This window comes from Fulmarus glacialis, unplaced genomic scaffold (genome assembly GCF_000690835.1).
Source record: "Fulmarus glacialis isolate BGI_N327 unplaced genomic scaffold, ASM69083v1 scaffold43519, whole genome shotgun sequence".
In the NCBI taxonomy this organism is placed as follows: Eukaryota; Metazoa; Chordata; class Aves; order Procellariiformes; family Procellariidae; genus Fulmarus; species Fulmarus glacialis.
In genome coordinates, this window is record NW_009233408.1 from 1 (window position 1) to 68,457 (window position 68,457).

The 68,457-nt window shown below is 37.7% G+C and overlaps 1 protein-coding gene across 1 annotated transcript; it reads right to left on the reverse strand.

The window, feature by feature from the left end:
* Positions 1–1,793: 1,793 nt before the first annotated feature.
* Positions 1,794–37,690, reverse strand: TRPM1 (transient receptor potential cation channel, subfamily M, member 1; the record flags this gene model as incomplete). The annotated part of the gene is made up of 22 exons (XM_009585310.1): positions 1,794–1,986; positions 2,613–2,864; positions 4,169–4,297; positions 6,336–6,467; positions 6,804–6,926; positions 8,420–8,648; positions 9,188–9,480; positions 11,966–11,995; positions 13,254–13,394; positions 14,967–15,017; positions 15,966–16,100; positions 17,143–17,316; positions 19,508–19,608; positions 20,463–20,535; positions 25,040–25,163; positions 27,342–27,516; positions 30,009–30,180; positions 30,882–31,006; positions 32,788–33,001; positions 34,222–34,417; positions 35,315–35,394; positions 37,651–37,690. Coding segments are annotated over 22 exons (3,182 nt in total), but the record flags the coding sequence as incomplete, so codon positions are not given.
* Between the last annotated feature and the right edge of the window lie 30,767 nt (positions 37,691–68,457).

Genomic DNA, 68,457 nt, shown 5'->3' on the forward strand with positions numbered 1-68,457 from the left:
AGCTTATAGCCATCCATTGCAGCACTCCCCAATAGCAATCACGCCCCAAGGACTTCTGAGGTTGCTTTTGTGGTGTGTTTACAGAGAACCATGGAAAGACCAGAGTGAACATTTCTTATTGAAAGCAAAAAGATCTTCAGAAGTCAGTCCATAGACTTCTAGACATAAGAAATTTACAGAATAATTGTAATGCAGTCTAGTTATACCAGTAGAACTCCTTGCGTAGCCACTTGTATTTCAATATTAAAACAAAAACAAAAACATTTTCAAGTTAGCTTATGTTTAAGCTACTGACCCAGCAAAGCTTCCGACCTGGGAAAGTCAGTGGAGCAAGTAGCTGGACTGAACCTGTGTAACTGGAAAGTCCAAACTTTTTTTCCCCCAAATCTTTTGCACTGCTGAAGAAAGATTTCTGATTCAAAGGATGCTGAGTATATAACTGAGAAATGACTGGAAGCATGAGAGGACTCTGGGACACCACTTACACTAAAGCGATGAGTATTGTTGGTAAGGTGTGAGTTTTGATTTATAGAGAAATCAAACTGTCTACATTGGCAAACATTCTTTGTTCAAAGTAAAGTAGGAGTTGAATGCACATTATGAGCCACAAAGGTAAAGGATATGTTACAGTCTATTTCTCCCCATGGGAGAATTAACACACTTGAGAGATCCTGAGCTTATCCTGGCTCACATGTGCACTGAAACTGCAATATCAGACAATAAATGACTGGCTTGACCTTTTATTTGTCAAGAGTAATTTACTGTATCAGAAGTTACATTAATAAGACAAGCATTCATAAGGAAAACAAAGATGATATGATCTTTGCAACAGTGTACACTGTTCAGAAACAGACTAATGACATTTAATTCCTTTCTAAGCAATTAAAATACACTTTAATGACATTTGGTATAAAGGTTTCTCATGATGATGGATCTTTTACCGTTTTTGAACTTAGACCTCACAGTTTCTTCAGCCTTCCACTTTACTACTTGTCAATATATGCAGATGGTTGAAATAACACATACACAATGCTGAAATAGCAGCTTGTATTATTTCAGATAAAGTGCAAACTATGTGATACACACTAGAGGAGGCCAGCTGCATGTTTGACTGTCTGCACAAATTTCAAATATTAACACAAAACTAGCAGTAACATGACAGTTTCCATCTCCTCTAAAATACTGACAGTTATTTTTTTAAACTGTGCAGCTTTTGTATAAGAAAGGCTATTTCCACACCCAAAGCTAATCAAGCAGAGTTTTCCTTTTTTTGTTTTGTTTTTCCACAGGTGTAGAAAAGAAGAACATTAGTGATTCATGAAATGGAAACATTTCTGGAAAGTAGATAGAGGTATCAATGGGAGTAAAAATGTATTAGCTCATTGCCTGTCCTGTGAGTTGGAGATGAAAGGATATGTGTATTTTCATCTCCTGTGCAAGGTATTTATTTTTTTCTTCTTCTGTTGGAACTGACTATTAGTAAAGCATTGGTTCAAAAGAATGTTTCAGAATGATCTCTGTTGATCCCTGCAAGTAAACAGAACACTTAATACTGTTATACTCTTGGACAGGAGAATATTCCAGACTATATCACTCTCAGTGTTAACTGAATTTGAATATAAACTGAGAGACAGGACATGCAAATGGGGATCAGAAAATTGTTCAGTCTCTGAAGTCTATCACAAAAAACCAACAACAATATAATCATAAAGACAAAACACTACTTCCAAATTAAAAACAATCATTAATTTGGATCTGATCATCTGCCTCAGAAACAGGAAACAGACTCTTACTATGAATTCTACTCTTACGGTCTATCTGGTCTGCGAACACCTCTCCATAGATCATCCAGTAGGGCATATAGAAGATGTTGCGAGCTAGCCTCCAAGAAGGCTCCTCATCTGGGTGCAGGATAGCTTGGCGGGCTACTCCAAAACTCATCAGAACCACAAGCATGATGATCACAAAGTAGAGCATGTCAATCATCTGTACGGAGAGACCATACAGAGGCTCTTATCATCACCAGGTAGTACAGTAGCACCAGCACGTCTGTTTGCCAGCATGTGTTAAGTAAACAAGAAAGTATCAAGAGAACACACACATTCCCCTGGATACTTTTCTTGATATTATTCTTTGTCTTTAACTATTGCTCATGAATTAAGCATACATAAAAATGCAGTAAAACCAGTCATTGAAAAGAATACTAGATTTATATTTAAAAAGACTTAAAATGTTAAAATCTTTGCTATCCCTATTCTCTTTTGCATCAAGTGCGCTATGCTGTGCTTTCAGAACAGACCTCTTCTGTGGTTTCACAGAGATGATACAACCATTGCTGTATCATCTCCTATCCACAACTGATGGTTTTGTGGATGATCCTAGTGTATCGGCTTATTGCTATGGCTTTGGGAGGCAGAAGGCAGGCAAAGTGAAATCAAGCAATTGTTAACAAGAGTATTGCATCTCGTGTGTGTATGGAATTCACATGGCACCTTTTCCCAGCCTTTATTCAGGGTCCTACTCAGATGGAAAACCTCTTTTTAAAATCAGAACTGAATTTAATTTCCCATGAAGTTCTGAAATACATAATTTACACCAACTTAGGCACTAACCATCTTTCCAATCATCATGACGTAAGGTCCCAGATATTTGTTCACACCAAAGATATCTAGTACTCTAATGTACCAGAAAATTATATCTACGCAGTAAATCACTCTTCCATAACCCATGTAAGGCTGGTTCTGTAGGCGAAGAATTGCTCCTATCATAAATACTGAAATAGCCACCAGGTCAGTAATATTCCAGTATTCCTGGAGCCATACTTTCACTTTTTGGCTCAGCTTGCCAGGCTCTGACATCAGAATCTGAAATAAGAAAAAAAAAACCAAAACAAAACAACAAAGAGATCATTAGGAAAACCTCCAAGTTACATTTTTGAAGTAATGGTCATGAAAAAAGACCAATCTTGTCACATTCAATAGGTGTCTGAGACCCCCTCCACTGCCAGCAAAATTTGTCTCAAGCAGCAGTATTTTTAGTTACTAGCAGGCAAAATTTCCTTTTCATAGAAACATAGAATGGGTTGTGTTCGAAGGGACCTATGAAGATCATCTAGTCCAAGAGCCTTGCCATGGGTAGAGACATCTTTCACTAGATCAGGTTGCTCAAAGCCCCGCCGAACCTGACCTTGAATACTTCCAGGGACAGGGCATCCAAAACTTCTCTGGGCAACCTGTTCCAGTGTCTGACCACCCTCATCATAAAAAATTTCTTCCTTATGTCCAATTGAAACCTACCTTCTTTCAGTTTAAAACGCTTGCCCCTTGTCCTGTCACTACAGGTCTTGGTAGAAAGTCTCTCTCTGTCTTTCTTACAAGCCCCCTTTACGTATTGAAAGGCTGCAATAAGGTCTCCCCAAAGTCTTTTCTTCTCCAGGCTGAATAACCCCAACTCTCTCAGCCTTTCTTCATAGCAGAGCTGTTCCAGCCCTCGATCATTTTCGTGGCCCTCCTCTGGACCCCGTTTTCATCTTTGTTTCTATTTTGGCTTTAGTAAGCCTTTTTTTATTACAGGCTTTAATCAATAACATTTAAACCAGGAGATCTGGCTTACTGACTTGGCATCTATATTTATCTCCAAATTAGTATGAAATATGAGAATTGTGAATCAGAGAAGGATAGGCTAAGTGCAAACCACACTACAGCATGTGAATACAATAGAAGTTTTTATGCTATCTTCCTCATACAAAAGTAACAAGATCAGTCAGATAGTATTTCTGGCTAATTCCCCAAAACACCTCTCTGCCTGCAGTTCTCATCAAGGACTGCATCAGTAATAAAAAGCCAGTACCTACTGAGATTTCCTTCATGGGTTATGGCCCTGCCCTTCCTTGGAAATACGCATAAGAGAATGACATAATTCATTTTGACTACTGACCTCAGGGCATTTTTGCCTGACCTTTTTGACCAATAAGAGAAGGTTTTAATGTGTGGGAAAGGATTATAAATGAAACTTTCTCCAGTGATGGGCATTTTGGGACTCTGAGGATATGAGAATCTTCTCTCTCATGTATGGCTTCTCAACCCTCTGCACAAGTCCATGCCATTATTACCCCTAAGAGCCAGCTTCATTTTAAGGATTATGAGCTGTTGGTATGATCAGACTTTACCTCTCTTACTTTCTCCAAAGCCAACGTCATAATGTACGAGATGACAATCCATTCCTGGACTGATGGCCACCGTTCCATCCGCACCAAGATGATATAATTAAATAGCATCAAGTAACCAAGGTATGATATCTACCAAAAAAAAAAAAAAATTCTTTATGGACTTTAGATGATGGATCCCAGGATCCTTCCACAGTTAGGCAGTATTCAATTACTTGAGATAACTTCCACACACAAAAAAAATCAGTCTCCACTGATTTCCATTAGGAAGTTCTGGACTATTAGTGTAAGTCAACAGAGCTATCATCACTCAGTTTTCCATTTACTGGTATAAACGTCAAACTGGTGATGCTGGCATTTCCATGCCTCACAGCAGTCTTTGGTGATCAGCCAAACTAAAAACTTCAGAGATCTTAGAAGTCCAGAGTTAAGAAACCAAAATGGATTCAATGGCTTTGCAGAAAAAAAGCGAAACAAAGCAGTAATAAACCAAAAGATTTTTCCAGGAAGAAAATGAAGTTTTCTAAAGAATGAGATATTCAGTGTGAAATGTTTACCCACCATCCCAAAACAGACCTAAAGCAGAACAGGGAGGCAGGGCTGTAAGCAGCACCTGCCTGGAGGGGTAGGGGAAATAAAGAGCCACACAGGCCACTTGCTTTTCTCCACCCTGTAATAATGAGGTTGAGACCATCTAGGTAGAATATACTCTTTATGTGAAGCCAGAGGCATACAGACTTCATGTATCAGTCCGTACAACACCTCTTCCTATACTTGTTACTTAAACCCATCTGCATGAACAGTAGGTTTGCAGATATTTTGGTTACTTTAGGTAGCCCTTAGTCTCAGGAGCAAGTTTCTTGCTGAAGCCTAATTCAGTAAGAGCACAGAAGGCTGCACCACCATGTCAGAGTAGAAACACCAAACAGAAGGCAGTAAAATCCTCTTAACTGAGGGGCCTGCATAATGCATGAAAGCATAGCCCGCCCTAATTGTGACATTCATATGAACATGTATGAACACATACATTGAGGCTATGCTTGCAAGATTCAGGTGTTGAAGAACCCTACTTGCACAAGAAAAAATACATTCTTCTCTGAAGAAAGCGGGCCTGCTGCAATGCCCTTCTTATAGCTGCCATGCACACTGGCAGAAGCCATGGGCCTCCAGCAGCTGAAGGAATGACAGATGCTGTGGAACATATGTCCAGGCGGCTGAATTATTTCATTTGTTGAAAGAAGCAAAACAACAATTCCAAAGCACTCTAAATCAGGCCCTTTGTGCCTGGGGCTTTTTTAATCTACTAAAATGTAATTTCTTTACACTGTTAAACCATGTTGAATACTTTTCTTTGAAATTAAATAGGAATTTTGCTTTTAAATTATTAATATAGGCAGCAGAAAGGGATCACTATAATGTTTTGTGATTACGATGTGCTAAAACTAAAAACCTACATAATATTATGACATACTAGGTATCGGCAGTCCTAACTTTGAATAAAAAAGAAACCAGTATCCTTTTTACAGGGCACACACGAAATTTATGAGCAGTAGCATGAATACTTTTTCTGTTTTATTGAAACAGAGTTTAGCACCAGATAATTCTTGATGTGCTAAAGAGAAAATCAGATGCTTGTCAAAAATAAATAATTTTGTTTAGATTGGTTTTAATTATTTAAATAAGGGGAAAGTACCTATTAGGTCTTAGCAGACTGGGATCTGTGCTTCCATCTAGGTTGCACTCAACTAAGCCTAGCTGTCAACAGAGCAAATGGCAAGCACTGATACTGTGCATTACTTCTTGGGTCCTAAAGTGTATTTCAACGCAGAACAGGAACCAGATGCTTTAGAAAGCGAAAAGATCCAGCCTAGTTTGGATTGAGTGACTGGACTGTGGAGCTTGCACTGAGTTTGGCATATGATTAGCCAGACAGGGCCTCCTTCAAAGTGTGTAGGAGCTTTAGAGGCTGACAGCAGAAGCTTCAGTTATTCATTCTGTTTCATTGTCTATGCATTTTTCTCTGAATAAAGGGAGTGCTTTACTCATCAGATTCCATGAAAGTCAGTACTATTTATTTATTTATTACTTGGTTATTATTTTTACATTGGAATCCTTTAAGTTTCACAGGTGTGAGAAAAACAATCACTATCAGTTTAATTACATGACTTACTGTGTAGAACCAAAATTTGACGATAGGTGCGTTATAGAATTCATAGATCTTTGTTCCAATTGGAAGGCTCTTTTGTTTTTTATTTCCATTCTCTTCATCTCCTTTTCGGGAGCCTGTATCCACATTTGCATCCTGGAAGATGAAAGTTGTCAGTTTTCATCAATACACAATAGTAAAAATAGTAGCTTTTCCTCAACTACAGTCCCAGCCAACTGTTAGCTACACAATGCTTCCTCTAAGCAACAGACCTCTTTTTAAAAATACGAAGATACATATTCCGTAAATCTGTGCAATAATAATTTACACACTCTGAGAATCCAGCCTATACACTCCCCAAACTCTTCACTGATTTTTATCCCACAGAGGCAGTTGACATTTTAACCTGAGTGACCTATAGCATAATCAGAGAAGTTAGAAAACTGAGCACTCTTGAGATATTAGAACTTCCTAATAATCTCCATTACTGACCACATTTTCCTCCTCCTTTTCTCTGCCTTCCTCATTTTCTCTTGATGTCTGGTAAGAATAATCATCGTAACTCCGAAACTCTAGGAAAAGGATGGTGGGAGGGAAGAGAATCCCCATTATAACCTGTACAACAAGAAAGAATTCAACTCAGATAACAATATTTGTTTACATTAGTAGATTTCATAACAAGGCGAATCCCATAAACAATATTTTCTTTTGTATGGTATTCAAGATACTCTGCTATCCTCAAACCTACAAAAATGAGTAACTAGTACTTATGAAGCATTGGCAATAAGATCTTGTATGGGAAGATGGCACCCTGGAAGGCTTCCCATCTCCATGAATACACTGCAATTAAGAAATTGTGCTGCAGTATTAGAGTTGTGCAGAGAAATTCCATGGAATGGACACAGTGGCAGTTAGAAGAGGGCTTCAGGTTTGTTACTGGAGTTTATAGTTACTTTAGTCACGTACTATAATTAGTTTTAATAGTTAAAAAACTTGTGAAAGGTAAAAGAAGCTTTGAAGATAGCACTGGGAGAGTTCTTTTACTATAGGAGATTGCTGAGATACAGAAACACAAGCATGAGTTGCCAAAGTACAGAAAAGGAGCAAAAAGAAGAATGCAGGTAATGAAACTAGAACATTAGCAGATTGATTAATCCTTTGGAGAAAAGAAAGGAAATCAATAAACAGATTTAGAAAGCACCGTGATGCAATCTGAAAGGCAGGACACTTGCCTGAAGATTTTAAACAGGTTTAAGACGGAGATAGGGGAAAGTGGAAATAAATTGAGAATGACAGAGAGGGTGCAATGTGTATGTCAGGAAGCTTGGCAGTATGACCTGGGAACATAGGCATGGCACTTTTTCAGTGATGAGGGAATTAAAGAAATAAGGAGATGAGACTTAAGGTGGCATCATCATGATGGGCCTCCATATGGGCGACAGCAACTGCATAATATAACAGATAGGATTATATTCACCTGAAAACACACACAACTCTGCTTCCTTAACATTGGCTCACTGATGTTTCTCTTCACATTACTCCTCACGTTACTCATTTTTTTGTAAATCCAACAATTCAGAAATATAAAAATCAGTAAGAGAGACCATATCATCAAATCACAGAAGAGGGAAATAAAAATCACATAGTTTCACACAATGCAATTGCACAGATTTCACTCTTTTCAACACTGAGTCTCAACTCTGTGTCTTCTGGTACAATATTAAGCAATGTGAGAAGCATGTGTCCATGTCTGGTTCATTTTCTCTCTATTCCCATTGCGTGGACCCCTACTGGAGATCTTTTTGCTTGTATCCAACTAATTTTTAATCAAAGGTGTATGTTTTCAATGAACAGATCTCATCATTCATTGAAAGCCACAACTTTGCTCTCAGACTCCAGTCATGCTCAACTTTTATGGATTTATATTTTCCTTTGTTATGAGGTAATGTTCCTTAGATATCCTGAATTTGGAAATAAAAAAAATTAGCTTTAAAACAGGTATGTTCTTAAAGCATCTATAATTAGTAAGCCAATTTGTTCTATTCATACACTATGTATAATGTAGTATTACATGCAACAAACTACATCTTTGAAAACAACTGCAGAACCTTAAGGCCTGGGTTTTTCCGCATGCGTAGTCGCCCCATCCACATATCTGTTAAGAGCATCTGGCTGCATGTGTGAGCAATGAAGTCCCTATGTTTAGCTGCCACAGCCAATTTCAGGCAGGTAGAATTACTCCAGTTTTTCAGTTCGTAGGTCAGTAGTTTCATGGCAATCTGCTCATCATGTTTATAGGACTGATCCAAGAGTTCAACAGCCAGCTGGCCAAAATCTCTGGAAAATACAAGATAGAGTGAAGTTTGATTTAGAAATCAATTACACACCCCCACCCCTCGTTCACTGGGGGTCATGCTTTTCCACACACATGTACAATGACAAGAACAACTGAGTCTCAAGCTTGATTTGGGACAGTCTACAAAAGTTCCAAACAAATTTTTAGTGACCAGAGAAAATTAGCTTAGACCGAAAACATCTTAAGGCCAGTTTAGATATATCATCAGATATCCCTTAATTTATGTGAGCAAATCCTGAAAATAACTTTGTGAAATAAAACTAGCTAGTTTTAGAGAGAGAGAAGCTGAAGAAAGAAGGTGTTCTGTCAGAAAAAATGCAAGTCTTCCCCTTGCTAGCGTTGCCTTCAGATTCTGAGACCACATTTTGGCTTGTTTATTCTTGATAAATCAGCTCCAAATGGCGTTCTGTGAACCTACATTCTAGAAATCAATTGTACTTTTACTAAAAGTAAAGCTGCTCAGCAGGTCAGACAACCCCCTACATCAAGTAGACATAAATTCTGCCCTGCGTCTACTAACTTCGAGTTGTTGTCCAGATCCTGAGAGATGTCGTCCACCAGCTCACTCTCAGAAGACTCATGGGCCATAGACTTGTACAGTTTACAGGCCACAAGTGCCTTGGCCATGGTTTCCTCCCCTCGCTGCCAAAGGAAGAGTGCCATCTTTTGCCGTTTCATCAGCACAGCCCATACCATCAGTTCATGAAATGGATACTGAAAGCGGCTGACTTCTGGGTCATCCACATCAATATCGATCTCTTCCTCCTTTTTCTTCTTCTTCTTCTTCTTCCCTTTGGTGGGAGGCTCATCATCCTGGGAAGAAAAGAAGAAAAATGTTCCCATCAATTTTTAACAGCTTACATGACAATGGCAGCATGGACAGAACAAGTATTGAAAGGACATATTAATAGTTAAAGTTCTAATTTGTTTTTGCTGTTTGCTACAATGAATGCCAATAGCGATAAAACTATGAAGAACATGTGACAGAGCAGGCACTGGGCTAGCACACACAGTTTAATATTTTATTCAGAGAACCATATCTTGCATACTTAATTACAAGTCACCCATCTTGGATAAGTACAGTAGAACCCTATTGTACTGAAGGCATCACTTTACACTGCATTGTAAGTAGATCTCTACCGCATGTGTAATTGCACAAGTTGATTTGCGATGAATTAATATTTAATGAATTCCACTGTAGTGTCAATGGAGCTTTAACAAACCTGAATTCACTATGAATAGGTTCCACTGTAATTTCTGATTTGATAGTTCTGCATTTATTCCTGAAGAACAGTGCTGCATATCTTAGAAGTATCAAAGCAGTTTTCAGACTGACATGCAGGTGGAGAGAGTGGTAACATGCAAATGGAAAAGTCAGGCAGATAGCGTCCTTAAGAACAGCAAAATACTAAAGGGAGTCTTCACCTTTGAATAAGCAATCTCCTCTTATGTATGCAGTGCAAACGGAAGGTATAAGTATCCCATTTCTTAAAGGGATAGGGAGGATAGGCCATTACTACAGGAACCAACATGGAAGTAACTGAAGGGAAGTACTGACAATGAAGCAGGATCCTGAAGGGAGAAAAGCCATGATTGGGAAAATTAGGGTTTAAATAATGTAGGAAGAACATTGCATATATAGATGTAGGCAGAGCTCATCATCATTGTAGACCTTGATTCCAATCTCAGAAGTGGATTGCAAGTTAAAGCAATTACCATTCTACAAAATTAGTTCCTGTTCAAGCAAGCTCAGCATAATGCACTATTTTTTGACAAAATATGAACTTAAATCCAAATTCAGGGTTCAGCCTCACACCATAGGTTTCCAAACACGACTCTTCAGCTCAACAATTAAGTATGCATTTCTCTTCCAGCAGTTTTAAGAACTGCAAGCGGTGACTTCTGTCTCTTATGGAAAATTCAGGGGTCATTAATTGCATGCACATGAAGAAAGTGTTGAGCATCTCTGAAGCACAGGACATAAAATCTCAAATGAAGGACCAAAAATTAGGCCGTCCCCACACTAGGAAAATCAAATCAAAACAAAACCCTGGGTGAGAAAGACAAAGTGCTAAGGAGTCTAAACTTCCTGGTTTAGAGCTGCTAACACTGGAAATGAAAAAAACCCAAACGCTTGGATTCGCATCAATTTACTGACCACTTCAGCAAAAGAAATGTTCATTTTTCTTTTCACCTTTTCTTTCTCTTGGAAGAAGGGAGTGGGCTACATCCACTGTCAAGTGGAGAGAACACTTCAGTTTGTGCCACATAAAACATTTCTCACTGAAAGAAATAGGAAAATCAAAATGTGCTTTTGGAGAAGCACTAAGCAACCTACGTGTGATCAACGCTGATTAAAAAGGGCTGCATCTCTGAGGGGCTGAGCTTCTGTCTGGCCTTGAGCCATTAGAAAACAGGAAGCTGACGAGAGGGATTAAACATAACCTGGACTTTCTCTGCAGAGAAGAAAGCTGCTTATCTGTTTGGGGAAATACAGGCTTTTGTGTGTGGGTATCATTCACATCAAATGTAACACAAGCAACATGTACATATACTGTGTTCGAATACTATCACAGCGTTAATAAAAGCATACTTAATAGACAAATGTACCTAGCCTCTTTGTGTAAATGCTTACCTGGTCTATGTTAATACTTTTTTCAGAAACAAAAGCAACTACCTCCAAAACAGAGTGAGTTTTTAGGTATCATCCCAGACTTGATTCTGATCAATTCAAAATTTCTGCAGACACACAAATAATTGAGGCAGGGGTTGCACCCAAAATTCTGGGTCAGCTTCATCATCTACAAAGCATGGTGCCATCATGGTAGCAAGGATGTTTTATAGTGGTGGACAGGATCTAACGTGTCAGACCACCTTGTTTTTTCACTCCAGTTAAATGTTTTCTCTATGATAAAACCTCATTTATACATAAATTATTACTTCATGGTTAAAGGGGATTTGAGCAGAAGTAGCACTACTGGATCACATTATCTTTTCAATATCATCAATGTTCACATCTGAATGATTAAATCTACAGTATGTTTCAACATGGAATGTGCTATTACATAATAGCGCTAAAAAATGCCTGAAGACTACTGAGCAAAGCTTTAAGCAGCTCTCAAGACCCTACCCATAAAAAAATGTCAGAAGTATTTCACAGGCTGTTTGCAAACTGAAGATCCTGTCTAGTTGAAATTTACTTTAAGCCACAGTAATAGTGAAAAAGCTAAGAGCAAGAGTAGAACTGTACCAAGAAATACTGTAATAAAAACAGTATTTTACAATAAATCCAACTTACCTCCATCCCTAGCAGTTTAAGAGCTTTTGGCTGAATATTAAAAATAGAAAAGAAAATCAGTTAGATGGGAGGGAAAATTCAAAGACCAAACAATACCAAGGAAAAACACATTTTCATTTACAAATGTACAGTATTTATTATTAAACTTACTATTCTAAATAATTGTACCAATAATGGTACAATTAATTAATTTCCCTCATAATTGTATTTGCAGGAAGGCAATGGGTTAGAAAATATTTTCCATCCTGCACTCAAGTGAAATATATTGTTTCAGATGGAAGAGTTAAATGAATCACTCAATAATACACTTTGAGAATTCAAATCACCACATGGTCACAAAAGCTCAAAAAAATAGTGCTTCTAAGCATACACAGGGTGAAGATACCATAGGAAACAGTAATAAAATATAATAGCTCTTCAAACCTCTCTCAATTTCCCATTAAAAAAATCCCTCTGTTCTATTGTGAAATCTCTGTTTTACATTTTATGTAAAAGGTTTATTTGTTTGTTCCATCAGATAGTACTACACTATGTATGTACTATATATTGGCTACAGAATACTTGGGCTTTGAGTGGCCTTCTGACCATTTGTGGGGCTAGTTTCCTAATGTGTTTCCTAGTGTGGGGCTTTCTGTAATTAGGTTAGGAAGCTTCACTTGACGTAAACAAAACAAATAAATAAGCTAATGAAGAAAATTATCCTATTTGCTTAGAATAGACTTTTTAACAAAGCAAGGGCCATGCTTGATATTCTCAGGACTGGTACATGATTATGAAATGCTTTACTGAGATTGTGGTGGCTTCCGTAGGGTAAGATTTATGCTCACAGTACTTCTTCACAGGACTTACTGTAACAGGTTCATAGCTCTTCTGTGTTCAGACTAAACTCTCTGCCTTACCCAAGTTAATGCTACTTTTGGCTATAATTACTTGATCAATAGGCCTGGCTTGACCAATATAATTTACAGTTATAAGAGAGCTACAGCTTCGAGTAGGAATAAGTAACTATGCAAACACCACAGTTAGGAATGCTTGGATTGTAAACTACTGAAATAGGAGGAAATATCACCTCCAGATCAATGTATTTACCACCTTTTGGGTCCTCCCATCCTTTACCATAGGTGTTTTACAGGTTCCTTATATAACTTCACTACCAGAGTTTCAACTTCGGTCTTGCAGCATTTCTTTAGAATTTAACATGTAGTGTTTCACAAAGACAAAGGAACAAAGTATTACTTATTTTTTACCATCAGCACGATGGCCACATCCAGAATGAACTCATTCTTACCCTCTTTGGTCCAAATAAATTATTATAAAGAGTCCGAAAACTTTTTCGAGTATAGTTGCAGCGATAAGCTCCACCCATGAGATATTCAAGTACAAGACCAATATCTATTAGGCTGATATGATAATCTGGTGGAAGATTTCCCTACCAAAAAAAAAAAAAAACAAACCCAAACAAAATAAGGACTTAGGATAAGAAAACATAACATATATTAAATTGCCTGGCTAGACATATCACGTCATGTTTAAATTGGCACACAGGTATTATTTACAGCCACACTGGTTTCAGTTTCTGAATATTTGTACAAAATTAATGATAACTGATTCACATAATGAAAATTTTTTGGGGCCAGATTTTTTCTGTTTTGTTGTTGGCAGTATTTATAGTTGAGGACAAATTTTCACTTGATTTACTCACACAATATGGCAGTGTCCATACAAGCCTGAGTTGTTTGCAAGGATTATATTGATGAAAATAAAAAACTTTGTACTGATTATCATTAATCCAGTATAAAAGCATGACTTAATTTCACATTGAATATCAGGCATACTTTACATTTTATGGAAACTTAGATTTCATCATAGTATTATCTACAGAGTTAAGACTACAATGCAGAACATGATTTAGATTAATGGGCAGCCCAGAATCAAAGAAAAAGGCAAACTATAATTTCCAATGTTACACTTGAAAACTGGATAGTGGTATTGACTCTGCTAGAATCATGAGCTCACACCTGTGCTTCGTTGTTCAAGACACATTCTATAACAATAACTGATTCTACAGCACCACTGAGCAGTTGCTATGATGAAACAACTATATCCTAAGCAAACACATCACCTCCATGTTAACCCAAACGAATCCCCGAGACTGCCGCTGAATGAGTGAGCTATGAAAATGCAATGACAAGGAGGAGAGACAGACAAAAAGCAGAATGCAGAAGAGCATTAGTAACACTCAAAAAGACAAACACTGAATGAGAAAAGTGTTAAACTATGAAACAGATCAATATGAATTATACATTAACCCAGTACTGCCTAATTCCCACATGTAAACCTCCCGGAAATAAATGGGAGTTTTCCTTGCGAAAAGGAATACAGGCTATTTCGTGTAGCTGAATTTTACTGAGTAAAAGCTCCAAAGCCTCAAAGAGAGCAAATACAACAACAAATCTTACAATGACCCTCTTCACATATAATGAACAAATTTACATGTAATAGAAACAAATGAGTAACAAATTTAGGACTTCTAGCACTAAGAAAAAGGACAGATTTTCTCCCAGGTAAAAGTAGGATTGATGGGAGAAAAGTAACTAAAAAACACACAAGGAAACAAACAAAAGGAAACAAATTTTGTGCTCTTGAGTGGGGCTTCCAGTTAACCTAGCAGGCCTTTCCTTCCACTCCTCCTTTGTAATGCTGCATTGGGAGCTTCTTGTAGAGAAAAAACAGTATCAACCTAAATGTCAAATGATACATTACACTACTAGAGCTTAACTTTCCTCTCCTTAGTTTTTAAATTACTAGCAATACAGTATAGCCATACCTGATTTAGACTGACATCACTGTTTGTCATAGGAAGTAATTTAACTTTCCTGTTCTTAACAGCTACCATCTAATTTCAAATGTCTGCTTTCCCTCATGCTATGCTTGCTTTTACTGTTGACTTACACAGTTAATGTAATCATGCAAATGTAATGCTGCTGTTAGTTAAGCTTACCTTTTTCACATCTCTGACTAGCAAATGCAGCGTATTTGGTGGACCCAATCTCTGAAACAAAAATAATTCACGGTCCATTAGAGCTTCAATTCTTCAGATTTTTTGCAAACACAAATGTAAGTAATGATCCGGCACTGTAAGCAGAACTTTAGGCAACCATGTGCCGTCACACTCTGAAGGGGTAAAAAGAAGGAACTGGGCTACAATAACAAACACATTTCTATCAAGAGCTGTGTAACCCCTTTCTCATAATCCTTTATGTGGTGATTCAAGTCACAGCAGTTTGTGGTATTATCTGAACTTGTACTTGCTGCAGGAGCCATAAAGGGACTGGAGGACCAGACTGAGATTATATGTTGTATGAATGCTGCCCTAGACTACTTGCCACTTAACCGATGGGAAGAAAAACAGTCTAGAAATAGTTATGTTCCTGATGAATTTGCTGCGGGTTGGGCCGGGGATAATTTGAATAAAAAAGCATGATGTTCTGTGGTTTTGGGAAAAACATTTTGCTTTGCTGGGCCACAAGGAAAAATGATACTGACTTCTGCAATGTGATAAGAATAAAAGTTGCTGTGTAAGTACTTTGCCAAATTTACAGGCTTATTTCAATAATATTAAAGTATACATACATGAAAAGTAATTGAGATTAAAAGTAAATGACCACTACTGGCTGGTATTAAATTTTTACTATCTACATTAGTTCTTTAAGTGTTCTGAACGTGCATTTTAAATACATCACTATATTTACATAACAAACTGCAATAGCTTCTGAAAGCTGCTGTAGGCTTATTAATTAGGAAAGTGTATAAGGAGGGAAACAACAGGACACTATATGTAGTAGCAATGGCTCCCTTTACCGCTATCCAACATCTGTGTATTGTCAGGGATCAGAGCTTTTTGGAAAAACTAGCATACCTCAGAAGGACAAGAACAAAAAGGATGCCCCTGTTAAATACAAAGTTACCACAGGGCATTTTACTATTTCTGCTCACTCACGGTGTTATAAAGTTCTTCCAGTCGAGGAATAGTGAGGAAGTGCTGCATGTTCACTCCATTCTCAATAAGTAGTTTCACAAAGTCCACTCGATCCAGAACCAGTGCATCCAGCATAGCCTGCTCCAGGGAATTCACCTGAATTGCAGCATGGAGAATGTGAGACTACATGAGCACAGAAGAGTTGGTTGGCCAACAACCACAAACATTTTCATTACTTAGGATATTCCCAAGTTCCCAAATATGTTGATTAATCTGTAAGTGAAAAGGAATTTAGAAAATGACATTTTACCCATGTGCAAGTCAATACAGATGGTAGAGTTTTCCCACGAGGTCTTGGGCAAGAGAAGAGCAGTGAAAGAAACATTTAGCAATACAACTGTAGCTTTCAATCATTTTGTTTAGTATTTTTAACTAAACGAGGCATACCACGCTTGACACATTATGTGAAAAAGAGATTTGCTGGCTCAACATGATAGGAACAAGTTAAAATTTAAGGAGAATGCACTGTATATGTTTAAGAAGAGGCTGACATAATTTACCCTGATAACTCGCATATGTATCATCCACTCAAACTGTTGCCTCACAGAGGCAGAAAGACTCAAATCATTTGGGAAGAAGAACTTCCTCTTCCTTCACCAACTTAGCTTTGCCTTTAGAAAATGTTGGTCAGGAAGCCTAATGGATCTTCTCTTAACATGGTCTAAGGGGTTAGAACTCAGTAGGAGAGGGGAAAACCCCTTGAGCAGCAATCCCCTTGACACATGAACTTTAATCCACACAACAGAACCATCTAACCTACTGCACCTGGAAAAAGAAGCACTTAGAAATGGAGATGTTTAACCTGCCTTCACTGGATAAATAACATGTACAAGGAAGGATGATGATGTTCACTGGTGTTCCTACTTCCTTCTGACAAGTGCAGGGAAGAAGATGCAGTAGATAAGCACTGACTTATACTGTTGTATTATGGCTGCATGTGGTGCACGTGGGATGAGAGAGGGATTTCTGGCTCAAAGACTGAACAGCATACCTGGAGAATCTACTGCTGATCTTATGAGAATGTGCAAATGAGCATTCTATAGAATGAAAATGTGTGTTTTCCTTCTCTCTTTGTCCCCCAGGATGAAAAAAAAGAAAGAATTCTTCAACAGTTTTAATACAAATACTTTCATCTCACCCAGTTCAAGAGTTCAAGCTTTCTTGGGTCTGTTTCTTCTTCTGGCTCTTCTTTTCCTTTTCCTCCCTTTTTCTTCCCTTTTCCTTTCCCCCTGGCTGCTTTAGTCTGAGCTGCTGGAGATTTCTTTTCCTTCTCAGGAGCTGTACCATCAGGGGCTGTAAGGCTCCCTAAAGGCTGTATTTAATAATGCATCAGAAGTATTAGAAATCTAATTGATCGTACAGTGACTACTTCATCAAATACACTCCTATTGAACTCACTCCCCAGTCACCACTTCTCACATGCAGACAACTAAAAACGGCAATTTCCTTAAGTATAAGGACCTTTTTGCACAGCCACAGCTTTATACTTTTTTTAAAGCTGTTAGGTATAATGTAGTCAATAACACTGAAAGTCAAAGTAGTGAAATAGGTAGACTGTGGAGGATTTCTCTCGCAAAATAAAATCAGTGCGAGAGGACTCGGAAGAAACACTACTCAATTTTGTGACACTTAAGTTTCTTTGCTCTCAGTGAAAGCAATAGTTGTCAGAATAAATAGCAACAAGCAGGATAAGGAGTTGGACAGAAAGAACTTAACAAGAATGTTGCATGATGCCAAATAGAATCCATACTGTGGAAGCAGAAAAGAGAGGAAAGAGAGCCACTAACTGGTTCAGTTTACATTCTGCAGACAATATTTCTGTTTATACGTCTTCAGACACATTTACTCTTTGCAACGTCCTTCCCCTTTCCAACCTATCTACCCAAGACAGGCAGGCACCGATGCAAATAACTTGACACTACTTGTCTGTGATTTGGAGGCTTAACTTGCTCCAGCTAATGCTTAGGTTATATAACCTCCACGAACATGTAAACTGGATTACAACTATCTGTGCTCTGCACGGAGAACTATAGAACCAACCCTTCAACAAGGCTTGTTTTCTGTCGTTTTGTTCATCTTGAAATCTTCTCTGCCTAGCTACCGGGAATCCATTCGTAAGCCGGGACGAAACTGCAGCTGCCAACTTGCAGCACAGGCTAGTCTGAAAACAATCTTTATGAATTTGAAATGACAGTGAATCACAGTTGGCTGATACTGTTTCCGCAAATTGTTGCAGAGTATGAGTACGAAATAGGCAAAAGCAATAACTGGCTTCAGCTGCTAGGTGGTACCTCTGAATCTAACCACAATAATATGGAGATTGGAACATTCCGTCCAAGCAAATGTTTTATAATAATAGTACTTCGTCATCTTTAGGATGATTAGATCCTCTCTGTATAAGCATTTTAATGAACCTTCAAAATTGGAAACATCACATTACTATAAGTGAAGGAATAAAACAGCATATGCAGCCACATTTGTTTAAATGTAATTATACAGGCTTCCAAATGAAATAAATCTCACCATTATGTATAGCGTGCACACAAATAGTATTCCTTTGAGTGTCATTTTATTGCACAGTTTCAGGAAAGACAACTAATTAAAAAAAAAAAAATTCTTCCACTTCATTCTTACTGCCTCTTTTAGGCTGGTCTTCTCATGACACCTTATAGTAATTCAACGCCAGATGGTTCACACAGTAAAGCAAAAAGCATCAATACAGTGAGACATGAAAGTGGCTTAAATAGAGGATTTCAGTTACACAGATGAACAAAGGCACTGCAGTGTTTCGCCACTGACTTCAACTAGTGCAGCACCAAACTCCAATAATTTGAGAAAGAAAATCCAATTTCAGGACCTAAAGCTTTACTGAAGATCTGCTTCTTAGTTCATTTGGCACAGCTCTGCCTGCCAGAGGCCTGTTTTCTGCAATGGTTTCTTCTGGTCATCAGGATTTTGCTCCATTAATCCAAATAGAGATTTTCACAGCTGTTAATGAAGTGAGCAAACAATTCCTTCTAAGCAGCTCCATGAATTTCCTTGCTACATACTTTAATAGGTAGCTGGAGACCTTGGCAACTGCTAGCACATGTCAATGACACAGAAAGTCAGAAGTCTAGGCAACGCTAGTGCATCACACAACTTCACTGGGGGTGACCAGGACTGCTATTGTCCAGCTGTATGTAAGGCCACAGATTGTTTCCAGTAAGTGCCTTTTTTTTTTTTTTTTTGCTTTCAAATCCCACAAGGAATCTTAAATAAGGTTATTTTTCTGCTTTTCTTTCTTTCACAGAGTTTAAATTATTGCTAAATATTTGCAAATGGCAGTATAAAGAAATTTCAAAACAAAGAGGTCATTCTTAATTAATGAGATATCCTACATCAGTTCGGCATAAGACAGAATTTAATACTGTTTCTCCTGCCAACAAAATTCAAGGTGTGAATATTCCATCACTTATTTCAAATTGTTAACAAACAATATGACTAGGAAAACTTAGTCTTACTGGCCAGTGGTGTCCAAAGACAAAGATTTGGCTGCGTGCAATGTCTACACGATTCCAGGCCAAAGCCAAGCTGAGCTGGTCTGGAGCAGATGCATTGGTACCTAAAGAGAAACACACAGATGTTTAGTATTTCATGCATGATGAAACAAGATTGGACAACCTTCTATAATTCACTTCTCCAAGAACTAGAGAACAGCACACCTGACTTCATATCATACTACCATTAGAATAATTCTACCACAAAGTAGTGGATTCATCAAATCAATTTATAGCATCTTCCATTTAACCCCATAATCCTAATTTCAAAAGGATTAACCAGATTCTCTCCCTTTTTTCTTTAAAGTGCCCACATTGACTTTATATTCTGATGCTAAAGATAGACATTTAACTGTTCTAAAAGACCCCTCCTCTCAGCTCCTCTGGCTGATGCTGTAGATGTGAGTTTACTAATTCCTCTCTTTATTTCTTAGCTTTGGGGGCTCCAGTGATCCCTTATTGAGCCCATACAACTGCTATATACCTGCAGACAGAAAACAATTGTTTCAGCAAACATAACAAACTCCAAATAGATATGGAACTGATCCTAAATTTTGTCCTAAGGCTTAAAGAGCACAATCTGAGATCTGGAAAAATCCAGATAGTCTTTTAATCTTCCCACCTTTTTTTCTAGCTTTAACATTAATAAATGCCAGAACTGCAATAAAATGTGTTGAAATATCAGTATTATAGTTGTTGCGGCATTCCCAGGCTTTCAGGTGAGGAAAGCCACACAAAACTTTCAATCTAGATTTTATGCTTCAAGCTAATCTGAACCTTAAGCCAAACATGTTCGGGTTACTTGTTAGAATCCAAGCGAATAAATCAAAAACTTAACATCAAGAGTGAACCTCAGACAGTGTATAGGACTGTCTCTTCTTGGGATTGTGCATCCTTCCTACTTGCTTGCAAAACCCACCTTTGAGGAGAGCAGTTAAGATAGACATCTCAATGTCCTGTTGCCCTTCAGAACCCATGCGGAACACAGTAATCTAAAGGATAGCATAAAACCAAACACAAAATTACAACACATGAAAGAGAGAGACTAAACATGTAGATAGAAAAAAGAGTAGAACGCTGAAGATTTGTTATTTTCTAAGACTTGAGATTTTTCAAAAAGTACAGTTCCACTAAATTTGTCTTTGAAATTTAATTTTCACAAAATTTAATTGCATTTTTTCAATAAAGTTATCCTAAAATATCCCTTCATTGGTAAACGTGACAAACTTGATGAAATTCTTCACCACACCCATGAATTTTGGAAAGTGGTAACAAAACTGCCATGCCAAACTGATTGTTTTCTGACAGTTCTATCACTTTCCAGTAGTAATGGGAATGGAAAAGCTAGTTACCCGACATAACTATCACAGCATTAATTATATTGACGATAACACTCAAATATTTTTTAGTTGCAGGATATGCTACATATTGACAACCAAAAAAGCAGAATCAACTAATAAAGAAAAGCAATTATTTCTAGTCACATTTGCTTAGTTGAGTCCATTACAATTTACTGATTTTAAAAATAGTAATTCGTATAAAGCTTAGACATAACTACATATTAAAAGATTAATAATTCAGAAGCAGAATAACCTAATATTCTATGTTAATTAAGTTAATACTAAATGCAGACAAAAAATAACAAATTCTTCATTTTCGCAAAGCAATTCTTCACAGCAGATGCTAGCATTAAATACTGGGAATAGCAATTTTCTCAACAGTTAGAACAGATTTTGCATGAACGCAAAGATACATGACATTAGAAGAGAGAAGAACTAAAGGAAAAAAATTTATTAATTAACAAGAAAGCAGACAAAATTATCAACAAATGCAAACCATAAGCCTGCTTAGGCTGCACAGTCAGTGTCTGAGTTTTGCTGAGTAAATCCGGCCTGCTCTGATGCGCATTTTAAATTCGAAGCGGTTCGACTAAGGCAGCTATGGGCTCTCTTTTCTCAATCAATTCTTCTAGGAAGGCTGACTCTCTCACAGTCAGCTTATCATAGTCATGCTTATTACCAACTTGACTTAGGATGAAGGTGTATGTGTGGAACTAATCTTGGCACCACACAAATGTAAAAATATCTCAAGAGTACCTTTACATTACCCAGACAATCTAAAGACTTCACATTTGGAGCCCTTAAGTAAGATTTTATATAATCAACTGGGCATGCTAGTAATACTTCTGAATGTGTAAGAAAAAAGCATGGATGGGTGTCTATTTGATTGCAGTACAGAGCTGCATTATGAGAAAATACAGCATTTGTCATATTCTGTTCCAAGTGGCATTTGCAGCTGGATTAATCCTTAGAGAATTTAGTTCTGGCAAAGGTATTTAAATATATGTTGCTAAAAATCATTCAAAATTGCATAATCTGGCTTTTATGAACCCAAGAACTAAGTAGTATTAAAATCTGATCAAAAATCAAGGACCAGAGATAAAACTAAAACGGACCTTTTCTTCTTGCAGAAATCCCTCCCACACTAAAGGGAATTCAGCATCAAATGTAATGAACCTTGGAGAGAATGGAGGAAGAAGGGAAACACAATTACGAGAAGAGACTTCTATGATACTATATAGGAGGCGGGAAACTACTTGTTGGCATTTAAGTATTTAGTTGTTATCTTGAAATGTAGATATGTAAGCAAGCACTTCCTCGGCAGCTGAGATCAACGTTATAAAGAAAAGTCAGAGCATGAGCCAATGCCCAGCATAATCTCTGGAAGAAGGCCAGCTTTTTGAAGAGTGTGGAGAATATGAAACTGGTAGAAAGTCCGCAAACAACCTGGCGATTGCTTGACACAGATTCCCGGCCCAATCCTATGTCATTTCAATTGTCATAGGACACCTTCCTGAAAGGCATTGAGAATGGCTTTGTAGATTAATCCTGAGAGCCACCGATCATATTTTTTCATGTGTTCCTTGATTCAGCCAAAATCCCCTAACTTCACTGAATATTTTGTACGAGCTTTTACCTGTGAGACGCTAGGCTCCTATGGGCACATCTATGGCAGAGAATATACAATGGTACACTTGGCATCATACTTTAAGAAACAGTTTTACTTAACGTTTCAAAATTTCAAAACCAATTTTAGTGTCCATCTTTCCAAAGCAGGAGAAAGAAAAAATAGAAAAGCATGAGAAAGAAAAAATCATTCAACTTCTTCATAACGTAATCTTCCTTTATGTTCCAAATTCTTTGCTAGCCACCTTTCTACTGATGTGAGACTTAAAGTGTTGAAAAGTAGAACAGGACATCGGAGAGAATTGGAGATCATTCAGTGGATATGATGAACTGGATTTCTGGAGTTTTTTTGTGTTCCTCTTTTTTTCTTGACTGGAACATCAGGGATAATTGTAATCTGATAAAAGCGATCTCCTAATTTCAGGTGTTTACCTTAATTGCTCAAGACTAATGTAAAAATAATGTCTTGACTGGTACTTTGATCACTGGGAGCAGCTTGTATAAAAAGAGGACTAGCACAAAGCTTGATGTACAGATTTGAGGAAGTTTCTTTGCATTATGGTTAGTACCATTGTGCTGAGTTCAGTTCTGTTTCCTATTACTCCTATTCCTATTGGGGATCAAGTAGTATCTTTCTTGCGTTAGCCCTTCACTCACGAATAATATCAAGTCAATATGAAACCACACAACAGAAAAAGATGGAACCAGAAGCATGCCTGTGCATGGTAGTGACAGCTCTAGCAAAAAATGGTGGGATTGTTCATATTCTGTGATCTCTGTGTGTAAATCAGGTCAAATTTTAGACAATTTGATTCAGATCTTACTTGCACAAAAGGTATTACTTAAGAATCAATGGCACTTATGCAAGTAATATGTAGGGGCTGCTCCCCTTTTTCACAACAACGCACCTGACCTCATGCTCAAACTAAATCACTGCACCGATTCTGAAGTAAATACGTCAAGATTTAGGCTTAGATAACTAAAAATTACATTGTATTAATTTTCTTTGCTCCAAATCTGAGACTGGAAATGCAAACACTGGCAGCTACTACATGCAGTATTGCCATGGCAAGTAACAAGCAAATACTCCAGGGAAAAGACATTTTCCCCCCCTTCTGTCATTTATTATTTCTCATTGAACAACTAAACAGTTACTTCTAGAAATCAAAAGAACACTCCCTACCAAAAAGAGTAAGAACTGTAAGGAATGCTATATTCAGTTATTGTTTATTTAAATTTTTAAGAAAAAATTTCACATCATCTATTAGAGACAGCATTAAACTTGGTTAAGACCAGAGTTTAGAGTTTGCCTCCAAGCTGGCCAAAGACAGAAAGTGTGGGCTCTGTGGAACGAAAACACACTTAGTTTTAAGGGAGCATGAAACATCATTTTTCTAAGAACTTGGAAAAAAATTCCCTCTTTTCTCAGCCTTATGAGAGAAGTTTCATCTGTCATTCAAATAGTTTCTTTATAGCTGCTCCTATTATAGGTATCACTTCCTCAGTGATACAATTAGGCATCCTGAAGAATGAAACTGCCCCACGTTTCATGCTTAAATTCAATAGCAGTTTAGTTATCTGATTCCCTACGCACAGTCTGAGGAGAAGGCTGTGGTAGTTCTCTCTTGTTTGTACCTAACAGAAATATGCAACTTTAGCAAAAAAGATAAAAATACCAGCCATACCAGTTCCAGCTGTAATTAAAAAAAAAACTACAAAAAATCCATCAGACTGTTCATCTGCTATTAAAACAGCTGCTTAGGATTTGTATGAAAGAATGAAATGGAATTATACCAGGACTCAAGGGAGAGGTCATATTTACAAAAATCCACTAAGACAATTAGTCAAAGGAAAACCCATAAAGATTCATTTTGCCTGCAAAGGCACAGGTACAGTGAACACAATTTCAAGACAGTGTTCACAGACAACAGATGTGAATGTTAAAGAATTTCTTTTCCTGAGCACACTTTTCTCTGCAGCTGGGATATGGCAGTCAGGCAGGAACATAGAACAGGCTTGCAACGAGCCAGGATCAAGCAAGGCTGGGATCTTCAAGAACACTTAATGTTTCAATTTCTTTTGAAAGACCTGAATAGCCCATTTTACTGGAAGGAAAGGCTGTTAAAAAGGAACTATATCAGAAGACCAAAACTGTGCTGATGCATTCTGAATGCTTATTGCTCCTAGGAACTCTTTGTTCAATTATTTTTCTCTACTTTCTGCAGTTGCTCCTGGTTTTAGTGCATTTATCTCAGTATCTTAGTCTGCCTTGTGGAAGTCCGTGAAATAAGACTCCTATCAACTTACACAGGAGAAGAATCTGAAATTGGTTTTAGAGGCTTTCCAGAAGACAAAATCCCTTTCTTGGCCTACGCTTATGAATGAATGATTGTGTACATTTATGGAGCTATAGGAGGGAGCGGGGGGAAGGTTAAACTGTAACCCAACCCTGGGAGAATGGCACTTGAAAGTACTCTATAAAGTTTGGTCACAGAAATTATCTTTGTGAAGCTACTTTTAGGACACTTACAAGTTCTTTTTTTTTCATGCACTCCATAAGAATGATGAACAGCTGATGAGCTTGATTCTTGTTGTAGTTAAAGGTTTTCTGGATGGTAACTAGAAGCTGGTCCCTAAGGGATTCGCTTATTATCCTAAATGAAAAATGAGACATAAGAAGACATTGCCAGAATTAATATATATTCAGAAGGCCTGCTTTTTGAGAAACAATTTTTCATCCACCATTGCAATGACTTCATTTTGAAAATAAATGAAAACACACAGCATCTTCCCATTCAGTACAGGTAAGGAGTTCATGAAGAGTCAACAGTAATCAGGAAATTCATACCCAGACTGGTTCTTAAGCATCTCAGTACCTCAGCATTGATTTAAAAACTGGCAGAGAATTTGAACTATCCTTTCACCCTGGAATATAATGCAGGTAGCTCTTACTCCTGTTATATATTATAGATATACTTTTGTTAAGAAGTTCAATCTTCAGGATTTCAGCAGTATACCTTACAGGACTCCTACCTTTGCCTCCAGATGTTGCAAGGCCCTCTGCATATAGCTAAAAAACCAAAAATATTTCACACTACTGATACGTCACCTTGGTTATCTTGGTTATCCTTTTAGACAGAGGATTTAAATTGCTAGCATATCTGAAACCTCCTAATATCCAACTGAGAAACAAACAAACCAAAAGATGATTAAAGAAATTAGATTGAAAACATTCTAGAATGGTCAGAAATGTTTGATCTCTCAAAGCAATCTGAAACAGAGCCCTTCAATCTTCATCCATTTCCTAATAAAACACATGTATTTTCAGACAATAGCAAACATTACCAGCAGGCATTCAAAGCAGTGAGACAGCTGAGCTTGCGAAGTGCAGTAAAATTCAAAGTTCATTGTAAGAAAATGATTCTTTCAGACAGCAGAGCTGACAAAAAATTCTCATTACAGACCTGCCTTACCAAATGAACACATTTATCTCATCATTGTTATTGGAGAGGAAAATTGGACACTGCATCTAGGAGAGAAAGTCATGCAGTGAGCAGATCTTAGACAGACTGATCCTGATAAGCTCTTTCAATTACCTATGAGCTGATAGGAAGGATGAATGAGAAATGGAAAAAAAAAAAGCAGCAAAGTTTGATCTAAGCTAAGGAGGCTTGGTCGACGGAAAGGAAAAGAAAGTTGCTGAATCATAAATACTGTTGGTTGGATTAAATATGTACTATGTGTAAACATAAAACAAATCCAGCATCAGAGCTGCTCTCCCAATTCAGCAAATAACATCTGCACTGCTTGACAATACTAGTTGTCTGCTTAATATTTAATCCAAGCTAAGCTCCAACTTCAGTCAAGGAAATAGGCTATTTCTTCAGTGCAAGACAGGTGTGCCATACTCTAATCAAGACAATATACTAGGTTTTTGCCTGAAGCTGGCTACTAAACATAAAATCCTGATATTAACAATGACAATGGGGAATGTATGTATGAAACTTGACTGGGAGAAGCAATATTTTAAATTAAAAATGCAATACTCTGCTTCTGCTTGGGAGTATTTGTCAGGACAGATCATCTACTCTGCAGAGCAGATGAGCTTTACGCTGCTAGTATAGGCTTTGTATCTTTTTTAAACTAACCATACTTTCTATCAACCAAAGGAGCAGACAACCAACCATAAAAATAACAGCTTCCAGAAAACTTTGGATTATGAGTGACTTTTACAGATTCATTTGGGCAATGGACAGGAGGGCTGTGGAGCAGAATGCTCCAAACAACTTCCTCCACTCTGTTCATGACATCAGGCAGCACTTCCCTGAAGAACCATCATAGATGCGAAAAATAGCAAGAGAATAGAAGGAAGCCCAACATTTTTTCAGCTGGTCTGGCACTCTTGGAGAATGAAGCTCATTCATACAACACGCTAGAATCAGGCAGTACAAATTTTGCAAATACATGCACTAATTAACCTAAGCCCTGGCCTGAGAAAAAGAGTAGTTCTTGGGAACCACTTGTTCCGTGCTTCTAACACACCCAACCCAGCACCAACTATAGTGCAACAAACTTTGATGGAGCTTGTATAACAGCACTGAGAGCAAGCTTATTTCAATGAACCTTCCAAATGGTAACAATTTCTACTCATTAACGCCAGGGCTAAGATCAAACAGGCAACAAAAGTTGATGGACAGCAGAATGCCTCTGTTAGTAGCATTTTGTCCCTGAGGTGGTTTTTTTTGAAACTTTAATGAAAGCAAGGCATATTGTACTCCCTACATTGTCCTGCCAAGCAAGACACAGCTTTGGTGAAGATCTCAAAATCTTACCCTCCTTCTTCTGAATACTTGTGTGCAAATGACAGAATATCTGATGCTCGTCCGCTACCATCACATATCACAACAGGGAGAGGGGGTTCTTCTCGTAGACACTCTAAGACAATGGAGATGACATTGGGACCCCCTTCCACTATGAGCCCAACTACAGGAACACCCTGTCCCAGCCCTGCAAAAAACAGAAGAACAGAAACAAAAAAAGAAGTGTCATTGAAACTTAGTTTAAGGGGTTAAGATATTATGAGTAGATGTGATTTCTGTTTTACAGCATCGCTTCAAACCAGAGCAGTTAGGAAAAATGATGGCAATTTCATGGCCAACACCAGGAAAAATGTCCATATGCCATTTCATAGCCCCAAAAGGAAAAGAGTAAGATGTTTCTCTGCCCTTGCTTTTGCATCAGCTCCATACTGATAATTTATTCACTCAGTGTTGGTGAACTGTTGGTAATCTCTTTTGACAGGCACCATGTACAGATAAAACAGCTAATATGATTCTCCTATTACTTCATTAGCTTCACCGTTACTTGGATGGCTCCGAGCTACTGTGTCTTTAATGCTTTAACTCTTCATTGGTTACCTACAGGAAGTCTTCAGTAAGGTGACATATACCTATGCTTTCTCCTAAGATAAAAAATATTAAATCAGTGTCTTTATCATGAGGCTGAAATGGCTGGCCGATGGAAGAGACGACAGCTGAGCATCCCTTTGCTGTCCCTGCCTCACTGTGATCTCCAGGCATAGGATGACAAAGGGAAGCCCACAGGTCACATGGTCTCAGTAGCCTTGGTCACAAGATACTTGGGGAAATGAAGGACAAAACATTACCTGAAGGCTGACTAATCCCACTATTATAAGCATTTGAATTCAGTTCTTAATCTGCAAAATGACCAGCACTTTATAAAGAAGATGCACTTTATTGTACGGCTGAGAACGTGTGAAAGAGCTCGTATTTTCAACCTTCATTCCCCTCTGAAGAACAGGAACACCATGCACAATAACAGCAGAAGCTTCCTGACATCCTCCTGTCATATTTACCCCAGCTCTGATAAGGAGTCACATGGGCCGGCCTGTGTGTCCATGAAATCCTTAGTGATTCCTGATGAGATTTCCAGAAGAGATGCCTGTGCTTGAAGTGATTAAAAAGAAACAAAACGACTCCCTGTATGTTGTTACTAGCAGGTGTACTGGAGCCCTTCACAGAACTCTTCATTCCTATGTCTATTCGCAACTTTGCCCTTCTCATGACAAAAAACACCAAACACTACTTAAATCAGAACCAATATCCCCAGCCCCAGTGGTATTAAAAGAAATGATACAGAACATCTTGCCTCTGAGCCCTGACTTCCTTATCTTCCAAGCCAGTGCTCCCTTTTACAATGTTACAACTCCCCAGAACTTCTGCAGAAGACAAAGATGAAAAAAGCATAGCTAATGTTAGCTATTTCTACTGTCTGTGGCCAACAGTGCATGACACTGTCTCCACACTCAATGGCAAGGGGCATTATTTTGGTGAGTTCAGTTTCTTAAGCTTACCATAGGCAAAAAGCAGTACTTAAAGACTTTCCAGAATGTTTAGATATCTTGTGGCTGACCTCTAACTGTGCCTTTTGGCTCTGCCTGGCACTCTACTTCATTTTTCTGCTCTACCCATAAAAGCAGATTCTAGCTTAATCCCTTTTGGAAACCTTTGTAGAGTTCAATGCAATTGTAATCCTGAATGTTTGGTTTTTTTTTATTTATATGGGCCTATACAGGTTACAACAGCATCTGTAAGAAGTCAGAAAGGCAACCGGTAGAACTGATGTCTAATCTCCAGTAGCACTTAATTGAAGTGTGGATTCAAAGACTATTAACTTTTTTTGGACCATTTTTAATTAGGTTGTTGTTGTGGGGTTTTTTTTAAAGTTGGAAAACCACAGTTACTAAAATTTTTTATTTATTTAATCTTTAAAAAAACCATTTTTTTCTACAAAAATGTTAATGATAAAATGTCTTTTAAAAGAATTTTTTTCTAAGCAATGACAAAAAGAATTCTAGAAAGTTGTTTTAGAGAGCCTGTAAGAACTGGCAGAAATTTTAAAACTGCACAAAACTCTAAATATGAAAGCACTGATGTGAAATTATCTTGATAATGGCTTCATTAAAAATCAAAATCCCACCTGAGTTTATCTGGAAGATCAAAGAATTTTGAGTGTGATATTTCAAATGAAACAAATTAATATAAAAGAGAAAATAAAATGTTAGTATGAACATCTGGAATCAGAAACCATTGAGCTGCATAGGATTCCTGTAAACAGGAACTGTACAAAATCACCCCATTCTGATGCTTATGAATCCTAGCTAGAAGTGCACAAATTCTTTACATTTCCCTTTCCTTAAATTCTTACTCATTTGAAGCTTCTCCTTGCTATTATTTGTCAACTTTTCTTCCTCCCTTTATGCAATTCTTACTCTTCTGGGTTCTCCATGCTGTTAGAAGTGGCCTCTTTCACTGCTTATCAGACAGCATATGTTCTAGTTTAGTCACACAGTCCTGATCAAATTCCTGCTAGAAAGAGCTGGAAGAAGCATTTAATTTCAATACCTTGAAATATTTCAAGCCCTTCTTCCCTCCCTTCCTTTAAGATGTTATGTTTACAGTTTGCCCCACTGTACTTACGTGTGTTAATTTTCTGGAGGGAAATGTGTTTTTCCAACTGACGTCGTAACTTTACTTCAGCTCCATATTTACCTAGCGTACCATTGTCTGCCAGAATGAAGTGGGTATGGGAACTGTTGAGCACAGAGAGCTTACTTAGAGGGTTTGACATTGTTTGGTAAACCCGTGTTACCTGTGTGTAAAAAGAATAGATGCACCTAGATTAGAACTAAGAACTAAATGTGAAAATCCCCCACGCCGCCTAATAGAAGCACATGCCTTATGAGGGAACAAATCAACGAGACCTTTGTAACGAAAAATAGAGGGGAATTAGAAATAGAGCTTGCTTTTACATTCAAGACTTGAACTCTTCACAGCAGTGTTTTCTTTGGAGGATGACAGTCACATCTGTGCACTCTCCTGCATGTTCCCTTAAGCTCATTAATGTACTCTCCTTGATCACACACTGCGTTACATAATCCTCTCACTGCATTAGAAAATACATTCTCATTTGGAGTTCCTAGTAATTAATATGCCACTGCAGAGTATCCACCTACAATAAATGCCAGTCTTGTATACATAAAGGCCCTTATATGATTTATAGAAGTCTCAGCATGCCATGCAGAAGTTAGGACCTAAAACTCCGTCACCACAGAGAGGTCTCTACTATTGAAAGCAATGGAAACCTCACTAGCTCCATATTTACTTTGAGGTCATATATGACAACCTGACAAATATATTTAAACAACAGCTTTTCTTCAAGAAATTGTTCAATTTCAGCTCTTAGGCATGCTTTAGAAACAGTGAAAATATTAAAACTCCAAAAAGATGAACAATGTATTTTGTTACACAGCTGACATTGCTAATTACACAGGAGTTTCCTTAAAGACTTACATCTTTTCCTATCAGATCTTCCTTGTTTTCTACAATGCCCCACGGTGCAATTCCTATGGCACATATTCGTCCTCTGGATTTGGAAGAATGATCTTTCAAGGCATCTCCCACATGACGAATGACACCTATAGGTACAATTCATTTAATTCATTCTTGGCACTTTTGAGAGATCACTAAACAACAGAATTTTCTTCTTGCCTCTCATGCAGCTACCTGCCTTTCTGGATTGCTTTCACTACTAAACTGGTATCTCTACTTCATAATAGAACATGCAGTGCAGACAAACCCATGCTTTTATTTTTTAATATTTGCATGTAAATCCTATTGCCTTTTCACATCCTTGTTCTGAATTCAACGAACTCTTTGAAAGACTTACCCAGTTACTTAACTTGCCACAGCGTAATCTGTACCATTGTCTGGAATTATATTGTTCATTGTACTCAATGCTAAACACATATGGAATGCTATCACTGGGGTCTGAGCAAGCAAAAAACCCCAACTCATAGTTATCTAAGAAATATTTTTTCACTTAAAAATTATTCTGCATAGCAAACATAATCTTCCCCTAAAGACATTAGACCTTTGTTGTAAAATGAAAGTCAAAGGAATTCATTCTTATGTTACATAGTTTTCTGAGAAATAACTTGACATAAAGATTTATTTCAGCTAAATAAAGATACTGCTATAGAAATATAACAAAAGTTTGCATCTGATTGTTTTTTGAAGATCACTCAGAATTGATATTAACATAAATGAAACTAATTAGAAACCAACTGGTCTCAAAATGTAACAATATATAGGAATCATCAAAACAGCTATTTTTCAACATGTCTTTCAAATTTTGGACATCATATCAGACACCGTTTTTTGACAGAATCCAGGAACAGTGCCAAAAACCTCCTAGTGGAGTTACGTGGAGTTGCTGTACAACTAGTGTTTTAGATATGGTCAAAAAGGAAACACAGAAACATAAAACTCTTTCAGGTGGCCAGAAGACCGGAGGAAAATGCAAACAGGAGATTGCAATGTCTTCAAGTAGAGACATTTGCAACTGACTTCAGGTTTGTGTTTCAAGATTGCTAATTTACAGTCATTCATTTAAGAACAAATACCTTGTATAATTACAAGACAGAACGTGTGGCATGCATGGTGGTCGGTGATCCCATAAAGACAGTGACTCAGGGACATGGCATTTAAGGTGGATTATCAATTGATCACTAACTCTCAGAGAGATCACACAGCCTAAAGGCTAACTCAGTCCTTGGCTGCATGAACAGGAAAGTGTCAAACGGAAGCAGAAAGACGGTTTTACGTCAGGGATTAAAAGCTTCGTCAAGCACTGTCTCAAAAATTGCAGCGCCCAAAATTCAAGAAGGCTGTTAAAAAAACAGCAAGAGTTCAAAGCAGCGGTGTGATAATGACCGAAGGACTGGAAAACATGCTTAGTGTGAGCGTTTTATGAAACTCAGCCTCTGCAGTTTGATAAAAGTGCTGTGTATGAAAACATGCTCAGGAAATATACTTGTAGTAACAGAAAGATCTTTGTACAAAAAAACAGTAAGAAGCTAAAGCTAGGCAAATTTGGAGTAGGAGATTTCTTAACTACAAGGATAACCAACTACTGAAAAAAATGTATGATGACTAGTGGTTGATTCCTTGCTACTGAAACCAAGGATGACAATTTTTTTTCAGGGGAAACACCGAGTAATGCAAATCGATACTGACCCAGGAAAATCTTATGGCCTGGGCTGGGTAGGAGATTAACGCAAATGATTACAATGCTTTTTTTTTGGTCTAGTAGCTAATGACTCATTCATGTAGACTTAAATCTTCTGCCTGTGGGAAAGATTAGTGAATGAACATCACTGAATTCTTAAGTAAACTAAAAGTGCTGGTAATTGCTTACCTGTACTAACACCTCCAGTGAAAATCCAAGCTCCTGTGGTCATGGCAGCCTTTATCAGACCTTTTCCAAATACTTGCTTTAATTTAGGTTGCATTTCAAAGTTCTGGAGACCTCCATGGACAGAGATTAAGAGCTTGGGCAGTTCCAGTTGCCAGTCTTTCACCATGAGATGCAGCAGAGAATCTGGTTTAGTATCATATGACACACGGATATACTGCAAAGAGCAATGTTTAGTATTATCACTCCATCTGCTCTGTGAATTGTCTATCGACTGAACAAAGAATGGTTATATTAAGCCTTCCATCTTGAAGAAAGAGTTTTACAATTTTTAAGCAACACATTATTAAATTTCTCTGCTGCTTATGATTAGAAAAAACAGGTTGGAACCCTTCACTTCTCTGTTGAGAATTTACCATTCACTTAATGAATTTTAAAAGCACCACTTTCCTCTCTTCACTGCAAAACTGACTGCAATCAAGTGATCCTAAGCTCTTATTACAAATCTGCATTGTTGGAAGCCACCTATTTAAAATGACTGAAAGGTGTTTTGTATTGTTCCTAAAACCTCTGGTTTGACTGCCAAAGAGAAGCAACGACCTTCATAGGAAATAGGAGGCTTATGTTACATTTTATCCCATTCACTGTTAACATATATATTTCTGCCTCTGAAGGAATGATTTGCATTCTTCTCAGTTTAGTTCCACCATTGTGATTTCTTTTCAAACTACCACTCTATCAAAGAAATCTATGAAATAAACTCATGTTTATTTCTGCTTTAAAAACAAACAAACCACCACTAACAAAAACCACCAATCTCTCCCATACATTTTGGACAAGTTTGTGCAGTGTGGTTGTCTCGAGTGGCAGTCTCAGCAGAGAGATACGAAAGCAAAGGGGCAAAGAAACAAATCTAGGTTTGGATTTGTTCAGAAGAGAGGCAAAACAGAAAGAGATTTTTTTCAGAGGCTTGACTTGCTGTTACTTCTAGTGCTAAGAAAACTCAACAGTCCATTTTCCAGCTCCGTCAGGCCTCTGTCTTTCAGGAAGGCAAGATTAATTTCTATTTTTGTTAGACTTCAAATCTTAGGAAAAAATCTGTATCCATGCTGGGTTATTTGGCCCAGAAATCTAATACAAACAGATGGAACCTTGGGCATTAATACATGCATCTGCCTCCTTAGCTGATAGTTACTGACAGTAACTTCAATGAAACTGTTTCATCAAGACATTATAAGGTGCTTCCTAAGCAGATATTATTTTTCTCTTGCCTTTTCTCTCTCTTTCTCTTTTTGAGTGTCTTGTCCACACCTTTCTGAGACAGCAGAGACTCCCTTTGATTTCAATGGATTATGCACTGAGTGAGCTGGAATCCTGACACATATCTATTAAGCTAACATACCAGATGAATACCTTAGAGTAGCCTATGTTCCTTACCATGGCCTTATTTGAATGTCCTCCTCCCTGGAATTCAAGGTTTCCGTAGGCATCAGTTGGGTATGCTTGGGTGTGTTTACTGACAGACCATTTCTCTGGCTGAGCTTCCACTTGCTTTGTTTCTTCTCCATTTTTATTAGCTGTTATACTTGGAGGAGGTGGAATATGTTGGTTAATGAGCTGGCCACAGCAGCACCTGTAAGTTAAAATTTGAAGTGACTTTGATTACAGTATCTTCAATATTGGATAGTGATTTTAAAAAAAAGAAAAAAAGAATAAATCAGAAATTAGATTTTCAGCTGACCATGCCTTGCTCTACATGAATCATAGAAACACCTCTTCTAGGTCATATCTGTTGTATTTGCATACACGCATATGCCAGAATTACCAGCCCACAGGTGTTTCTTAACAAGCAAAGATAAAAAATTTCACTTCACTTCTGTTATACACTGGAAAGCTGTTCTAGGCTAAAGGACAGGGAAGGAGGAAGAATGCAAAACAGGAGCAGTGACCATCTGTTTCTTACTCAGAGGTGACAACTAGCATGTGACATAAACTGTTATGTTATCCAAACAAGCTGGACCACAATTTAGCTAGCTCATGCAGTAGCAGTAATCTTAATATTTGTTCTAAGAATTCCAGTCCCCCTGTATAGTATTGTTATTGGTAGTGTGTGGTGGTGCATTCCCCCGCCCTGCTTCTCCTGGGCTGCTTGTTGATCTGGGCCGCTTGTTGATCTGAGAAATTCCTGTGCCATACCAACTGTGAAGAATGGTACCACTTGCTTCACAGTGCACATTATTGCACCCTTGCTTTCAGAATTCAGTATGAATTTATGCTCTGGTTTGCAAAGCTCGGAACTAACAACTTGCTGCCCCTCCTGCTTCTCAGCCTTATCATCTTTGTATGACATGTCCGATGGCTCTGTACGAAATCGAGTGCAAACACGTCTTGCACTTTTGTTCCCCTGTCATCTCCCTTTAAGGGCAGTGAGTAATCGGGGTCTCAGTTTCACATGTCTAAATCCAAATCAAGTCCAGTTTCTTCAGTATTAACCTTTTCTGTTGGCCAAAACAAAAATTTCAAATGTTACCTGCTAATGTCTTTGTTGTTGGCAATTACATAGATGCACTCTCTTTTCGAAAAGGTCTTTTCTATCCAAGCCTTTTGACCCTTAAAAGGGAGAAAAAATAAGAAAAAATGTACTGAAATATTTCTGTATAGCAGATATAGTAACATTTGCCTTCTATTTTCTGCTACTGTTTTTAAAAACAAGCACTGAATTCATTAAATCACTTTTAAACACCAGATACATCTACTCATGAAGCAAGCAGGTGATGTGAATTTTCCATGATTTGGATAAAATTCAAACCTTGAACGTGTGTAAAAACCTTTATGCGCAAAGATGCTGGATTTGAAGCTACAATGTTTATCTGAAGGTCTAGCAAAAATGCAGCTGCTTCTTCCCACTTTAGTAAACAGTAAATGGACTCAAAGTAGTACACAAAAACAGCATAAATTGTGACATAAATAGATTAGTAGTATTTACTCCAAATAATACTTCAGTATTGTTCTTTGTATGTAGAAATTGCTTCCCAAAAACTTTCCTTGCTTGATTAACAATCTTCTCAAAATCATTTTTTTCCTGTTGTAAATCAAGTTCCAGCCATTCCTAAGGCATCTTACTCTTAATGAGACATGTCTCAGGAGGAGGCATTCCTTAAATTGAAAGAACATTTGACAGGAAAAGTACAAACTCTTCAGGCATGGTGTATCTGTGAAACAGGAAGAGGAAAACAACCTTAAAGGCAAAATAAAATTGCGTTGGCCAATTATACTGTGTTTTCAAACCAGAAATTAGACCAAGCTTACAGCCATTTTAGAAACAACGATGTGTAGGCAAGCTAGAAGAAAATCATAGATTTGCAGTTAGAAAGCCTGTTGCAGAAGCATAGTCCAGTTGAGTCTGGAAACACTGAAGGGAGTGAGTTCAGAAATAGCTGCAGGCAAGAGTTTCCCATAGCTTCTTACTTGCAGACCCCAGGCCTTCTCTGTCCCTGCAACCATCAACAAGGCAAAGTATCATCATGATTGCAATAATAAACCAACATTTAGTGGCGAATTTTTAAAAGTGAACTCAAAAGCAGCCTTTTAAATTTAAAGGAATGAAAAATGTTAAAAAACACTCACGATTCAATGACACCAATAATTTTGCCTTGCTGATGAAACCTGCTTCTTCTGAGTTTGAATTAGGGAACTGTGTCTTAATTAATTTTTCAAGTAGCAAGCAAATGTTGTACGTTTTGCTTTGATTTCCTCTGTGGAAGTGAAATGAAATTTTTGCAGAGACAAAAGCTAAAAATGACATGAGAACTTTCAGAGTGCCTTCCACAAAAAAAATGGGCCTTTCGTAGAGAAAAAACTAAAAACCTTCCTGATTTCCTGACTTAAGAAAGTCAACTGCAGATTTCTGTCGGATGAATGCTCTGTCAGCCTGTCTGGTAATAGCTTCGAGGCTGGACTAGGCCCCTAAGTGCTGCACAGTCTACAGGATGATGAATAGAGCGTGAGGTAGTTCATCTTTTTTTCTTGTGTGAGGCAAGAGCTGTCTCTGAAGTTCCTCTGTTTGTTGACTTGTTAGTTCCTGTCTGGCTTCTTCATTTCCTCCGTAATGAAATAATAGGAAGCTACTTGAAGTTCCTTCATTGCAAATAATTGCAAATAAGTTGCAAACCCAAACTTCTACTTCATGAAAAAGCTATCCATAATCTGTCCAGGTACGTAAATGTTTGCCTCTTTCAGGTGCCTCTGAGCCAGAATGCCTCGACGGTCAGTAGTCTGGGAGATCCTGCTCCCTACTCTAATATACTTACTGATTTACCAAGGCAGAAGAACCACCTCATTTCATTTTAAAAGGAGTTGTTTGGGAGCTCATACCACCACAGAGCAAGGAAGGGTTGAGAACTCATTAGAAAAAACTTCATGTAGCTTACAATGTTACTTGCTTCCTGAATGACAAGGCATATATTTCAGGCACTTAGCATAAAGAGCTTGATTACGTAGGAAATTTTCAAGGAAGAGGGTATTAAATTTAATATCTAAAGCCCGTGTGACTTGGTTAGCTTTCCTGTCTTGACTCCAATACATTCCTTCTTCAAATGAACTTAAAAAGCCTTTGTTCCCAAAAATCTTTAAAAGGTTCTTCTCATATGCTTTCTGGCAAGGCTTTTATAAGATGACAAGTTTTAGCAATAGTATTATTAGAAATAGAGCTTAGTTTTAGAAATAGATCATAGTTTTATAGCATCAGAGTCTAGTTATTGAGGTGCAGTTCTAGAAAAGTGCAGAAGAAAACACTGAAGACAGGGACATCCATGAGGTTCTGTGGTATGCGGAGGTGGGTGGTTACATCAAACAAATGCTGTTTACCTGTTCAGAGCCAGATTTTGCTATTTCACAGGTATTCAGGCTGTTCAAAATATTCAGAGAACCAAAAATAGTCCAATTTGATTGGAATTACACTAGTTTTTCAAAATTAATCCAAAACCAGTGTCCAAATTCACTGCTGTTTTACAACTATGTCCAATGTTGTTACTTGTGCTTATACACACCACACTAGCTTACGACCTTTAATGTTATAAAATGAGCTTACAGGAACCTGTTACAGAGGTTATGTCATTTATCTACTTTTAAAATTCTATATTTTCATTTTTAATTACTTTTTAATTGATTTAGGTTTTATTATTATTTTGTATATTTCAAACATATTCACTTTTTTCTCTGAATAAAATTTTAGACTTCTGTGTGGTCTCTGATAACTCCTTGACTGAGTGACACAAATGCCCAAATCAATCCGACAGTGCAGGAAACACTCTTCAAAATATAAATGGTAGCAGATGCTGCACATTTAACTGTCCTGTAGAGAATACTGGAAATGCAAGTTAGAAATATCAAACCAACTTGGATTTTTACACCATATCATTGAGCACTGCTTTACCTTATTCCTCGTAGCTTACCAAAGAATAGAGTTTCCTTTGCTATTTTGTGTGCTTCATGTAAAAACAGCTAATTAACCACTGGATTAAGTCACAGACTTACTATCTGTTTGGAAAGAAGCTTTTGCATCTTGGTATCTAAAATGAGCTCTACAATACAGCTGTGCAGTCATTCTTAAAACCGCTGTCATAGGAGGTCTGTTATCTACTGCTACATTGAAAAAAACCTTACATACTCACACTTAAAAACCTCGTTAGAAATCAATCACTATAGGCACTACAGTTGGACAACACACTATGCTCCACTAGCTTATTTTTCTGTGCTAATGAGAGGAAGGCAAAAGCAGGCATTACAGATCGGGGAAATAAAACCTCAGCACATTTGGTCAGCCTTTGAAGTTTCACTGCTTTTGTCTATTTAACCTGCTTAACCAAAGCTTCATTATAATCCAGTCCAAATTCTCGAGCAGAAACATTCACTGTCAGGAAATGGGCACTCTCCCCACTTATTTGATACAGATTATGTACATTTCTCTCTCTGGATTGAAATTTATTTGGTTTCTTGAGGAAAAATGTAAGTATGCATATTGTCTCTTTTGAGTTTGAAAAAAAATAAGCGCTTTTTAACAGCCTTGGAATGGATGAATTGTTAAAGGACTATGACAGATCAGCTACAGTTTTCAGACCAACAGCCAGTGGGAGTATGGCACCAGATTATGTGGCACTAAAGATTATGGCACTAAAAAACTGAAAAAATACTTCCACAGCCAGTGGGAGTATTAGGCTGACAGACAAATAGTTGCTGCCAGCAAGATAATGGCACATTTTCCATTCACCTCTAAGAAACACAAAAAAAGCAAGATCTCAACTTGTTGATAGTACTAAAGTTCAAACCTGCTTATTATTGCAAATCCCGAATGTACTAATCAGAACCTGATTTTGAAAAACCACATGTCAGATGTTCAGTGGCATATTTGTTCTTCTTTACGAAAACTGACAATGGGTCTCCTAAATTATGATGAAAAGAAAACAAAACAAACCCACTGCTAATTCTTGGTTTTCAGCCTAGAAATCAATATGTTGCTGAGAAATACTATTAATTACTATTATTACTAATAGTATTAATTAATTACTGGGTTCATATTATTCCACTTTATGGATTTACTAGTTCTCTTTAGCATTAAAAGAAGGTATCCTCCTGCAGAAGATCATCCTGCAGAAAGGAATGGAAATCAGTGTTGTTGGTTTGTAAATCATGAGTTAACAAAATCAAGACCCTAATCAAATAGTCACCTTTCTAATATAGCCATCAATAAACACAAGAACTAGTTCCACAAAGTCCAGTTGTCCCTTGACTACCACAAACGAACTACAGTATTTGCTGAGAAACATGCATATCTAGGGCTGCAGACATGCAGTAACTGAAAATTTTCTCTCACCACCACACACAGACAAATCCAGTTTGCTGCTAAGTTAACATTAAATTTTATGTATTTTACTTCATATATAACCAACCATTCAATGAACAAGTACTGGGCCTGAATTTCAGCCTGTACCAAAACAGAGCCCACAGCTCTGTTTCACTGCAGCTTCATGCAAGAAGAGCAGGTGAGCTCTGGACCAATGCACCTCTAGTGAAAATCCAGTGTGGGAATCAACATAGGAGAGCAAAGCCACCAGAAACATCATGCTACAAACTCTTATGTGCCATTGTGCTACCAGAAGCTGTGAATTTCAGTCATCATATACCTCTGCAGGACAGCAGCAGTATTTAGTGTCTCTGAATAATCATAATGATAAAACTACTGCCAAAGGAAATGAAAGAATTTGGGTGGTGAAAGGGCAGCAGAAATGACAGTCGTAGTGTCGTTGGAGCATGTCCAAAGCCCAAACTCAACCAGACCTAAAGCCAGTGTAGTCAGCCCTCTCAACTGCCATGATCCCCAAAAAGATATGCTCCATGCAAAGGGGACACATGTCTTTGCTGGATGGCTTGGCATGCTTGACTTGGTCACAGGATGGGATGGGGCTTTGGTCTTATCTTGCAACTAGAGAGCACCCACTGTAGGACAGCTCTTTGGCACCTGGAGCCCTACTAAAGAGCACACGCTTCTCAGCTGCTGCACTCCAGTGTGAGGCTGGTCAGCAGACAAACGGATATGCAAACAGCAGTGCTTGGTGCATGGAGCCATGTACAGGGATCAGATGCAGCAGACAGTGCCTGGCACACAGATGCAATGGGGGAGTAGGCAGGGGACCAAATGAATGTACGTTGTGCATAATACAGGGTTTGACAAAGCTGTTCAGGCTAAATCAAGCACAGAATAATATAAAAATGGAGTTGGCTGGGCAGCAGAGCTGACATCTGTGGAATAATACAAATTACTTTCACCAACATCTTGTTAAGATGTGATTGATTATTGTCATTTATGAAAACATTCAGCTGTAACCCTGTTCACACCATCTTACCAACATTTCTTGGTAATCCTCCTTTAGCTTGCAGTATGCTGCAAGAAGTTGTTATCACCAGGGAAGTCAAATCTCAACTGTGCTGCCCAATTATTTAATTAGAATGCTCTACAGAATTAAATGGGGATATTTATGCCAGATTTGAGCAAAGAGATGTTTGCTTTGATGACATAGTGAGAGAAACAAGTAATCTGGAGGTGGAATGAAATTCATACCGTGAGCATGTGCATGGTGTGTGCACAAGTCCATTCACCATGTAAACAAGTCCACAGACTTTTGTAAATGCTATGTAGGTAATCACATTCAGTTGCTGTTACTTGAGAGAAAACAAATAAGAACTCCACCCAATAAACAATTGGGAGAAAAAAAGAAAAGAAATCATTATATCAGCAGAATCCCTGTTATCTGGAACTTAAAAACTGGTACTAGAAAGATTTCTATTTTGCGCTGCCTTTAAATGCAACATCCCAATTACACTATCCATCATTCTTCTTCACTTGAAGGAATACTTTTTCCAAGTGCCCAACTAATCAACCTTTCAGGTGATTAGTTCTACTCAGAACAATTGTCCTCCCAGTAACAGTGTTCTTGCTTGGAGAAAAATACTCCAAACTATGTGATGAATGTTAATAGCCAATTTTGTAGCCACTCATGAACTGGTAAGATTTTACTGAAAATTTGGTCATTGCTAAGAAATACAAGGCATAAAAACCATAATGCTATTTTAAATTTGTGTTATGTCACTAGAGAGCCAGAGCCATGAATGCCGCCCAACTACAGAACACGGTGACAGCCTGTGAATCTAAACTAAATTTCCAAAACCCTAGTTTGCATCAGTTATATCAAGCATAATTATTTGTACAACTGATAATAGTTTTAGCAATTATTAGAATATGAGGTACCAAACAATATCCAACAGAAGGAGGATCTCTTATATTGTTTGCTAATAAGTATAGCATCAAGAAGGGATTTATAACAGTTGTAAGATTCTTTCAAATAAAAGACTATTTCCTCAAGAAAATTCTTATTCTCATCCCGCTGTATTTTTCATATGGTTCAATTTGAACCCATGCTCTTGTAGCAACCTTGTCAAGGAACCATTTGCTCTGTGGTTGAGGCTAACACACAACAGGCAGGATGGCAGCGTCAGTAAGCAATGTTGCTATTTCAAATTGAGGCCAGAAATCACTCCTGCTGATGATGTGGAAACCAGTAGCGCTACACTGCACAGAGAGCTGTAATGAGCTTTCATGCCTTCATTATGCTTTGTGTTCTTGGCCTGCTCGTGAGGCATACAGCAAACATCCACTGAAACAAAAGGAATAATCTTCTCTCCACATTCATAAACTTAGGGACATAGTCTACAAAAGGAAGTAACAATCTCTCTTTTCAACGTTAACACAGTTCTGCTGCATCTCTTAGAGATACATAGCTCTTCCCCAGAGGCTTAGAGATGTGAAAAACAGCTATAGCCTCAACACCACAGCAGACCTGGCTTGCTCTGACATGGTTGGATATACCCAGCTCCAGCACATGGAGCCTCACGTCCATGGAGGCACATTAGTACAGCGTGTTGGATGAGCTCAGACACCCTACTAAGAGGCAGGCACAGCTGCCTGGGCACAGCTCAGCATTAATGTAACTATACAGCTAATGTAAAGCAACTAAACCATTTAGAGCATATCGCAGAACAGCTTGGCTCAGCGCTTGCCTGCGGAGAACACACCTTATGTAGTTTTGCAATGGAGAATTTTTTTTTTGCGTGGAATGCTGAAAGAAATTCACCAACCAGGTTACACACCACACCTACCCCATTTTAAGGCAGCAAAAGCAACAGCTCAGCCCCATCCCTTACTGTACCAAATTTCAGGGAAGAATTTTCTAAGAAATGTTAACAATAATGTATACTCTCCATTTTTTACCTATTCCAGTTCTGTTATTAACTTGCGAAATCCTCCTCTTGTCTTTAGTCCTTCTGTTCTAGATGCTAGGGAGATGAGAAACACAAATATATATCTGTACTTAGCCTCCTTTCTGAGATCTGTTTTGGACTTTTTTCCCCCCAAAAAACCCTTCTGCCTGCAGACACTCCATACAGTCAGTTTTACTCCAAGATCTTAATGAGTGGCAGAGTTACAACAAACACAAACCAAGATGCTAGGATGGGAAGTGTTGAGCAACTTTATCTATGGGTAGTAGAGTCATGCCTGCCTACAAGTAACCATTCTCGAGGCCCAATATAGCAGGGAGAGACAGCAAGCAGCCTCTAACATGATGCTAGCCAAAGTAGCCTGGTAATTACTAGTTTCTATAAGATAATTTGCTAATAATTCTTATTTGAAGATATAAGATGGCCCTGGTATCAAGCTCTGACAAGGCTCAGGAATTATTTTTGTACTGTAACAATTATCTGCCCTGTCTAACATAAAGACTCTTTGCTAGATACGGTTTTAAAGGAAGTCAGGATGCTTCCAGATTATATGCATGTGGGATATTTCTCTTAACTATGAGCCTTTAATACAGGCTATTCTGAACTGAAATAGAAAAATGCTATTATCATGAAAACCTATGTGATTCAACACCCTCAACAGCAGATCTTCCTTTATGAAATTCATCAACACTTATGAAATCATAACCAACATAAAAAGATACTTCCCTCATTACAAAACTAAGCCTATGAATAGTTCTAACTAGAACCACCCACGTGCTTAATTCTCCTGGTTATTTGTGGTTTAGAAAACTGTGTCAATAGATGTTAATTGTGCATGCAGACAAAGACTAACTGCACTTAGTGATGCAGATGCAAAAAACCACTGAATTGGACTAGAGTGTTGCCTCTATATGAAAGAGATCTGGGTCATTCGAGTCCACATTATTAAGAATAATGACTATTAGTACAAATGATAAAAAATATGCTATTTGGAAAAGAGGTTAAAAATATAAGCACTTCTTTGATGTAAGAGGTTACTAGTTCAGAGATAACTTCTATAAAACTTCTGATAAGCCAGTTAAACATGCTGATTTTTCATACATGATGTAATAGTATGGCTTGAGACCTTATAATCATTTTTCTTTAGGAAACAGGGAAAACTATGAATGAAAAACATTTTAAAAGAATGACTACATGTTGTGTGAGATATTACTTATCTATGAGAATTTGTTCTAGATGTACAATTCTAATTAGTACTACTTGAAGTGCACAGCGCACTGAACAGGTAGGCTTGGAGAATTTATTATACTGACATTTTCAAACTGTGGTGAAAGAAAGCCACTATTTAAGGTATAGTGCTAGACATGTTAACAAAACACACTTTAAAATTACTACAAACTAAAATGTCTATATTCACAATATAATACAATATACGCATATCTCAGAAGTCTCTAAAATCTGGAGATGCTGAACAAATACATATTTTGAGAAAAATTAACATTAATATTTACTTGTCTCTTCTGCTTTCTGTAAATATGCACTCTTTTTGCAAATATATATGTAATATACTAGTTAGCCAAGAAATTAAGAAATTAAAATTAGTTTGCAGTACATACAGTTTTCCTAAAAGCAAGATTCTCCAGGTAGAATTCTGTTAAATAGTTTGAGCTGTTGAAAATTTGCAACTTGCTGTGGCTAATTTTACACTCAGTAAAGCAATTCTTTTCCAGGCATTAGCTAATACGTAAGCTTTAACAGAATATGCCACAATCAGCCGCATTTTATACCCTGCTGCTTTCTGTCATTTTCAAAAAAGAGAATTTCCAGCTATTTCCAATTTGAGCTGCAGGGTTTGCACAAAATTATTCCTTATAATCTTTTAGAAATCATTATGAAAGCATTGGAACTTAAGGTTTAAATTATTTCCAGGAGACGCTAAGTATGTATGTTTAAAATACTGTATTATGTATACCTGAGAGTTGCCAACATTCATTGGGAACTTTCTGAACACTTGAGTGTTTCAGGACTGAAATAATTACAAAGGGTGAGGGCAATGAGAGATTTCAAATAAGTTTATAGATAAAAACAGTTTTCAGAAAATTTGATCAATCTTCTTTTCAGCCCTTATGCATCTAAAACCCTCGAAGCTGCGAGTGAAAAGAATTAATAGGCGTCATAGAACCAGAAAACAGTATCTTCAGCAATGTTCCCGGACTTTTTTTCATGGTGTGCAACACATTGTTCTTCTCTAAAGACAGAGAAGAATACATCTAGCTTCAACAGATCATAATACAATCCAGGAAACATAACACAGGAAATACTCTGCCTGTAATGATATAAGGTATCATTTAGAGTTTCAAATATTATGTATAACTCATTAATATATTTGGCTTTAAAATGTTAGCTGCAGTCTACCATTTGAATTAAAATGATAGTGGGGAAAAATTATGATAAAGGTTTCAGTTTACTGGATTTAATCCATTATCAAAAACGGGGAAGAAAAATTTTAAAGCCTGAATTAGGGGAGTTAAAGGAGACTCGAACAGGCCAGAAGCTGTGTTCACGGCTCTCTCTGGCTCGATAGGGGAATACAAGGATATGCCCTCTTGGAGCTACTGTTACTCTGAGATGTCCCTCCGCAAGACCCCAACTGCACTACAGCAAAAGGGGTAGGAATGACAGAAGAGTGGGTGGGAGCATCATTCTTTGGAGTTGTGATTTGAAGAGCTAGGGGGTAACAAGGGCCAAACCCGAGCTTCCTTGGCTCCTCAATCATTTGAAAGATTGGTACATGAATACGCAGGGATCACATGTAGGTTGGATTTTGGTGAGGGAGTTCTCATACAGACTTCTCATATCAGAGCCCAATATGCTTTATGGCAGAAATGCATTACTTCGAATGACAACAGCAGCATTGTTGATAGAAACATGATGGGGCTGTTGATGTTTGTTTTAAGTCTTTCACTGGGAAACGTCCTTTACCAGCAACCCTCACTGGGGTAAGGAAAACCACCATAAATAATGCCCTTTTCTGTTCTAAGGCTTCCATAATACCTGACCTACCATCGGACCTTGATAAACTCAGTTGGAAACAAACACACACAGAAAGAGGCTTGCTTATCAGAAGGCTTGTTGCCAAAAGTGAACTCTAGAAAGTATTACTGGCTAATTTTGCAAACTGAAAACAACCCCAAAAAAAAGCAAAGTCCCAACCTACAAAACAAAAAAAACCCCCAGAACTCCATTCCCATTTGCTGCAGAGGTAGCTCTAAACTAGCATTCAAAACACTGAAATATGTAAGATATGTTTTCACTTTGCATTTCTACATGTTATTACAGTCATACCCAAGCAATTTTCTAATTTTGAAATGTTTCGAGATACCTTTTTTGGACTTGAAAACTCATTTTGTCTTCTTGTAATTAGAACTTCAGGTTTCGCGTCTTTCAAAATAAATGAGAAATCTAGGAAGTAGTCTAATCAGAATACTGTAATTTCAACTGATTTGTCTTTCTTCAATCATTCATAGGTCACTATACAGCTCTTCAGCGCAAATTTCAATTATGCATATCGATGCTAAAAAGGTAGCAAAGTAGATTATGATCAGGAATGAAACAAAAAATCATTAAAATCATGTCCTACCTGATTGTCACTGGAAGTGTTTCAGAGTTTGGAAAGATGAATTACATCTAAAATAAATTGCATTTAACTCTGAGCTTCTGTCTCATCTTTCTGTTTATCGTTCAGACTTCTCATTCATCTTACTATTAGGACTTCCAGTCTCTCTGAAGTTCATGAGAATTCCCAAGGAGATGGGTTTCCACCACTTTAAGAAGAGAATCTCATATGATAAGCATGTGAGCAGCTTCTTTGTTCAAACCAATCTCATGACTCCCTTTGAAGGTAATCCTTTAGAAGTCTCATGACCCATCTCCCTGCCCAGAGGGTATTTTCATCTCATGGCAGAACAAGGCACAACAAATCTACTTTGATAGTGCCCAAATCTCCAATTTGTTAAACCTCCTTTCCTCTCTTCAAACGGTGGATGTACTTGCTATAAAAATGCCGGCACTGCAGAAAGGCTAAAGCAGGAGCTGAAACTTTTAATTTGAAGTATCCCCTCCCTTCTGCTAAAATATCAACGTTATTTGCATAATTGAGACAATTGGACATAATAGTCCTTTCAGGGGTCCTCATTAGATGTACAGCTCTACATTCTTTGAAAAGAAGAAAAAAGGAGGTCATACAGCATTAATTATATCTAATCCTTTTTAGAACAATTTGAAGTTGGGCAAAATGCTGTACTAAAACAGCTGAAGTCGTAAATAAGCCATTCATTTTGAAACTTTACATATCACATGCATTTTCATACCCTGTTGCTTTTGTCAATTTAATTAATTCCTTTGCTGAGAAGGGCTTCTTTTGCATCTTCTCATACTTTAAAACTACCAATAGCAAAGGACACAGTGTGTTGCAGGTAGTTCTTTTTTCTGCTCTAACTTTCAAATATCTACCTTGTCTTCCTGTGCCGGGTGCAAACATAACACAATCGATAAGGATGACATCTAGAATCACATCTAAGGATCATAGATCTAGAGCTAAAGGCAGTCTAACTCCCTGCTTCTGCTGCACTGCACTGTGCAGACAAGTAGCCTGCTAGACTCTCATCTTGTTTCACTGTTTCTGTATCTGATCTCCAATGTACTGAACACATACCCATTGTGACTGGCAAAGAAATATTTTACAGACATCATTTCAACTTCTGTCCTGCTATAAATGCCAAAGCATGCAGCTGAAACAGCTTTGTTTTAGAACCAGACCCTACTGTTCCTAATGAGACAAAGAAAACAATGGGCTATGGAAGAATCAGAAATGCCTCTGGAAAACTACAGTGCCAAACAAATTTTGGACTTCGTTTCTCTTTGAGGAAATGGTAAATTTTCAAGAAAGCAAGACACTAGTAAGAGAGCACAAAGTCAAAGAAAGTAAGTGACTAAGCCTGTTGTAGGGCACAACACTCCATTAAAAACGGAAATACAGAGCATTCCTTCATTTAGGGAATTTTTTACTTGAAGCCTTCATCCAAAGTTCACTAAATTTAATGAGAGACTTTCTATCAGTGTATTCAACAGACACTAAAACAGGGCATATCATGATGTACTTCACAGTTGCATAAATTTCTTTTACTGTGCTTTCAAAATCACGTTGCTAGTTCTGACCTCTGAAATCACATCAAGCTTAAGTCCCAGTTGTTGCAGAAGCTGTATGATATCCTGTTCAAGCAAAGGGATTGTCTCAAAGCCACTACCCACCATTCTTGAAAACTGAGCCTAGAAATGGAGGACATACAATAAAGCGAACAGATGTTTCTTTTTCCTGTGAAAACCAGGTTTCAGACATAGTGGCCTTTATGGATGCCTATTCTATCTGGAATGTGGTGTACTCTGTGAGCTAGAAAAAGTTGACCTATTGGACAAACTGCAAGAAATATTATCAAAGATATATAAGCCAGAAAATCTCTACAAAAAAAGTGACTTGGGCACTTAACTCCCTTCTGAAAATGGAACTCAGACATGCAGTGTGGTATGTTTCTTTGGCTAGGTTCCCTATAGCAACAGAAATTAAAAAGGAATGAATTCGGTTTTGCTCGTGAATGAGTTCTCGTTGGCCAGCCATTATGTGGGTTGTATCTACAGTACCTGCATTTGGAAGACAGGACACATTTTAAGAATCAATATTGGAAACATCATGCCTGTGCATTTTGTTCTTCCATTTGTTAGGCTCAAACTGCAATGGCAGAAATGTACACCTGAGGAAGTACAGTATTTTTTAAAATCAAATGCAAGTTTTGCTGACTCTTCCCTTAACAGAAATTTGATAGGCATGCAAGCCTGCCTGCATATCCATTCTACAACACTGTAACTGCTCTGGCACCTTAGTTTAAGTACTGAGACTGATGAAAGATAACCAAGCCATGTGCATCTACCCAAAAGGAAAAAAATTGTAGCTGTTAAAGTGTTCAGTTTAAGGTGACTGGGATCAAAGCCCCCCTCTACAAGCAGTAAGAATATTTTCCTCACTTGCTATTGCAAATAAAGAAGAAGTTTTGATAATTTTGAAAAACACAAATTTCAGACTGGATGTTTTAAGCAAAGCCAAAGCTTGTCAGGATGCCTACACTCTAATGAGAATGTTCTGAATAGTAGTTCAGATAATACAAGATATCATTCTATATATATAAAAATATAATGATAATATAATAATAATTATATAATGTTATAGGAATTAACTAGCATGGTCCAGGGGTGGGGTGGGGAACAGCCATGTAAAAGCAAAGGGATTATACACAGTGTGTGTAAAATAAACCTTAACCAGATTGGCTAAAAACCTCATAAATGTGCACTTCTGTTGTCAAGGGCAAACAGCCTACTGTCTACTGTGCTTACTGTCTGAAATCCCTAAGACAAAATTCTGCATGGTAAGAGGAAGAAATCACTGGCATTTAATTCCAAATATATAATTCTGTCAAGTTCAGCCAAACTCATTCAGAGTTCAAAGGAATAACACACGAGTGAAAAAAATTACATTCTCACAGAAAATGCCACTACACAAAAGACAGTTTTCATGGATGTCTGCACTCATACTATGGGAAGGCTCACAGCACTTGGAGTTTGTTTTGTGACATGGCTTGATATAAATGCACTGTGAAGGAAAGGGATAAAGATATGCATCTCTCTGCTGCCCTCACTGTGACTGTCTCAGAAAAAAATTCCCTTGATTTCCAATGGTACTCAGTACCCACATGCTTGCAGGGAGAAAAAAAAAGAATTGATGAATTTGGTTTTATCGATTTAAACAGTATCTTCACATGCAATACAGAGGCATTAGTCCATGCCAAAAAAAGCTTTATTTACATCTTTCGCTGTCAACACATGCCCTTATTACTCCCTCCACCAAAATAAAATATGCTTGCTTCACTGATAGCAAACAACTTACTTATCTTCAAAAAGTAACAAGTTGTTATGGTTTTATTACAACTGCTGCAAATCTAATACCTGGGTAATCAGTTACATTTATGTATGAATAATTGAAAACTCAGTAAACACAACTGTTTTGCCAAGTGATAAGTTTTGGCTGGCATGTTTGATAGCTCACTTACTGAATGCAGCTAATAGCATTTTCTTAAGAAAAAGATAAAATACATTACACGCTTCTCTGATCTGATGCATTTGCTGGTCTCTCCTAAATGTGTCTATACGAATGAAATCAATACAAAGACAAACATCGTATCCTTTCTTTTCAGATACCTACTGGTCTTGAAACTACGCCCCTAATAAAAGCAAATTAATTCCCCTAGTATGAAGGAAATATTTTTCCCCTCGTTTTCTTCTTCTGCACTGTTTATGTAGCATTCTGTAAGATCTAACAAGCCATCTCATGTAGAGACTAGTGCATTCATATATCAAAAGTAAAATTTACGGATAGCAAATGTGGGAGCTGAACTCTGAAATGCCAAAATGCAGTGTAAAAAGATGCAGTGTTTTAGATTTTTTCTGCAAAACTATACATAAAATTGTACAAGAGTAGGAACTGAGCTAGACTACATGCAAAACACCTAGGGAATATATTGTAATCTTCCTCACAGTCATTATCAGGCCAAATCCAAATTTGAAATGTCCCAGTAAACTATAAATGCGAAAGTCATAAAGGAGTGAACAATAATATTGTGACATAATTAAGAAAATGCTGAAGAAGGGGCGGGGGGGGAAACCACAAAAACCAGTACCATAATCCCCTTAGGACCTGAGCTTCGACATTTGAGAGGAATCAAATGCCACTTAGAAGCCAAGCCTGTTATCATAACTGAGACAAACTGCAGCTCAAAGAATCCCATATTTTTTCATAGCTGAATTACATCCTGAACCAATGACTAGGATTTCATGGAATGCAACACCATTGAACTACTGAAACTTGTGATGAGCATTAATACAAATGTCACAGATATGGATGTCAGAATAGATGAGAAATGACGCGACAGCAATCTGCCTGTGAGGAAAAATAAGCTAGCTGAGACTCAGTCAGGAATGGACAAAGATGAAAGGCTGGATTGCTCATGACAAGCTTGTTCACATGAAAATGGAATAAGGTTATTTATTCATAATCATCCTAGTAATACTGTTTTGTAGCAGCAAAATTCATGACCATTCACTGCACGAAGAACTCATGAAGCAGTAGCACGTATGAAAAGACAAAGCCAACCCTTGAACTACAGGTCTCTTAATTATTCAAAAATTTAATCATTTTTAAAAGTGCATGTCCCAACAGATTCCGGTACAACACCTGATGCCACTATCAAATCCACAACTAAATGGACTATTCAAAAAACTCAAAGACAAAACATTGGAAGAGAAGAGTATCTTAGTGTCTTGGGCTAGACTGTGCAAGACTGAATGGTTGAACTAGGTTCAAAGTGTCTCTGGCTCTGGTTATTCTCCTTTTTGCTTGGAGGCAGCAGTTAGCATTTGGTCCAGATACACACCACCTGAGCACAAATGAAAGGCTTGCATGAAATGATCTGGTAAGCTCAAACAAAGCACTGAAGTCAGTGACAAAACACCCAAGGCAGAAAAACATTCTCACCAAAAGTGACTATAATTTTTGCTCAGGAGTAGCACTTGAGTCTTTTCCCCTTCTAAGCCCAAGGTCTCACAGCAACACGGAACATGCTGGTGAGGTGGCTGTGGTATAGAGAAGGTAAGGCTGTCACCACACTTACTGGCTAAAACAAAGCACTGACTGTAGCCTCTAGAGCTCCAATAAAACCTGAGTTCATAAAAGCCAAAAAGCAACCCCAAATAAGAAATAGGTTGATAACAAAATGATCATAAATCCTCTTAATATCAGTGAAGAATTACCCAGGTATTCTGGGTGTTGAACAGCTAATACAAACAACAACTTAAAAGCCTTAAAGTACAATCAATTAACAGTATAACCCATGAACAGAAATATTGAGAAATGGCTTAGTTTCCAATCTGATTCCTATAAAGCAAGCTACATTTATTGAAATGTGATAATCTCCGCACAAAATGGGTTTGAATGTGCAATGGAATTATCTGCCTAGTTTGAAGTACAGGCTATAATCCCCAGCAGATTTATTATGACCTTAAGTAGGATCTGATGAAACCACACAGTGCAGCAGCAGCAAAAAATGTTCCCCTCACTCCCTCCTCTGTATAAGTTCCCAATCTGCAATCCACTGAAAACACCGAGTTCCTGTAAAAAAAAATACTGCTTCTTATCAGAAAATGAGTGCTCTTAGGTGGACAGGATTGTAAAATAAATTTGATGGTTTCTTTCAACTTTGGTTCTTCTCTGGATGACGTACATGTATAACTAAGTAAAATAATTGCTTTCTTTACTGCCCAGGTTCATCTCTGAACTCATCTGCAGCATTCCTCTTGAGTTTTGCCAAGTAGTTAGAATTTGAAAGACAGAAGAGAGGAAAATCGACACAGCTTTTTTAATCTGGTGCTAATGCAAGAAAGGCTGTTCCATTCTGTGAGAAGTGTGAGGGAAATAAGTTATTTTTGGCAAGATTTCACCCACTGATAAGTGTTTTTGTAATTCAGTCAAGTACCATAAGTACCACTCCTCCCTCGTGGAAATGCTGTTAAACTTCACATCACAACAGTGGCAATTGTATATGTTTCACAATTGTCCCTCCCTCCCCTCTTTTCTTTGTGTTTGAAGAGGCTTTGTACAGAAAAAACAGCAACGAATTGCGTGTTCTGCTTAAGCACAACTGACATCAAAGATGAGCTGTAACAAAGAAGAAAAAAGTGCTGATCACTCAGGGCAGCAACGTACCAATACCACCCCCTCCACAGGAGACTGAGCGCTTGAATTCTTCTCCTACCTGGACTGCTCACATCCAGATTTTAACACAAAGGCATTTGCTTAACTCTTGATTCTGTAAACACTTACGCACATGCTTAATTTTATAGCCACGAATAGTCCCCCTGATTTCTACGAAACTATGCCGTACACAGAAAGCTGTTCAAAGTCGATGGGGACAATTCAGGACCTTAAAGCTAAGGCTGTGTCTAAGTATGCACAGGATCAAGAGCTTTAAAATGGCATAAAACAGTGTCTTCTACAGTAAAGAGAATACTCTATGCTTCACTAGCAGTGTTCATCTGAATAGTTTAATGCACAAACATGGATTGTCCCATTTAGCCTGATACAGTAAAAAGCTATTTACCTGCTCATAAAATTTTGTGAAGTTAGTATTACTCCCAAGCCAAACAGCTTGTAGGTGTTCTGAAATCATGGAACATTTGAATAGAAATCTACTGTCATAAATGCAGGTCCTGCTGATCAATACATGTGTTAAGGTAAATTAAAACCACAGTAAGTTGCTGAAACAGTATGACGCACTGCAGCTTTCAGCTTTGTCAAGCACATTATGTTCCCCCCAGTAATTAAAACAGAAATGCCAGCAAGCAGCAAATACTCTTGTTAGAGAGATTCTGAAGTTAATAATTCTTCTAAGAATTACTGGGGGGGAGGGATCTCTAAATCTTATTTAGTTTCAGTAATCTTCAGCTGCACAACCACTAAAAAAGAATTTAGCAATTTTCTCCCTAGTGTATTTAGTTTTACATTTTTATGCAAATATTTTCTCTGCTAACAAGTGTGATAGTAGCTGAACAAATTCAAGTGTTTCTGAATAAATGCTCAATTTCATTATATGCCATGAGACATATGTGCATAATTCACTTTTTAAAGTTGCATTTCCAACCTTCTCCTCAGACTAGACTTCCAACCTTCTCCTCAGACTAGCACTTAGAAACACGTGGGTTACAATACCATTATTTCACCTTGAAAAGTCGCAGAGTTTGCAAGTCAGTATGAAAATTTACATAGACAATCTTCTATCTTTCTATTCAAGATATTCTTATCAAGTTCTCTTTGATAGAGGAAAGCGCACATTTCAAATATGGCAGCCCCAAGCTTTATTATTTCCTTCTAGGAAGACTGTGGTAACTTAATGTACTTGGTGATTCTGTACACCATCAACAGGTACCTAAACACAGAGTAACAATTAACCCTTACTGCCATTCTAAGCACGTATTAATATGCTGAGTTTAAGCTTTACTACCAGTCTGCCACAGAGCTGTGCAGGAGGAACATACAGCCCCGTGCACCATCACAAAACTAGCTGGAGAGGAACTGTAGTTGGTGGCAAACAGAGCAGCAGCGTAAACTCCAGGCTGCTTCAGCACACAGGTTTAACTGCAAAATATTTACAAAGGATAGAGTCCAATCAACTGAGGTTTGTTGGAAAATAACCTGTGCCTCACTAATGTTCTAAAATACAAACTGTGGATTACTTTTTCATTTCTGATTCGATAGTTATATAACATTACAGCACCTACTAATAGATTACCTGCTATACAGGCACAGTACAATAGTCATTTTTTTGACAGGCGCTCATCTGAAAATTGGAACTGGAAAACCAGCAACTGAGTGTGATATGGAAACTGAACTGCTTTCCAGCAAAGGAATAGATTGCATCTTGTAAAGCATCTCTCTAATGTCAGAGATAATCTTTTAATAGCAGAAACAGTAAGTGTACTCCCCTGCTCCAGCCCTCCCAGCTCCATTTCATTACAAACATAGTAATTTTCAGGTTTCTCACATTTTCACTGGCTGCTGCTTACCAGGCATGTTTCTGAGGTTAGAAGAAATAGTGGCAGGAACCTGCATGGTGTCTTTAAATAGGAAATAGAACAGAATATTTTAGCCTTCAGAAATGATGTTTACTATGATAAAGGACCCCTCTACCAAAAGAAAAGTTGCCATGGATTGGCAGAGGAAGGGCAACATCTGGTTCCTCTCAAGAAGGAAAAACCCCAACTGCTTGCTAATATGTCCAGCTTCACTAAAAATATGTAAAACCCGTGTGTTAGTTTTATGAGAGAGCCAACACATGGAAAAAGGAAGCTGATGAAGTTGCATCCTTCGGATATGGCTTCTCAATACCTCTTTATTCCCTCATCATTATCACCAACAGTGCCTCTTCCTGCACAGCGATTTCTGCAGAACCATGACTGTCATAAGCTTCACACCTCTCTGACTACAGGGCTGCAGCCCAGCTCCATTTTAAGTCTCCTTCTTTTGACTCGAGATTGAAAAGCAACTGTGAGTACAGTAAGTGCTTACTTTTTCATATCACTTATTTAAAAAGTCATATTGAGACTGGCAGTCATATTCCTCTATACTTATCTTTCTGAGTATCTCTGCAGTTCTTAATACACCTGGGAAGCAGAAATGCCTGTGGTGGTCCAGTAAGCCACAGGACAAACAACTGGAAGTGAAGGTCAAAGCGAAAACCAGCCTTTACTCCTAATTATGGAGAACGTTTAATTAAGCCATTGCGAAAGCTCAAAGGAGAATACCAGAAGTAAAAAAAAACGAGGCCCATCTCTCTCTCAAATTGAACATTCTGCCCGGACAAAACATACAGCTGCATGAAAAGCAGTTATCTAGAGCCAAACTTGGCCAAGACTAGCACTATAGAGATTGCTCTATAGGGAATTTACCTTCCCAATAATACCCTTCAAACAGGGAAGGGATGCTTTTAATTACTCGAGCCTTTTGTACTCCTCAGTACTCCCTTCCTTCCATTTCAGAGGAACTTTCTCAGATTAACTCTAGTCCCTATGCACTTAATACCCAGCAGCAACCAGTGTGCACTAGGTGTGTTACAGGCTGCACCTTCTGGTTCCATTTCACCTACAAGGAATCCAGTTCATGCCTGTTAGACCATTCCATGCTGAGAACCAAAGCAAGGGAAGCAGGAGAGATTTGCTCTAAACTATCCAAATTGCTCCCATGGTTAAAAGAAAAAAAAAAGAAAAAGAAGAAAAGAAAAAAGGGACAATTTTCTTCTTTTAGAATGAAAGACACAATTGACTTCTTATACTTAGTTTTCTTACACACACACAAAATGCCTAAATACATGTTATTTAAATAACATGGATACCCATAAAAGCAAATTAATATTACCCCCACGAAACTTGAACTCTGTGCTGTAAAACAGCATTGATAAGCATGCCTTTAATAAAATAGAAGAAAATTGTTCACAGTAAGGGGTGTTTATTTGGTTTCTGAGCTGGTTTTAGTCAAAGCGAAACAACTTTTTTAAAGAGGAGACTGTTATGGGTTCTACTCAGGTAGTTCTTCAGGTAATATATTCACTTTGCATGAAAACACACTCAGAGAACCCCCAGTTAAAAGGTATTTCTCTCATTGTCCTAAAAGATACGTCTTGGAATTGCTTAGTATACTACTATAGCTCTAATTTTGTAATGGTCATTTACTAACTTAAATTGATATTGAACAAATGTTCATTTTGCAATAAATTCAATTATTCTCAATGGAAGACTCTTTCAAATCAATTAGTTTAGCTGTTTCTCTTACCGAAAGAAAAAAAGAAGCAAGTTCAAAGAAGAGATTTTTCTGTTCATTTTCCTAGTCAGTGCTACTGACATACCCATCAGAAGACTGCTTTTCTGACTTGTCTAGTATGTGAGGGAAGTTCATTAAACATAGAACACAGTTTTACAGTAAAGCAGAAGTTCCGAAATTTAAAATAAATTTAAAAGAAGAAAACAGAGTTTCTAATGAAACTCTGTAACAGGTATTATATAGAAAGACTTGATCATATCTCTGTGCCTATTTCCATGCTGACTCTTATAATTTCACCTGAAGAGATTATAAGGGATCCAGATTCCCTACAAAAGGTCTGGTACCCTCCTGGATCCAATGTGAGGATGTGAGCACTGAAGATGTGGAAGCACAAAATACATGCTCAAAACCATTGATCTGAGCTTCCAATCATGTACTGCTATTGAGACTGAGAGCTTGCCAAGGCAGAGACAGATTTTTTTTCTGTTTGTAAAACACAAAGCATAAATATAGACCTCATATCTATGAATTAAAGTACATGTGCAATATATTATACAGACCTCTTAAAAACATTTAGAAATCCTCTGGTAATCTAGCCATAGCAAGCACATCTATGCTGCTTTCGTGTGGTAGACTGAAATCTGGGGGCATTATCTCCTTTCTGAGACCTGTTCTGTAATAATCCTGCAGGAATGTACAGTGTGTATCAACCTTCTTAGCCTGCCTTTTAAGAGTGAATGTTTCTCACATTTCATCAAAGCTATACCACAACAAGTTACGCTTACAGAACTGCAGTGCTCTGGCTAATCAAGTTATTTGGAGTATGTTTCTCTCAGATAACTATATTCTTTGGTTGGAACCCATGAGAACTTCTCTTAGATGGCTTTCCTGCTTGCTTTCCCTTTCATTTGGGAGCTTGTGGGTGCACTCTGTTTGGACCTTATACTTACCAGTTTTCATTAATGTAGTTATTTGTTAATTCAGTGAAGGTTTGTAGCACTCCTGTTAGTCATTTTTTCCTCCCTTTTCTGAGGGAAAAAGGGGAAGGGGAAAAGGGGAAAAAAAAAGAGAGAGAGAGAGAGAGAGAGAAAGCCTAATATTGATCTAAAGTTTCTGCTACCTGAGCCTGTTTAGGACGTTCTTGTCTAGTATGACACTGGTTCTCGTTTATTGAAAGTCATGTAAAAGTTTCACACGCTGACTTCTTGCTATACTTGATAAATGCAGATAGGCTTGAACAAGAGCTCAAGCTTCTTAGCTTGAGCTTACAGCTGTGAAAAACAAGAAGATTTCAAAGTGTACTTCTATACATCCCAATGCATTTATCTCAATGTCCTCTGAAGTGCTTGCCACTGTTTCCCTAGCTTGTCTGGTATTAAGACTGTGGTTTGAGAGATACAGGCTGGAGTCTCTTCTTGTCTTGAATCCTCTTCTATCCGCAAACTATCATAGTTCTGAAAAATTAAGAAATGATGCACTCCTTTTCTTCTTGAATGGGTTCCTGAACAGGTCCAGAACAGTACTAGATCCTTGTGGAGGGGCATCCAGTCACAGTGAGAAGTTTAAGAAACATCAGTATAAATGAAGGCACAGAGATACTGTCAAGCCTCAGTGCACATAGTGGAGCCATCATCAGCAACTCTATAGTTAGGCAGAATCTAGGCTTTCCTTATCAGCATTATTTGCAATAACTGAAGTTTTGATTTATGTCAGCATTTGACTTTACACAGAAGACAATCAGGGACAAGTATTAAAAAAGAGAAAACAAAAACCTATATTATAGATACTGCAAGCATTGCATTATAATCATTAATCAACGCATACTCTTCCCTCATCATGCCTTCTTATCTGCTCTGCACAGAGTGGCTTGCCTATTGCTTTAATTCATAAAGGTACTGACCACGTATTATTCGCTGCACAGATTAATTCAGATTCCTCCTTGTGTTGTGTATACCTCTCTTTACTACATTTATTACTTTGTTCACACTTCTGATAGAGGCATCTATAGAAATTATATAGGTATACTTAAATTAAGCCAGAAGATGAAAAAAACACCTTTTCAGGGAGCAGTAGAAAGCATCAGTGTGCTTGTTTTATTGGCTTTGCAGGCTGGAAGTTCCCATGAAAGATTAGGTAAGATGATTTGCGCCTTTTAGTTGCAAAGCTCAAGCTATGCTGGACGCTCTCAGTACTTACTCTCAGCACTGTTCGACTTCGCTGAATGTGCAGTTCCATGAAACTCTGACTACTACAGAATTACAGCTCACTGGCATAAAGCATTAGCATGAGATTTTTTTTTTTCCCCCCTGACAGTCATTCAAGAAGGGTACAGGGGAAAGAAAACAGCATTCTAAAACAAGCGTTGTATAGGAAATAGATACATTATTTAAAATACTGCCAGCAATCTTCATTTTGCTTCATAATGCTATTTCAGGCCTATCAATGAACAAACCTATGTACAACAGCATGGGTTTGTTTTGTCAGGGAAAAGACCAATGAAACATTCAGGACTTCACTTCTTTTTTGAACAAGAAAGCAATATGCTTGATTTACAGTTACAGACTGCAGGTTAAATGAATCCTTCAAAAAGGAAAGGATTATGATCAATGCTTTCAAAGCACTGAAATGCAAGTCTGAATAAAACAGGAGAATGCAAAGCTACAAGCAAGAGTTGATGAAAGTGCATTGTAATTCAACATGCTCTGCCGCACAGCTAAATTACAGAGACCAAACACCTCCTTCACTTTTCTAACACAGAAAGGTGGGATTTTTAACATTTCTCTTCAGTCTTTTCTTGTAAACAGCTTTAAATGTCTAAGCTATTATGTGTTTATCAAAGAACTGTTTTGTACCAGAAACTGCAATAGTGTAACAATGTCACTTGAGAACTTCTTGAAAGTAAATGCATATTCTTTTCACTGTAAATGAATCCAAACAGGAGCCAAGATTCAAACTACTCACTTAAGCATCGTACTGAAATTTTCATGGAGCATACATATCTACACAGACAACCAGGTTTAGATTACCTTGTAATATACTTACTAGATATTTTAGCAGTTACTTGCTAGCAGTTACTAGCATTTTTCATCATCCATCCAATCTATTTATTGCTTTTAAGTGCAAAAATGGTCATTCTTACAAATACTCATCTTTGTCCATCACAGAACAGAGAATGCTGATGACGATTACTGCAGCAGAAATTGCTAATGTGCTCATTGCTGCAGCTGTGGCCTGCTTTTACATACATGGAGCAATCATCATCTCAATAACTGAAAGATATCCCATTTTCAATTGCACAGACTCCATATAAAAACTGACACTCGGTTTCCTTTAGTGTCACTAACAGAGATCACAGCTAGTGGAGGAATCTAGCCACGGAGCCTATGGCTCTGCCAGCAAGAGCACTGACTGAACAGAATGAATCTATGACCAGGGAATTCTAAAATGGATATGTCCAGCCAGATTGTTTCCAGAAGTTTCTACTATTACCTGTAACAACAGTACCATGACTGAAAAATCCGCAAATAAAGATGATGAGTTTGCACACTTTGATGGCTGAAGTACAATTCCTTGCTGACAGGTTGGGGTTGCTTTTATTCTTCAGTCATGTTTTTTTACATGGGGAGCAAAATAATTTAACATTTGATGCCTTAAGCATTGACTAGTGCTATGATGAAACTAGGCAAAACTAACAGATATAGAAGGCTGAAATAGAAGTTATTGTATTTAAAGACATGCTATGAAATCAAATCCTTCCCTAAATTCATTATTACAAATTTTTGATTCATAGAAAAATGAACCTTGAAATGACAGAAAATCAAACCAATTCTAAGGAGATCTGGGACGTGTTTTTTGATAGAAAAAGTTGTAAGTATCTGAATAAACATGCCTCAGTTTCCAGACCTGTAGAGTTTTTAAAACTACTGCTCACTCCCCACTACTCAGTGGGAGGTATGAAGGATTCACAGCTTCCAAAAAACAAGATTTTTTTTTTAACAGGTTCCTCTACATGGATTTAAAAGCCTAGATGCAAGCACCCATTTTGAAAAATGTTGGTGTTAGAAGTTATAAATCATTAAAAACACAACCTAGCTGTATAGTTATATTCACCAGGATAAGAAGAAATAACGTAACAGACAATATTAGCAAGCATTGCTTTGTGTATCAGAATGAATTTGTATCTACCACAGATATAAAAGTGAGTGAATGGAATAGGATTTCTAAAGTTACAAGGAAAAATAAAGCCATGAATATATACCTCTACTTTAATCTTCTGCCTTGAATGCTTTGTTCTGTAAGGTGAAGAGAAAAGGGATTTGGCATTCGCCAAACACAACAGGGCTTGCTGGGTTAAGCTTTAATGGCCAGGCCAGAGGGCAAGTTTTAGAGTTTATTCTTGTTGGTACCATCTTTGACAGAGAGGAAGGGGGAGGTAGTAAAAAAACCAAAACAACACAAAACCACAACAAAACTTTAAATATTTAAAAGTTGTAATATAAGATGCTCAGAAACTCTGATAGCTTTCTACATGATGATAGAAATATTAAACTTTCTAGTCTGCAACTTTAAATGAAAGGTGTATATGGAGCACAGGCCCTGAACTGCAGTAAAAGTATTGCAGCTCTGATCGCTACCAGAGTGGCACTGTAAATGAAGACAGCTTTATTAGCCAGAAGTCTCATGAATTCTACATTTCAGGAACCCACTAGTGTATACCATCCTCACGGAAAGATCATTGGCATTTTAGACCAGTAGCTTAAAAACCTAGCTTCCCTCACTGCTGAGTTAGACTTCTTAAGAACAAACTTTTACTTGTTAAACTAAACTAAGAACATTTCTTTAAATTCCATTTTTGGTAAAGAGTCATACTGAACAAGAACAAATCCCCAGAAAAGGGGGAGAAAAAGAGGCAGGATTTATTTCGAGAAGGACATTAAAAATGAAGGGGAAAAAAAAAAAAAGTGCCAAAAGCACTTGGCATGAGAAACATACCAGCTGTACTTCACTAATCCATGGCTGATCCTCGGAAAGAATCACAAATCCACTCAACCAGTAGGCTGAGTGCCATTTTATTGGCAAGAATCGAGAACAAAATGGAATCAAATACATACTCATAATACCGGCTATTAAAAATTTTGTTTGGGTCTGATGAAGTATATATTAAGAACTCTGCTTAATTCAGCCACAGAAAATGAAAAAATGAAAATAGAAAAACTAAATGTAGGAATTTTCTAGAAAATCATTTCATTATTATGGCCTCATTGTTGCAAGACATATACCCACTGAACCGGCCACAAGGCCTGCACTTTGGAACTGTTTCAGTGAGAGCCAAGAACTGAACACGCCACTAAGAAATACCCAGATGTATTTCTTTCTGTTCATGGCTGAGGCACACTGCCAGAATAAACATGGAAAAATCTGTACAGTCAATGTCTGTGCTATGCCTGTACCTCCTGAAAGCTACAGGGTATCACCGATATCTGTTTTGGCAGGTGTGGTGTGGTTGTTGGAGGGAGGTTGTTTTTGTCTTTTCCTTACAGTAGTATTTACTGCCACCAGCAGCTGTCAAATCCATACATTTTCAATTCCCCTATAACTTTTGCACATCTTTCAGTCTGAATTATACTGTATTCCGAAGCTTCATGCATTTAGTGCAGCTTTTGTACCAGTTCAGTACAACTTTGGCAAACAAAATCCTAAACACAGCCAAAAGACTAAACCCCTCATTAGTTGTTTTGCTAATAAGCTTTTATAATAAACGCATCTCAAAAGTCATAAGTAAGTTTAGTACTATAAAATACATAACTTGGAAAAAAATTACAGAAATCTTTAACAGAGCAATCTTGTGCTGGTTCAGAGTTATATTAGATAATATTATAGGTAATTCCTTTTTCTCATGTTTATGACCCTTTGATCAATATGTGAGCATTTCTCAGCACTGGGGGGTGGGGGGAAAGCCGACCATGGGGAATGAAAAAAGAAAAGGTAATACAACCTTTGCTTTCCAGGTTCCTGTCCACAGTCATGATAAATTAGCTCTGTGATGACTGCCTTATTAAAAATTAATTGCTGTGGTAATTTAAAGATATGCCTTATTTAATAATTAATGTATGGGAATTAAATTGGACTATTCACTGAAGTCTTATTATAAGGTATACTCAGAAAAAGATCCATGATCTTCATCGTATTATTAAGGGGGGCAGGGATTTAATTGTATCTTGGAGAAAGAACTCTTCCTGTCATATCTGATTGTGCAACAATTGGTCCTTATTTTGGCTCATTACTAGGGAAAATACGAATTTTAGTGTAAGACTTCATAGTGAGGTCCTTTCTATATAGCATAGCTCTATCTAGTGGTTGATTAATCCAAGTGCATCTGACTGTTTAAAGAAGACTAAATCATGAATTTGATGAAGGCCAGGAAGGTGACACTTTCTTGTTCTGATCTACTGTCATCCACCTTGCATAAGTCTGGAAATACACCAGGAAATGTTGTACTACTAGCTAAATCCTGTCTTTACATGCATTGATGAATGTGATTCCACAGAGAGTTCTCCTTGTAACGAACGGTTTTTTTCAGTACAATTTGCAGGAACAAACCAGGGGCTCCAATACTTTTTCAAGCAGGGTACCTAAATTTTGGCGTGATGGATAAACCCACCAAAGTCAGCTGGATAGTTCACATGTTTTTCCCCCTAAACTAGGATTTAAAGTTGTCAGAATTCTCGTAGGCATGTTTGAGCAATGTGGAAGAGGTGGCTGGAGAGCTTCTGTTTAACCACTTCTGTGCCACTGTGGGGACAGGAAGGCTTGTGGCTGTTCCCCAGCCTCAGCGCTGGCTGGTTAGGAGCAGTGGCCTGAATGCTAAGAGCATAAGCACTGGCTTGTTCACCTTGGAAGCAGGATGATCTGCGTGCAATGGCTGCAGCATACTGTGGGGTAATATAGTCTTCCTTAGCAGGACTAAGCTGGGTACCTCTCCATACCCCCTGTGCTCTGCAGCAGACATGCTATGGGAGAAATTAGTTGGTACTGAAGACCTACCAGATCAACGTGACATGTTGAATCCAAAAAGCTGTGCAGCCCACTTCAGAAAATGCAAATGGCTGCTACATTTTTTCCCAATCTCATCATCCATCTAGGGAATATATTGGACACTAATCTGTGTCAGCTTCTAATCGAACGTAGCAGGGGAAGAGCTGCTAAGTTCTGTCCTGTGTAACTGACTAATGGATTTCATCAGCACAGGGCAAGGGTCACTAGTTTTTGCTGGTAATTACAAAAGCTCCACAAAAGTATGCCTACAGTTTTCCCAAGTTCATCAGGCCATTTATCCAATGGAGGCTTAAGGAAATAATGAGCAGTTACGTGATAGCAGTTCCTTGATTAATGCTTTAATGATAATTTTTGTTAATAACTGTATAAATAACTATAGTTTAATTTAAACCGTAACAATCCTGCTACACATCCCAGTGTAGCAAAATTAAAATAACAATGTAAAATCACTGCAGTTGATGAAAAAAAGTCATGTCTGCTGCATATAGCCAACTCCAAAATGTAATGTGTAATTTTAAACACTGCTAAAGGTTAAGCCCAGAAAATAGTTCTATGAAATTAGCTTTGAATGTTGTGTAACTTTTTTCTAGAAAGTCTGGAAATCACCTCTCCATTAGAGTGATTAGGACACATGAATTGGGGGCCTGTCAATACTCCTGGCACTAGGATTAGGTAATTCTGATCACTGAAAGCTTCAACTGTAAACAGCCTCTCTCATTCAGGCTGCATCTGTTTCTCTGCATCTGTTTCTCTACATATTGTTCCTGAAAGCAACTTGAACATAGCTTCATTATTTTGTGCACAGGAATTAAATAGGTTTACAGCCCAGTTTTCATGTCCTTTTCAACTTATGTTTTATCTAGCATTTTAGCAACAATGACACAGGTGACACAGAAAAGTTTTACTAGCTATATTTTAATTGTAAATTACTCAAATCTGCTCTAAATTAACTTGTATTCTAGCCAAACAGTAAAATGCATTTGATGTTTTGTGTGCCTGTGCATAGAAAACAGAAGCACTTATCTGCTTCAACACTTTGAAGAGCAGTAATGGGAAGTTTCATACTGACATGTATAAACTAATGAAAATGTAATATTAGTAGAACATTTTACCTTATCAACATGCCAATTATTTGAAAATCAAAGCAAAGTGATTTGAACAAGCTAAATACATCCCCCAGTCTTCATTCCATGAAAATTTCATAGCTTCTGTTCTCCTTTCAGAGAAAAAAATTCAAGATGACAGTAAAATTTACTGGTTTGCCCTTGTTCTTGATTCAAGCACAGTTTGCTAATGAATTAGACCCATAAGATTAACAGAGGCTAGTGTGGACCATTTCACATTATTTTCTACCAAGTAAAGTATGAAACTGCTCGGTTTTCTAAATGCTCAGTCAGGTGCCTGAACACAAGAACCTGACACCAATTCAGATGCATGGTGTATCAAAGACATCCTCCCAGGACTAGCATCCCAGAAGCCTCGCATCCCACAGGGTCTAATGAAGACCTCAGCAGCTAGAGGCCACAGAACATGAGAAATGGCACTAACTGCTTAAGTTCAGGTATCTCAATTGTGCCCTTGCGCATTCCTCCTAATAATGCTTAGTTCAGAAAATAAAGATAATATGGCTCTCCCCCAGTGCTAGGAAAAATAACTTCAGAACATTGTAACTTAAATTAAAAAATATTTACAAATCCTACTGAGTGACACAGGTAGGTGAATGTCTGAAAGGTCAGAGATTGCATTAGTGGTTTTATTTATTCCAACTACTAAAGCTTTATCAACAGCAAAATGTTAATACCATAGGATTTATTATGGGGGAGGCAAGTAATGATTAAAATTAACTAGGCCATAGACTGGAGTTGGACGCTAATGGCGAAATGTATTGGACTACCCATTTTTAACAAGCCAGTTATTTCCCTTCCCATTATTCCTGAATATGATACGCAACTGCAACACTAATCAGGAGCTCCTGGAAGAAAGCCACCCCTCTGGCTCTGCTCCTCAGGCTGGCTGTTAGCATGGGTTCATATTTCCAAAGACCCAAACAGATAAGGACCCATATACACTTAAGGCTAAACCTCCATTCAGAACCTGCCTCAGCTGCTCATATCTCTCAGCAGTCAAGCAGATAACAAGGGGCAAGACAAAGTGCCGAGAAGCAGAGATAAGGCATTCTGGGCCATGGGGATCATCGCTGTGGTTGTGTGCGTGTGGGGGGAAACTAAAACCATAAAATACTTTCCGATGAGATTAGTGTGGTACAGAGCCTGGCTGCCCCTGGGTCCTACAAGGATCCTCCTTCTCCCAGCCTTTTGGTTAACCAGAAGGAGATCTACATGCAGCAACTAGTTAAATTAACTATTAACTAGGTAAATTAACTGTTCTGAAGACAGAAGGCCAATACAAGAGTTTGGGATTCTCTAGGATGAAAGACTGCTAAATTTATTAGTTTAGCCAGACTTCTTAGTGTTTGGTGAAGGCATATCATATCATGTCAGTGTTTCAACACTCAGAGCTAGTAACTTGGGAAAACACACTGACTTTTCACCTTTTAAGCCCTCTGTTCAAACCTAGGCCTGACAAATACAAGCAAAAACATGTCTGATGCACTTCTAGGAATGAGAAGAATAAGGATTTTGTAAGGAAGGCTCAACAAAATTGTGAAGTGAAATTAGAACCAAATACCAAAACAGTTACAATATTCAACAGCAAAATTAAAAGATTCTCAACTTGGGATAGTAAGTATCAGGTTAAAGAAATCTTACCCAAACATAAAAGACTGTTTTCCAAAACTAATGAGCTCAAGCTGGCTTCCATGCTTTCATGCAACTTCCAGCTAAGCTAAGCTGTAGAACTCCTTGGTGAAGGATGCTGTGGAGACTAAAAGGCAAAAACATAATTTCACATAAAACCCCTCCAGTATTACCTCCAGTCCAGACAATCCCTACCTTAAGTATTGCTGCACAGGAGCAAACTCTGAGGGAGAATAACTACATCTTCCCCCATTCCTACAGCACTCCCTAGGACTGTACTGTTACAGCACTGGGCAACACAGATTTTTGGTCTGACCCAGCACAGCTGCTCTTACATTCTCACGCCTTACCTCTGAATTTAATAGGACATTAAATGGAAAAAGCTTGTCAGCTCATGAGCAGTACGCCCGATTCCCACCTGGATTTTCAATCTTAAGTTTTATAAGCAAATTCACCTCCATAATTGAAAAATATTTAGGGGACTCAAACTTCAATAAAACCTAGGTAAATTATTAAGTGATTAAGATGTAATTTCAAAACAGCACACCCTGGGCTATGAGCACTGATCCAGCTAATCACATGCTGATTAAATCTTTTAAAAAGATTTGGAATTTACCCTTTGCTCTTCAGTTTCAAACTGACAAAGATTTTGCTTTTGTAAAAATATAATATAAAAATAACTACCAACAATGTAGAACTGGACAAAGATATTTACTACTTAATGTGAACATCAAGACAAAAACCTTATGCGTTCCTCTTCAGCTGTTCAATCTCTGTAAAACACATTAATAAATAAACCAACATAGAAGTTAATGATTTACTGCTGAATTGTATTAGGAATAGCCTTGGGTACTGTGTATCAAAAACAAGAGAGGATGAACCCCTGAACAAATTATTTCTCCCCTTTTTTGTGAAAAAAGATTTGCAATACATGATCTGTGACAGAAGAATTGGGGAAGAGGGAAATTAAATTCAACTAGGAACTCTTGAAATAAAAAAGGAAAAATATTTAAATGTCTATTCTGTTAAAATACAAACAGTACATTTAGTAGAGCTTAGTAGTAACCATTGCTTGCTTTCCACTGGTAGAGGCTTAAGGCATTCAGCTATTAATCACATGAAAGTAGATATTAAGGAATATTAATCCATACCAGCTGTTACATCTTTCACTGTGCTATTATTAGAGATTAATCTCTATAACACAAGGCTGCCTTTTCATGTCATTTCCAAGAGGACATCATACAAGCTGATACTGTTTTACAACATATCTTCATAAAGTGGTTGAAGAAAGCAGGAGATAATGACTACATGGTGAAATTACATTCAACTTCATCCTTCAAATTTAAGGCACTTATGTTTAGAAGAGACACTGTCACTGTAATCAGTTGATTAGTTAATTTTTATTGTGCTGTAAAAAAATGCTTTTATAGCTTGCTATTTATGTCAAAAGAAAAAGGATATTCTCTTAGTGATACTGAATGTTCTCTTATGGAAAGTTCAAGGCCATGTAACTTCCTATCTTCATTAGCAGGGAATGAATCCAGTTAAAAACATCTAATATGATCTAGTTGATGGAGCCTTAATGAGTAATATTTAGGATTGTAACAGAATTTTAACAAAACAGAATCAACACTGTGAGCATAGTATTTTCTAATGAAGTATAAAAACCATGTTAGGTGAGCCAGGTTTTTAGAGCAGCAATTGCTTTTACTGTTGGATATACTTCACAGACAACTGCATCTGCAGACTCTAGAGAAACTCCTATTGGATCACATGTTGGTGGAATGCTATTAAAGTCACAAAAAGTATCACACTGTTCCAAAAAAGTAAAATTACTGGCAGAAAAGGCCAGTATTATCCATTAAAGATTATGAGATTACCATTAAAAATAAGCTTCTAATCAGTTTCTTGAGTTTTGGATGAGACTGTACCAGCTGCACTAGGGAAATTAGTTGTCATAGTTACAAAAAATCTACATTCTCTATACCTGCAGTCTCTTCGTTTTGTTAAATGCAAGATTATTCTCTAATTATGTTGCAATTATTCATAAGGGTACCTTTGGTTTTTACTTATTTGGACTTTAGACGGATCTTACAGATTACATGCGTATTAGTTTTATAGCACAGCCTAAACGGTGAGGAAGAAGCTGTTTAGTCTAGGGTTGTATGATTCACTGTTCTCCCACTCTTCCTTGCAATTTGCACATTATCTCATCAGCTGCCACTGCCCTTTCACTCTCCCCAAATTTGCAAAAGTCCTTCAGTGGCTCCCTTTTCTCAGTCTGCCCATATTCTGTCTGGGCAACCTGATCTGCTTAGCTGGTCAGCTGCTCCCTCCACAGCACTGCCTGAACCTGCCTCTATCTTTGACAATCTGGCACGTACAACTGCCTTGCACAGTCTCTGCTACCTCTCCTTAATCCTCTCCACCCTCATCTTCATCTGCTGATGAAACTGTTATTTATATAACATTGGGTTTGATGCCTTTTTCTCTCTTTTCCTCCCAAATAAGTACTTTAAAATTCTGCTATTTAGAATCACAGAATCGTTTAGGTTGGAA